General features: G+C 38.4%; 5 protein-coding genes and 1 non-coding gene across 8 annotated transcripts; 3 read left to right on the top strand and 3 right to left on the bottom strand.

The window, feature by feature from the left end:
• Window positions 1-3,016: 3,016 nt before the first annotated feature.
• LOC130735479 (cytochrome P450 78A9-like) lies at window positions 3,017-4,218 on the top strand. The gene is made up of 2 exons (XM_057587448.1): window positions 3,017-3,488; window positions 3,635-4,218. Exons 1-2 carry the CDS (start codon window positions 3,390-3,392, stop codon window positions 3,764-3,766), a joined length of 231 nt encoding a protein of 76 aa, XP_057443431.1. The 5' UTR covers window positions 3,017-3,389; the 3' UTR covers window positions 3,767-4,218.
• An 802-nt stretch (window positions 4,219-5,020) lies between these two features.
• LOC130735478 (uncharacterized) lies at window positions 5,021-6,173 on the bottom strand. Its single transcript, XM_057587447.1, has 2 exons — window positions 6,026-6,173; window positions 5,021-5,890 (listed from the first exon to the last, which is right to left on the bottom strand). The coding sequence occupies exons 1-2, from the start codon at window positions 6,080-6,082 to the stop codon at window positions 5,273-5,275; spliced, it is 675 nt and encodes a 224-aa protein (XP_057443430.1). The 5' UTR covers window positions 6,083-6,173; the 3' UTR covers window positions 5,021-5,272.
• A 4,821-nt stretch (window positions 6,174-10,994) lies between these two features.
• On the top strand, window positions 10,995-11,582 carry LOC130736690 (uncharacterized). The gene has a single exon (XM_057588488.1). The coding sequence runs from the start codon at window positions 10,995-10,997 to the stop codon at window positions 11,580-11,582; it is 588 nt and encodes a 195-aa protein (XP_057444471.1).
• A 23,075-nt stretch (window positions 11,583-34,657) lies between these two features.
• LOC130741592 (small nucleolar RNA R71) lies at window positions 34,658-34,764 on the bottom strand. The gene has a single exon (XR_009020482.1). It is a non-coding gene; the product is annotated as a small nucleolar RNA R71 (small nucleolar RNA).
• An 8,769-nt stretch (window positions 34,765-43,533) lies between these two features.
• On the top strand, window positions 43,534-46,302 carry LOC130738470 (hypersensitive-induced response protein 4). Its single transcript, XM_057590456.1, has 5 exons — window positions 43,534-43,795; window positions 43,877-43,997; window positions 44,080-44,171; window positions 45,044-45,140; window positions 45,642-46,302. The coding sequence occupies exons 1-5, from the start codon at window positions 43,601-43,603 to the stop codon at window positions 46,007-46,009; spliced, it is 873 nt and encodes a 290-aa protein (XP_057446439.1). The 5' UTR covers window positions 43,534-43,600; the 3' UTR covers window positions 46,010-46,302.
• A 3,290-nt stretch (window positions 46,303-49,592) lies between these two features.
• Window positions 49,593-52,733, bottom strand: LOC130738469 (pentatricopeptide repeat-containing protein At3g62890-like). Of its 3 annotated transcripts, XR_009019421.1 has the most exons (4): window positions 52,005-52,733; window positions 50,301-51,854; window positions 50,062-50,213; window positions 49,595-49,962 (listed from the first exon to the last, which is right to left on the bottom strand). XR_009019421.1 is itself a non-coding variant. In XM_057590455.1 (2 exons), the coding sequence occupies exons 1-2, from the start codon at window positions 52,677-52,679 to the stop codon at window positions 50,658-50,660; spliced, it is 1,872 nt and encodes a 623-aa protein (XP_057446438.1). In that variant the 5' UTR covers window positions 52,680-52,733; the 3' UTR covers window positions 49,593-50,657. The 3 variants fall into 3 exon arrangements, 1 of the variants encoding a protein (XP_057446438.1); XR_009019420.1 differs by having other exon boundaries at window positions 49,594-49,962; window positions 50,062-51,854; XM_057590455.1 differs by having other exon boundaries at window positions 49,593-51,854.
• Window positions 52,734-71,696: the final 18,963 nt, after the last annotated feature.

The raw sequence follows: 71,696 nt of genomic DNA, 5'->3' as shown, positions 1-71,696 counted from the left end.
CAAAATAAGATAAAAAAAATGAAAATACCCACGGAAATTCGTTCATGGCAGAAGCGTTGGCTCTTCGTGAGGGATTGAATGTTGCATGGAACCATGGTGCCCTTGGCGTGCTTTGTGAATTGGATTGCAGGGAGCTGGTGAGTGTGCTAAAGAATCCTATTCATATCAGCCTTCATGCTCAAGCGGTAGTGCTTAGTGAAATATGCAGCCTCCTTAACCGAAACTGGAGAGTTGAGGTGTATTGGATCCCTCGTGAAGAGAATGTCGTGGCGGATCGGTTAGCTAAGGAAGCTTGTCGCCTCCATGACGCTGAAGTTTGTCTGTTGACCTCGCCCCCTCTTGAGCTTGAAATCATCCTCTTAAAGGATGAGCTAGGACTTATTTAATTTCTCTGTCTTTGTCATTTTTCGATGTATCAAAAATATGAATTTATGATTAAAACTCATTTTATTAATCATATAACACTACAAAATAAGATAAAAAAATGAAAATACAATTTCTGTCCATCAACATTTTATTCAGTAATTTAAAAAAAACATTTTATTCATTTTCTACTTCATAATGTAATTAGAAGTTATTTTATTTTTCATTTCTAACATTTGAATTTTGTAATAATATTTCTTTTACTTTTTCAAAAAAAAATATATTTCTTTTACTATAACGAATAAAATAGTTGATACTTTAACATACATGCTACTATCGTTTCTTGAGGTTTGCCAAAAGAATAATTATATCTTTACACCTCATTTTTTAGGTGTGAAGAGGTGGAGGAAAAGAGAGATATGAAGAAATGAGAGAGAAAGTAAAGATGTGATAGATGATTTGATTGATAGAGTAAAGAGAAATAATAAAAAATGAAGGTGGAAAAGGAGTTGAGAGGTGTGTATATATCATAACTCTTACCAAAATGACACTCAGCCCAATTCTTAACCAAAATCTACACTCCACCAGTCCACCCCCACTTACTCTAACAAATTAACTTCATGTTAAAAAGATGCTAACGGAATATTCTCTTTAATTTCAAACTAATAAATTAAATATTTAAATAATAATAATAAAGAAAAATATTTTATTATTTTATATTTGAAGAAGTTTAAGATATTTAATATTAAATATTTTATTTGAAACTATTAATACTTGTAAAATAGAGACTCTAAAATAATTGATTTCTCTACACATAAAAAAAATATTTTAGGAATATCAATATAACATTTAAGTTTACAAATTTTTCTTTTTGAAATCAACCTTCATTCAATTAAGAAGAAACAAGTGGCCTAGAGGCCAGTACATCATTTTGGACAATACCAAATAACTGTTGAGGACCTCCTCAATCCAAACAAAATCCCCTAAAAAAAAAAACAAATACTTCAATTTTTCTTTTAACTTATTTTCATGATTAATTGTTCCAACAAAATTTCATGATTAATTAGATGACATTTATTCCAACGAAAAAGCCCAATTTTATTTTTATGATTGTTCTGGTCACCTTCTCAGTTAATATATTATTAGCTTCATGGATTGGTTCACTTGCGACATGCAGTATTATTTTAGCAAATAAAATAAGAAATGCAACAAACAAGAGATGATTATTCTTCTACAGGAGGTGCTTGGTCTTGTAGAATAACTGAATAAGGTATAGTTTCATATCTCAAAATAATGGATTTAAATTCTTAGTCATCTCAATCACATGATGATGTTGTAATCGTTATTAAACATGATTGAATGATAATTAGAGAGTACAATAAAAATTTAAGATCTATATTTCCTGATGAAATGGAATAAATTTATCACTCTATTATTTAGGTAGTAATAAAACAACAGTAGAAAAATAAAAATTTAAAATCTATATTTCACGATTTAATTGTATCAATTTTGCTGTATCACGTGTGAAATCTCTACTCGATTTCAAATGTGTGAGTAAGGAATATGACTTGATCGGTTGATCCTAAGTACCGACTCATACACAGGGTTCTTTTTAACAAAAAGCGATTAAAGCCCATTTATCATCCGTGTAGAGTGGGGAAATCTTTGATTTTCACTGTATTGGGCCAACGAAGTTCAATCTCATGCGTGTGAAGTTTAATATATAAACTATTAATTAGAAGACCCATCACATATAAAACAAATTAATCAGATTTAATTTTTTTGGTTTAAGGTTGGAACTTGGAATTGAAGGATGTAAGAAAGTGGTGTCAGTGGTGGTAGCAGTAACAACGACAATGAGTATGGTGAAAAAAAAAACAAAAAAAACATGTTTTAGAGTTTGATTGCATTTTTTCAAAACTGTATTTAAAAACTATTTGAATTAGATATTTTTCAACATTATAAAAATTGTAATCTGAAAACTAAAAATTGAAATAGAAAACATCTTTTAGTTGTTCTGGTATTTTAGTTTTGAAAACTGAAACTGAGAACTGTTTTCGAAAACAAAGAGTTTTTTTGAATTAAACGGTTTTTACAAACCGTAGGCCCTTAATTTCTAAATTTGAAAATTTTGAATTTAAAAACTATTTCAAGAAAATAAAAATAAAGTATTCGAATGATAACTCAAATGGTAAGAGCTAGAGAACATATGGGTTGGGGTGGGCAGGTTTAGGCATCAATCCTTGAAGGGTGCAATTTTATCTTTCCAATATAAAAAAAATGAAAACAAGAAAATGTTTTCTCAAAGACACAAGGTTCTTTCTTCCTTTGTAACAGAAAAAAAAAAAACTCAAGTTTCCACCAGCTTTTCATAAATATTAAATACTCCTTGTTTTGCTTCTAGTCTAGACATTGGTTGAAAATGTTTTCTCCAAATGTTTTGATAACATTTTATTAAGTGATCTCAATTCTCAAGTGAGATTCTTAGTAACGCACAAAGCATTACTAAAAAAATAAAAATCATCATTTACTTGCCATGGTGACTTGTGACCAGTAAAACTGAGGAATAGCAAGTTGCAACAACAACAACATGGAATTTTATTATTTATAGACATCACAATAATATACTGAGCTACTGTTGTAATTTCAAAGGACAAGACCTCACAGGATCACATGTTAGCAGAGGAAGTGATTAACTAACTAAACATGCAATTAAATCAGGTTTCCACTAGGGTGGGCAAGTTATATTTTTGGTCCACCGGTGGACTAAGGGTAATTTTGACTTTCCCTTTCTCATTTTTCTGTTCCCTTTACCTTTCCCTTTCTCTTTTCTCCTTCTTCTTCTTCCCACTTCTTCCCAACTAGCCACCGGTCCACCGCCAACACCAGCCATCTTGTGTCCATTTCTTCATAAACAAATCAATCACCCAATATTCCATCTCTCCTTCAGATCTGTACGAACCAGAGAAAGAGATCAACAAAGTTGAGGAAGAAAGCGATGTCAAGGGAGATTGGAGAAGACGTCCATGGCGGTGGCAAGGACCAACCTGGATTTCGTTCATGTCTTGCTCTCTCTTCAAGGTCCTGATAAATTGTTTGAACCCGACATGATTGCTGTTCTTTGGGTAAGTTAAACAATTCATTGTAATAAAATGTGTCTCATCCTTGTTCATTTATAATAATATAGTAGTATTAATGTGTCATGAGTGATAAGAAAATGAAAGTTGAATTGATTTTTTTTTTAATTTATTGAATTTTGTTGTTGTTGCAGGAAATGATATTTAGAGGGACCGACACGGTGGCGGTGTTGGTGGAGTGGATACTAGCGAGGATGGTGCTGCATCCTGATGTGCAGAGGAAGGTGCAAGAGGAGCTGGATGAGGTGAAAAGAAAAATAAGTTGAGAACGAAAGGGGTGGTTGTGGGGGAGGAGGGTACCAGACCGGTGAGAGAAGGGAGAAGAAGAGATGTGTATTGGCACTTTTGCCCTTTTATCATTCATCAGATCCTAGCCATTTAAATAAAGAATATTCTAAAATTCTTAAATCCAACGGTATTTAAGCCTGGTCCATCGGTGGACCAAAAATATAATTTGCCCACCTTAGTGGGAACCATTAAATCAAGCATCAATTAGCTGTGTTGTTTGGGAATAATTATTACACTCTGACCTGTAACCTATCCTTGTAACCCGCATTATATCAAGCATGTTGCTGTAAATGCTTAGACAAAACCACAACCCCCACGTTAACATCCACAAAACAATGGCCTTAAGGTACTGTAATTGCTGTTTGTACAGCCTGGTATCTGTACTTGTTGCTAGAGGCTGTCTTGGCGTTTCTTTCACATGGATTCTCTGTGCCATATTGCCATTATCTCTATTTTAAAAAAATTACAATCATTAATGTACATATTTTTTCATTTTGGAAAAGGGTGAAATGGGTGGGAATGGAGTTCAATTCTGAATTTGAGTCAGTATGTAACACTTCTGTTTTTATTCAGGAAACTGAAATGCCAGTTTTGCAGAGAGTTTCAGTTCACATTCACAGAATAAGTATAACTAAAATTTGGTGGGGCAAGAAAACTAGGATAAGAGTAAGATGTGACAACAACCAATCTAGATAAGTCCAGTAAATTATTGGGATATGTTGGGGAGATCGACACACTCATCTTTACCCAAATTTTATTGTAGCAAGTCACATATTTTATATCGTTTTCATCACACTCATTTTTAATTAACGTGGACCTCAATTTATATTTGAATTCCAAACATGGTGTCTGAGATTTCTTGTTAAATATTACTTTATATTGCAATCATAAAGCTTTATGCAACATAGTCCTAAGTAAAGTATATTAATTTTCCAATTCCTCTGTAGGTATTTCACTCCAAATCCAATAAAAACCAATATATATATAACAGATTACCTTGGTAACTTTGAGTATCTCAAGAAAATTTCTGGTAATAATATATTTTGATGTGGCCATTTCATGAGTCACAACTCACAGAGATGACAGGAAAATTAAGAGACTGTTTGATTTATTGTTAAAAAGTATGAAAACAGAAAATAACAAATTTTGAAATACTTTTTGTGAAAGTAATTATTTTAAAAAGTGTCCCAAATGTTTTATTTTTTCGTTTTCATATTTTTTTCACGGTAAATCAATCGGGCTGTAAGTGTGAGTAAGAGTCTGCAATGGGTATGTTTTGATCCTTCTCCAACAGAACATATACAAACTTTTGAAAAAATTTCAAACCAATTTAAGCATTATATGTTTATAATTTTCTATGTACATTTAGAACAGGACAGGTCCTAGGTGCTAATTAATAGAAGCAAAATTTAGAGAAGAATGGGGTGGGATGTGGGCTAAATCTTAATTTTTTTTGCATTTTGCATCCAAAATTAACCACTTGATTAAGCTTGAATCACTTTCCCTTGTGGATGTCTGATCCTGTAAACATGTTCTTCACCAGTGCATTTATCCACAGTGACAACCCATCTACTCCTGTTCTTACTCATTTTAGATCCATATTTTGTACTAGTAGTTGATACTTCTGCCCCTCCAAATCTTGTCACAAGAAGCCCTTCTCCTATTGGAAGCAACTGAGTTTTTGACTCACATGACCACCAGGAACCTCTGCACCCAAATGCATTGTAACCAACAACCACTGTGCCATTTTTCCTTCCACCACCACCACCTTGGATTATTGCTTTGACAATTTCTTCATGGTTCACAAGGTTACAATCAATTAGCACAAAATCTGCTTGGTTTAAAAGCAATTCTTGAGCTTCTCCAACCATGAATTGCACTTGGCTAGCACCTAGTCTCAGGAATTTTTTTGAGGCTTTGAGATCTTCATGGCTTTTGACAATACAAACAACATTGCCACCAGTTTGATGAGCAGCAGCTATCAAAGCTAGTGTGGTGGAATCTGCTGCACCAGCACAAGCCACAACCATGAGTTGTGCATTGTTTCCAGCTGCTAGTGCTGATATAAACTCTGCAACATCTGGTTCTTTTGCATTTTGACCCTGAGGAAAAATAACCCAAAATCAGATCAGAAAAAGATTGTTATAGAAAATTGAAAATATTAGCAAAATAATATGGTGTAAAAGTATTTATAAAAGGGGGTTTGTAATTGTGTTGGAAGATAATGCAATACTCACCATTTTCAAAGTGCTTAGATAGGCCTTTGTGGCATTTTCTGCAGACCAGCAAGCCATGGTTTGATTTATGAGGTTTTTTCTTACTAAAGCTTCTCCTAGATGCAAATGATGTTGTGTGTATTGGATTTGGTTGTGGAGGTTATTTATATAGGAGCAAGCAAGGGACATATAGTGGGTCATGTGTCATTCCAATTGGCTCAGGACATTGAAAAACATGTTGCAAACTGATAATGAATTTTATTGTGTGGGTAGGTTTATTAAAAATGATTATTATTTAATTGGTATTACTATAAAATATACTTTCCTTCTCAGCTAATTTTCAACAGAAAACTTTATTTTCTTAGTCAGCTAGTAGATAATTTAATAACCCATTTGGAATAGTTAATTTCAGTTAATTTTAAAATAGAAGTGTTTATGGAAGAGTTTGGGGCCTCATCAAAAAAAAATGTAAGTGTTTAAGGGAGTTTATGACGCGCTTGTTTGGTTTGAAAAAAATTTTCTGCTTTCATTCCCAATTTTCATTTTCTAAAAATAATTTTCTTTTTAAATGTTTCAAATTTAGAAAGCATGTTTGTTTTGACTTTTTATTTACATTTTCATCGTAGTCGTCGTTGTCACCACCACTCCCATCACCGCTACCACCTCACCACCACCACCATTGTCGCCTCCGCCACCACCACACCTTCACCGCCTTTCCCCCACCGTTGTCGCAACCACAACTGGCTCCAACGCCCCCATCAGTATTGTCGCCAACGCTACCACTACCACCACCGCTTTTCATCTCATTGGTCAGTGGTGACGGCGAAGGTGATAGCATTATTGGCGGTGGTTCGTTGGCGTTGGTGGTGGCGACCACGGTGGTGGTGGCGATGGTAGTGGTGTTGATGGTGGTGGTGGTGGTGGCAGCAACGGCAACAACAGTGATAGCGGCAACGGTAACATCGACGATGACAAAGATGGTGGTGCCGACGACGACGGTGGTAGTGGAGTGATGATAATGGCAATCATAATGACAGTGGTGAGGACAGTGTCGTGTATAGACGTTTTGAAGCCTAAGGCAAAAATGTTAAAGTGACTTTTTGTGACAAAAATACTTAAGATAGCATATAATATGATTAATTTTTAATACTAATCTTCTAAGTTTGTGAGCTGCAAAATTATTTATCCGAGTTTTATAATCAAACAATTCTAATATTTCATTTTCAATAGAAAAAATAGCTAACTCATTCAACCTATCTTGTAGCGTTGTTGACCTTAAATATTATTTAAGCAATTTTAATTTTGAAAATTTTCTTTTCGGAGTAGTAACCATTACAGAGATTGTCCATAAAATTTTATAGGTAATATATAAATTTGGAAAAGAATCTAAAACTTTCATATAACTTAATACTTTTATCGGAGTGTTTTATTAACACTTGTGTTAGTAGTTTCAATTCTGAAAACATATCAAAATCATTAATGTCAGAACACTCATAAAATCTTAAGAACTTTTCAAGAGTGATACAATTTTTTTCAATTCATCCTCATCAATTAATAGAATTAATTGATTGTCTAATATGTATAAAAAATACTCAAAATGAAAAGATTTTATTGGTGAATATATGATCTCATTACTAAGATTGTATGTGTGATCTTTTTTTTTTTGAAACTTACTATGTGTGACGAATATACTATTGATTTTTCATTGTTTTATTAGTTCTCTCAAATTTTAGGTGTGTATACTATATATGTATTAATTTTTGGGGCCTAAGGCAATTGCCTTTATGGCCTACCTTATTACATGGCCCTGGGCTACGATGTTGAGAACTTGTTTTCATTATTTTTTTGATTTTTTGTGTGCATTGAAAATATAAATTATATCCTCGAGGAATTGATCATTGGATCTTCCCTCCCAACTCACATGCCATTCAGTTTTTACCATGAGTATTTTTTTTTGTTTTTTTATCATACTCCTAAATATCAACCAAACATGTTTTCAGCTTTATTTTATATTTTCATTGAAAATAAAAACAGGAAATGGGCAAACCAAACAAACTATAAGCTTTTTGAACTTATTTCCATAAAATGTTTTGATTTACTTATGAATAAAAACTTATGTTTACCTATAATTAATTTTCACCTTATTTTATTTAATTTTTCAAATTTACTTATGAAATAGAACTTATGTGATCAGCTTTTATTACCATAAACGTTTAATTGAACTGCTTAGCCAACACTATGTTAATGCATTTTTTTTTCTCTTAGGAAAAAAGTTTTTGGCTACCTTATTAACATGACATTCTTATATATTGACAATGTATATATGAGAATGTATTGTTTTGAGAATGATATTTTTTATGAGAATGTGAGAATAAATCGTAATAATTAAATTTAAGAATTAGTGATTAAGATTAAAACATGAAGTTATGTATTTTTTTAAAAGTCAAATAACATTTTTAAATGGTTACATGACTATTAAATTTTATTAATGAATCATGACCATTCTCATAATTAGATTTATTAGCCGCGATTTATTTTCAATTCCCACATATAAACATCACAAAAGATGCTATTTTCATCGTGCTGATTCAGAAGCGGAAACTTTGATGTTGTTTTCGTGTTTTTCCTTTCTGTTTTAGATGCTATTTTCTATAGAAATAGGTTAAAATAATTGAATTGATAATTTGTCATTGGATTACATCAGTATAAATATACAAATTGATACACCTAATTCTGGAAAGAATCTTGCTAATAAATTTCACCGATTGAGTACTAAACTTGAGCCTAAAGAAAAGGGAGAATCATATTTACAAAAGCTGACTAAGGAACTAAGGGAATGAAGGAATTTGCAGTGTGAAGGATCAAGGTTCGAATCCACACGAAGGAACTAATTTACTAACAATTAATAACTAACATTGACCTATAAAAAAAAGGAATTTAAAACTAAATATTATGATTGATATCCTCCCGCAAGTTGGATGATCTGGAAGAGAGATGCAACTTGGACAGTAGGGAATCAAACCGAGGGTGAAGCAGAGGCTTTATTAGTATATCAACAAGCTGATCTTCAGTCGACACAAAAGACACTCGAAACTTGCCTTGTGGAACATTTTCTTAGACAAAATGATAGGCTAAGGCTATATGCTTCATCCAAGAGTGGAAGACTGGATTAGCGCTGAGAGTTGTGGCACCAAGATTGTCACAAAATATGACCGGATTGGTCTTGGGCATGTAACCAAGTTCAGCGAACAAGGATAGGACCCATAGAAGCTCACTAGCCGTGTCAGCCAAGGCTTTGTATTCCGCTTCGGTTGATGATCGAGCAATAGAGCGTTGTTTCCGCGAGCTCCAAGAGATGGTAGTGCTGCTGAGGTACAACAAGTAACCGGTGGTGGAGATATAATCATCCTTATCACCCGCCCAATCCGCATCCGAGTAGGAATGAAAGGTCAGTAGAGCAGTTGCTGAGGTGAAGATGCCTTTCTTACAAGAACCCGCCAAATAGCGGAGCTCACGTTTGAGAGCAGACCAATGCGTCGTTCTTGGGTTCTGCATGAACTACGCAAGTTTGGTGGTGCTGAAGGCGATGTGCGCAGTACTCAGTTGGAAAAGGTAGGAGGTCACCAGAATCCTTGAGTAATAGAACACTTGCGGACAAGGGAGTGGACGCTGGGTTTGTGACCAAGTTCAGTGAACAAGGATAGGACCCATTGAACCATGCTTCAAAGCGAGCAAGATGCCTTGTTTAATTTCCACCGCCTCCGCAAACTCAACACCCAGGTCAATACAATCCTTAGCCACTGACGCAACCACCATCTCCCCACCACTATCCCGAATCACCGCACCATATGACCACCCACCTCTCGCCATTGCTGCATCAATGTTCAGTTTGCATAACCTATCGGCTGGTGGGCACCATTTCGCTCTATCTCTTCTTCCGCTGCCACTCCCCACCGGTGGACTTGCGACCACCAAATTTACGTCCATGTATTCATGAAGTTCCCCCAAAGCCCGACCCATCATCTCCTGCAAAAGCACCCTTTCCTTCAAAATAAATCAAATTTCTAGCCCTTCAAATGTAGTACACTAGCTAGCACACATATTAACTCCACTACCTCTGCATCTTCATTCATTAACATGTCTTCAACCCACAGTCAGGGGTGTATCCAGGATTTCCTTATTGGGGGCGAGATATAAGACTAAATATTTGAGTCTATTAAAAAGATTATCAATTAGTTACAATACTTAATATTGTATAGGATTATGGACTGGGCGAGACCCCCGGGTCCCTCGCCCAGGGAACCTGACCTCTGGCAGGGAACGCGCCATGACATTGGGCCACCCTTCCCAAGGCCCAACTGGCCCATTTATGGAGGTTAAAGGTGCCGAAGCCCAAACCCCACTTCTATAAATAGGGGGAAATACCAATTGTAAGGGACTCTTAGCTCATTTGAAAAATAATGGCATTGAAATTCAGTTACATTTTCTCTCTCTAAGCGGTTAGAGCTTCTCTCTCTAAGCATTTTCGTCACCGTCCTCATACTTTGCGTACTACCTTCCCTCTCTATGTTCTAGCACGGAACATTTAGCGCCGTCTGTGGGGAACGGTAAATTTCTATTCCCGGACTACGTGGATCGTGATTCAGAAGAGTGGAGCTTGTTCTTCTAAGCGTTTGTTCTCGAGTTTTTTGGAGATTGTGATCCAGAGGAAGATTCTTTGATTTTCCATACAGTTTCTTCCGTTTCCAAGTTTTTCTGGAGAGATTCTCCAATTCCGATGGAAACACGTCGCAGACGACGTGATGACGATCCAGAGCATCGGCATGTCTCACCGACGCGCCGCGTCAGAGGCAGGCCACGACGTGTGCAAGTTCAACGAGAGGTTGATCCCAAGGAGCACTTGTTGTATTTCAACACGAAGATGGTGATCAGCGCCGCTTCTGATGCGGTCAAGTGTAGGATGTTTCCAGCCACATTCAAAGGAACGACAATGGCATGGTTCACAACTCTACCACGAGGATCCATCATGAACTTTCGTGACTTCTTGTCCAAATTCCTTGTCCAGTTCTCGGCAAGCAAAACTAAGCAGGTGACGATTGATGATTTGTACAATGTGCGTCAATCCGAGGGCGAGACTTTGAAGCAGTACGTGAAGCGGTTCAGCGCTGCGTCAGTAAAGATAGAGGAATCCGAGCCAAATGCCTGCGCCCGCGCCTTTAAAAACGGATTGCAGCCAGGAAAGCTAAATAGTAAGTTGAGTCGAAAGCCAGCCAAGTCAATGGCGGAAGTGCGAGCCCGGGCGAACACATACATACTTGACGAGGAGGATGACGCTTTTAAGCGAAGGCGCGCGAAGGTAGAGAAGGATGGCGAACAGAGGGACGTGTCACCAGAGGACAAGCCGAGCAAGGAGAAAGGAGAGGGAAGCAGAAGACGGGACAGGAAGGTCCGGACTGGGGAAAATGCACCGAGGGAATCTTTGTATCCCAAAAAGGAAAATTTTGAGCGACGCCAGCCCTGGCATCAGGCTGACCCTCGTCGCCGAGAGGAAGCAGGAAAAAGCTTGAACGCCACCTGACGGAGCTGCTACGTGAAGGTAAGGCGACGCATGCAGTTGAGGAGGGCGAAAGAAGGAATGACCCGCCGCGGGCAACGACGGACAAGACCAAGTGGTGTGAGTACCACCGATCAGCGGGACATGACACAGGGTATTGCTTTACTCTGAAGAATGAAATCGAGAGGCTCATCCGAGCAGGCCGGTCGCAGCTGAATGAACATGGCGAACGCTGGAATGGAGAGCGACATCAGGGGAACAGGTCCAGGGGGTCTCGGCAACAAGATGAACGTCGACGGGAGGATCGTCGCCAAACGTCGACTACTGACAAAAAGGAGACGTTGCCTGCACGAAAGAAGGGAGCAGAGGACACCTTTAATAAAGATCTTGAACCGCCGGTTGGCACGATAAATACAATTGCAGCTGGTTTCAGCGGGGGCGGTGCAACGGCCTTTACTAGAAGAAGACACGGTCGGGCAGTGACGTCGGTGCAACAATACGAAACTCCTTTCGGTTTCCAGCATCCTGACATAGTAATTTCAACGGCAGACTTTGAGGGGGTTAAGACGCACAAGGATGATCCTATAGTTCTCATGATCAGGATCAACAGTTTCAACATCCGCCAAGTTCTTCTGGACCAAGGTAGCTCTACTGATATCATCTACGGAGACGCATTCGATCAGCTGGGATTAACAGATAAAGATTTAATGCCTTATACAGGGACTCTGGTGGGGTTTTCGGGCGAGCAAGTTTGGGTGCGAGGATACATAGATTTGGATACAATCTTCGGGATTAATGAGAATGCCAAGCTCCTTCGTGTGAGATACCTCATGATACAGGTCGTCGCTTCATACAACGTCATTATAGGAAGGAACACACTTAACCGTCTTTGTGCGGTAATCTCCACTGCTCACCTGGCGGTTTAGTATCCGCTGATGTGTGCAAGAGTGGGAAATATTGCAGTCGACCACAGGCGAGCCAGAGAATGTTACAATAACTGCCTCAGCATGTACGGCAAAAAAGGAGCTGGCGAGGGACATCGGTGTCATGAAATAGAGATTCAAGAGGGAAATCAGAACAAGAAGGATATGCAGGAGCGCAGGGTAGGAGAGATTGCCGGGGAAAAGGTGAAGAGACAACGAAAAAATCAAAGGCAAGCCAAAGAGGTTGAGGAAACAGAAAGAAAGGGACCGTTCACAGACATTAGGGCAGAGGAGCGCTAGGCAGGGATAGTTGATGATCTAGAAGGGTACAAGTTCAGTAGAGGAGTGTTGGCAACTGAGCACAGGCTCACGTCTGAACAAGAACGGCGTTTGGAAAAGTTGGTAGAGGAAAATTTTGACCTCTTCAGCTGGAGCCCTAAAGATATGGAATTATGGGAACTTCCGCAGTTCTGGACACCGGCTTTGATAAGCAAGGGACCGAGCGTGTAGGAGGAAAGAAGGGCGGTGAGCCCATAGGCGGACTTAAGAATTCTCCAACGCCAGGAGGGCGGGAAGAAAAGAACAGAGCTGCTTGGATAGGATTGGGATAAGCTAGAGGTAGGGCGAGGAGGCACAGCCTACCGCATCAAGGATAAAGGTAAGGCCAGGGCGAGGCAGCAGAAATCGGCGAGAGGAGAGGTCTTCAGAGGCAAGAAAGGTAAGAGGAGCGCGCAAGAGAGCGAGTTGATAACCCGCTGGCAAGAATGCCAAATCCGCGGCGGCGTGGAGTAGGTGGCAAGCACGTCAGGAACAAAGGATGAGGTTCTGGGCACGATACTTTGACAGGGAAGTTCGTTGACAAGGGCGAGAGCGCAGCGGAAGGGTCGGATCAAAGCCAGTAGGATCAAAAATAAAGATGCACTCTTTTTCTCCGACACGGGAGTTTTTTAATGAGGCATCCCTCGATGTACAAAAAATCTTTTACAAATGAAATACAAAAGGATATTCACCAGCAATACTCCTAATTCAAAAGATACGGTCGCCCGGTGGGAAAAATTCCTCGAAGGTGGCAATCCCAACACGACCTTGATGTCTGGGAATTATTCCGGGAAAGTCCAGCGCGAACCGGTGCTATCCACATAGCAACTCAACTAACACGTCACGTTCGCTCGGTGGGAAAAATTCCCCGAAGGTGGCAATTCCAACACGACCTTGATGTCTGGGGATTGCTCCGGGAAAGTCCGGCGCGAAAGGCTGACCTCTCATTGGCGATGTGTGCGGGAAAGCGACTCATCCCCAAAATGGGGTGGGTCCCTTATCCCCTTAGTCTCCCCGAAATATGCGAATACGAGGCCTCCCCAAAATATGGGTGAGAAAATAAACTAAGCATAAGTCTAGGTAAACCCATATGGCCATTGGGCCCCCAGCAGTGTAAGCCCTTGGCGGGATGAAACCGCTAAGGCCACACCTGCTCTTACGGGAAATATTGGTGTGAAAGAAAGCCTCAAAATGAGCAAAAGTCCTAGTTTCTTCGGCACACCTTCAAATCGCTACACGAACGCAAGGCGAACAAAAAAATTGCCTAAATGGCGGCGGGCGAACAAAAATTGACTAAATGGCGAAGGAAAGACGCAAGACGAAGTCAAAATAAAGAAAATATAACAACATTAATTCATTGCAAAAACGATATTTACAAAAGATGACAAAATATAGTTAACTTTACATTGACAATTTTTCCCTCTCAATTTCAGCAGCAGCGAAATGCTCGGCGGTGAAGCCCGGAGGATTGTCAGGGCCAACAAGCCCATGCGGGCTAATCTTCTTGGAAGCTCCCTTTCCATCAAGGTTAATTCCTTGATAAAGATGTTGGACTTGAGCCTTGGCAAGAAAGAAGCCCCGACCACGTTCTTCCACGACCTCAGCCGCGACGTCGGCTACCAGCATGGCTTGAGAGGTCTTGGTCTTGGAGTCCATCTCTGCGAGGGCCTGGTTTTCTGCCTCAAGTTGCGACCTCACGTCAGCCAGAGCTTCATTCGTCGTTCCCAACTCGCTCTGAAGAAAAGCGATCTCTTGGCCTTGAAGAATGCAAGTGGCCTTGCCGGCGTTGATTGACTCTGTTTTTGCCTTCATCTCTTCCTGAAGTTCATACCAATCCAACTCCAATTCATCCGTCCTCTCCTTGCAAGCAGCCATGTCCTCGTCGTAGTAGCTCATCTCGACGCCCACGTTGGTCAATTTCCTCGTTTGAGCTGCCTCTTAGGTCAGCAACTTGTCCCATTCTTTGTGAGCCTCCTGCGTGGCCCCGCGGTAACTGTCCACCTCTTTTTGAAGTTTCTCCACTTCTGGGGAGGAAGCTGAGTCTTGAGATAGTTGGGCAAAGAGGCACCCCGCTCGTAAGAGGTGGTTGAGGGCTTCCTGCGCTGCAATATCAAGGTCAGGAATCTCGGCTGCTCTCATATTACCAAGGGAGGCGTTAGACAACATAAATGCGATGAGGGAAGGCTGTTGTCTCGCTGAAGGTCCCGCTTGGTCGCCGGAAATAGCATGATTGGTTTCAGCACTGGGGGAGCAAAAGACTGGCGACCCTTGGGAGTTTGCACCTTCGTCCTGAGGACTCGCCGGTCGGGCGAGAGATGCTCCAGATGGGCCCGCCTCGGTTGGATCAGGAGAAGGAGTTGTTTGGGGAGAATTTTCAGAGGGTTTTAGACCAGCGGAAACCCCCTCCAGACAAGGTGAGGACTCAGCACCGCCCACGTGTTTCGGCGTCTCTTTGCCCGCCAGGTGTGGGGCGGACGCTTCGTCGGCTGAAGGTTTCTCGCTTTTCTTTTTCTTCTTTTTCTCCGGGCGTGGGGTGGATGCTTCGCCAGTCGAAGATTTCTCGCCTTTCTTTTTCTTTTTCAACTTTCGGGACGAGAAAGTCTCGACCCCAGATTTTCCCTCTGAGCCAGGGTTAACTTCTTTGGATTTATGGGACCTCTTCGGGGGGGAAGGTGGAGCGGTATCACCATGGAATCTGGGAGCTGGGTCGTCAGTAGGCTGCAATGGGGCAACACCCGGTGTAGCCTCATCAGTCCCAGCGGCGCCGGGAACAGGATCAGTTGAAGAAGATCCTTTGGCCTTCTTCGAAGAAAGAGCGGCAGCCTCGGCTTCAGAATCGGCGGCAACGCGTTTCCTCTTGATCATCTGGGTATTGAAAATAGGAGGAAACTCAAGTGGATCGGCAGTTAGGACGCGCTGTAGTGCGGCCGCAGTAAAGTCAATCCCTCCTAGGAGGGTGTGGAGTGTGTTTTTGCAAGCGGCCTCGAGCAACTGGGAGCATTCCAGGATGGGGAACCTAGCGAGGAAGCCGAGGATGGCTTTGTCTTCACTGTCCAGTGATGCGTCGGGTGGCGGGGGAACGTCGCGGGGATCCTCGGTCCAGTAAAGAGGAAATGAAGCAGTCCCATCTCGGCGTGTGAAATCTTCAGGATAGGAAGGGTGCACGATTACACGAAAATATCGGCGCCCAGGCCTCATCTTGATGTTACTCTTATAAGGATGGAGACGCTGTCGACCCGTTCGAGACTTCAGGGATACCCACCCGGGAGTCTCAGCTTTTAAGGATCTTGGTTCCACGCCATAGAAGTAAAAGAAATGGGAGGTTTTGGCTTCAAGGTTGATGGCATCACACAGGATCTCGTAGCATCGGGCGAAGGCCCAAGCGTTCAAATGAAGTTGGCTTGGGGCCACGTTGATTTCTCTCAAAACCTGGCAAAGAAAGGGAGAGAAGGGTAGTTTGATCCCCAGGTCAAGAAAGAAGTACTCATAAACGTAGAAGAAGTGGGGCTCTTCGCGCCTTTCTCGAGTGTGCGACATTTCCAGGGGCGACGACTACTCAGGCTCCAACTGGTAATAAGGACATCTTCGAGAGATTTTTCGTGGCATAACTTTCCGACTCGGCGATGGATTTGTCGGTGGACAGCTCGAAGGGTTGGCAGATGGCTTTCAGAACGGGTTCCCTGGTAGCGGACGAAGGGAGGGAAGGCATTCTTTTCATTTTCATGAAGGGGATGCCCCCCGACAGGAGGAGGAGTGGCCGGGGCGCGGGATGTTTGGGCGGGGCTTTGAAGTCGTGAGGATCTTTTGGTGCGGCGTTGAGGAGTCATCTTTTTGCATAAAGGAACTGAGACGGAAGAGGAGAAGATGCTGAGGTAATATCTTGGTTAACTTTGCAAGGCTGTGGAGGGTTTCAAAAGTGGTAAGTGAGAGAAGGGAGTTAAATTTAAAGGTTAGGATAAAAAACGGTTGGGAGAACATGCCCCATCATGGCAAAGGTGGAATGATTACCTCAGGAGACATGACACGGATTTTGGGGAAACATGAGTGCCGCATTAAAAGAAAGCAACAACGGTTGCTGCCGATTGGTTGAAATTCAAATTGTCAAAGTTGTGATGTGACTGGAAGGGACATGTTAAAGGGAGCGGTTGAGATTTTGGGGATTCACTGACCCTGGCGTCATTTCAAGGCTTGGCGCGTGGGATGGACACGACACGCGACAGTACCACGATTCAAGGCACGTGCGTAACTATGTTGAGGAGGGCGGACTGGAAGCCTTCGCCACAAGCCTGCTTGTGGACTTGGATCGCCTGGAAGAGGAGGGCACGACTGAAGATCCAAAGTGTTGATTGTAAAGGCTTTATTTACCAGGCCATGTTGGCCATTGTCTTTCACTTCTGGATTCTTAAGGTTTTTAGGTCTTAGTCAGTATTCTTAGGGATGTCGCCTTGTTTTTTGCTTAAAGACACATTTAGCTCTCATGCTTCGAGCTCGGTGTCTTGTGAACTTGTGGACTGGGCGAGACCCCCGGGTCCCTCGCCCAGGGAACCTGACCTCTGGCAGGGAACGCGCCATGACATTGGGCCACCCTTCCCAAGGCCTAACTGGCCCATTTATGCAGGTTAAAGGCGCCGAAGCCCAAACCCCACTTCTATAAATAGGGGAAATACCTATTGTAAGGGACTCTTAGCTCATTTGAATAATAATGGCATTGAAATTCAGTTACATTTTCTCTCTCTAAGTGGTTAGAGCTTCTCTAAGCGGTTAGAGCTTCTCTTTCTAAGCATTTTCATCACCGTCCTCATACTTTGGGTACTACCTTCCCTCTCTATGTTCTAGCACGGAACAGATTAAAAATTGGTTATATTAATTAGCGGGTTAAAAAGATTATCCATTATGTATTTGTATAATTTTTTAGTTTTGAATTATTACACTTTATTTTAATTAAAAATATAAAGTTAATATTATAGTTCTAAGCTTGCCCAAATATTATTCGGCCTATAAACTTATTGGTCGGACCGAAAGTCTCAAGAACAAGTGAACGTCGCATAGGACAAACAAAAGACCAAGCAGACAACCAAAGGACTGAGTTACTATAAGTCAGGCTGGAGACATGAGAGCAATTACTTAAGCATTATTCATTATTACAAGTATACAATCCTACCATACTTAGAGAAATCTGTAAGTTCTCTCACTAATTTAATTTCATTCGAGAAGTGCAACTTTCTAGTATCTCCACCGCAGTGGAAACTCACCACTTCATTGTTCTCTACGCCCCTTTCAGCACTGTGCATTGCCACACATTGGCAACTAATGAAATGTAAAATCTGCTAGACCGTTTGAACAAGAGAAGACTACACTCAGTGAATACTTTCATCGCCTATCTCATAGCTAACCAATTGAAGCAATGTTCAGAGAATGAGCGCCAAAATTGAATTTGGATTTCAGAAGTTGACCAGTTTGCAAAGGAAGCCAAAGAGATCACGTGAAACCTACTCCTTTGAAGCACACTAACCAGAGAAGTACAACGCTGTCAACATCAAATTTCTCATGTGTCTCATATGTGAGAAAAACAAGAACCTAGCGACACCTATACTAGCTGATTAGCTATACTTCTTTTTTTAGCTAAGGGTTCTGACCAAACGGTAGGATGCATTAATTGCCCCTGACCAGGAGAGAGATTCAGTTCAACGACTAGTAAATGATATCAACAACTACATTTGTTCAAGTAAGGAAAACACTTCAAGTATAATGAAAATTAAAATCTGAAGGTTGAAAAATTGTGTGAGAGACAACACACAAGAGCTCACCTTAGGAGAAAAAGGAAAGAAAAAGATCTCTCAACAAGAGAGAACCATTCCCAAGAGTTAAATCTTTTTACCCTACTCTCTCTAGAATTAGAACTTAAAGTATATCCCTAGAGTCAAATCTCATATTCAATACATTACAGTACCTGTGATTTGAATGTATCTATTATCCCTCTTATGAGAAGAGGATCTTGTAGAAGATAACAATCTTGAAAAAGACTGTTTAGGAGAAGTCTTGAAAATACTTGTCACTTGTGAGAGAAGTCATGGAGAATACCTGTGGGAGAAGAAGTCCTGGAGAATACTTGTGGGAGATGTGCCTGAGAATACTTGTGGGAGAAGTCCTTGATACTTGCATAGTAAGATCTTGGTATAGACAAGGACTAGATTTAGACCTATCGTTCAGGGGGTGAACCAGGATAAAATGTTTGTGTCAATCGTTTCCTTACGCTGTCTTATTTATCCGCTGCTTTAAACGATTGAGAAAAAGTTTTAAAAACAGATAATCCATTGAGAAGCAAAGTTTTTAAAAAGAACACAATTCAAACCCCCCCCCCCCATTCTTGTGTTATTTATTTACATCTCAAGTAGGTCTTTATAAAAAAAGGCAAACCCATACCTAGTTTTTGTGTCTTTTGAACACTCTTCGTCCATTAAAAACCTCTCAACCCTAGCTTTTTAAACACTCTCACTCACTTCACTCTACTGCATCAAATCCTCTCATCTGCCACTTGTTCTCATCTCTCTCCCAACTCACTCATCTTTGCTGCACCAAACCCTAGCCCTTCATGTCTCCTCTTCCCAAAAGCCAGCCGCCCATTCTATTTTCTTCTTCCCTTTCACCCTTCCCACTTCTAACCTTATTCTCTTCTATTCCTTCTCCTCTTTCGAACTTCCCATCCACAGAAATCCATGATCTAAAAGCTTTATCTCCATGCGTAGTTGCAACGGCGAGAGAGGAAGACGATTCCTCTTATTGAAAGCCTTGATCTGAAAGCTCCTCGGTGCCAACGGTTCTATACAACATGACAACCACAAGTTCCTCCTCTTCCTGAAAACTCCTCGGTGCCAACGGATCCGACAAGACCTCCACGAGTTCCTCTCTTTTTTGGTATTGAAGAATGAACTAAATTTAATGCTGCATTAGGTTTCTTCCTTCTTGTTTTCTTTCATTATTTGTAAATAATTTTAAGATTTGGGTAAAATTTACTATTTTGTTAAGATTTTCTGGAGTTCTTGCTTGGTCTAATCATCTTCATTTTTTTGTGAAATTTCTTATGTATTAACCCGCATGAATCCACCTGGTCAAACCGTGGCCCGATTAAACAAACCTGAATTACTTGCCGCCACTGAACGGACGCTGGGGGGTCTGGTGGTTTGTGATTTTTCACCCGACAAAACCGAAGTTTTTGATCCGAAACCAACCATGACCAACCGATGGAAACCCCTAGTACATACACTTTTGGTTGACATACAATCACACAATAGTGTCGATTTTAACCGTCGCAACACTTAAACAATGCGTGCATATGTTGTATGTCAAAAAAATATACATTTAGTGTGTATATGTTGTATGTCCAAAAAAGTATATATGTACAAATTACCATTTCCTAAATAATTATGACAGATAATATATTTTTTGATATTTTAATTTGTTCCACACAACCAATTGGCAATTGGCCTCCTCAATTAAATTAAAAATTGCCGTCTTGACCCAAAATAATCGTAGGTGAGCTTCCTTTGAATAAGAAAAGAATCAAAATAGCAGTCCCAAAATATTCCTCTGTAGTAGCTGTATGTATAATGTCCTCCTTGTGTAGTGGATGGACAATATTCATTATAAATCAATTTTCTCAGAAGACAAACTAAACAAGGGCCATGTTAGCAGAGACAATAACCGCAGCACCATACACGCACACAGCACAAAACACTCACACAGAAATTACACGCTAAACAAGCCGTAGCAGAAACAATGCATGGTGGTTTGCTTGTACGGTATAATGAACACTAACGGCGAATATTTTGGTGTAAGCCGCGCTAGGCTATTTTTAATGATATAAGAATTTGCTATGAAATATGTTATTGTCTCGTGTAAGTATGATGACTTAAGACTCGAAAATCATATGAGTCGCTCCCAATGCAATGAAATGGAGAAGCTTCTCACTCCTAACAAACCTTTTTTCATGCATCGTCCAGAGATGAAACCTTTTACTAAATGGTTACGAAACTCAATTACCTACTAATTATATTATGTTTACAATGTTTAGAGATGGAACCTTTTACTAAACGGTTACAATACTCAGTTACCTACTAATTATATTATGTTGGAACTTGTTGGTATTGTTGGCTTACAAGACAACCTCAATGTAACGATTCCTTAATCAAGCAATCTACTTGAGGAAGAGAATTTATTCCTTAATGCAGTTTCTAAGACACTCCAAAAAACTTTTATGATTGTTACTAAAGAGTTTGTATCGAAATGATGTCTACTAACTAAGGTAAGACGAAAATGGATAAAGATAGACTTAAATCGGCTAAAGGTTAATGACATAAAGCTAAATAAATAAAGTGTTGAAAAGGTAAATGGCTGAAAAACTGGAAATGAAGTTTAAAAAGTGAAAAGTAAAGGCATTGAAATGTAAAGAAAAAGATAAATGTGGAAAATTTGTAGTTTGATTGATTGATGAGTTGTATTTTGTACAAATTACCATTCCTCTATTTATGAAGGCAAATTCGGATAACCAACAGCGGTTAATAACTCCCGCCACTACCCGCGTTTCCCGACATATTACATTTAATGGGGGTGTTGGAAGTTACTTCGTCCGATCAACCTAGAAGCTTTGGTTAAGCCGCGCTTCTTACTAAGCTGGTTCTTTGAGCTTTAACCACTTCCCCTACTTTCATGGGATGAACCTTCAAATGATTTTCTACATGTGTAGGCCTTCTAGAACATTTGCAAAATATCTTCGTTGTGGGCTTGAGGCCGGTGACCTTTCTCCAATCTTGTCCAAGTTCAAGCCTTTAGCTGATTTCTTTCCCACTTGATCGGCAACCCGCTTCCTTCACCTAAAATCTCTAGCGGCTCGTTTGTCACGCTGGTGGCAAGTAAGACATTTCAACTATTTTTAAGCCATTGCGCACTTTTGGGTGCCAACAAATTGCTTAAACGAAAGTTGTACAAGTTAAAAGATTGTTGTTCCGACATAGCTTTCATATACCACATTAAATCTGATAAATTAATTTAAAATGTAAAAAGAAAAACTTGCAATTTTTTTGTATTGTCAAAATTTGGCCCTCCAAATATTTTCTCCAAGACTCTCCAGTGCGTACTTAAGATTTGTTTCAGGTATGCATCAATCTAAAATTTGTGGTATTTCTTTAACTCATTCAAAGAATTCTGACCTCTGAAGTTATTTTCTCTTAAGCTCCGCTTCATTACTTTAATGGGATTGAGATAATTTATTCCTAAATGGTGTCTAGTTTCTTATTTAACTAATAAGACCATACTATGTAATAAAAAATATAAAACTATGACATGTACTCCTAAAACTAGCTTTTGTGTTTGGTGTTTTGACCTGGTTTTTTTTCTCCCCCTTTACGTTGTTTATTTTGACTCTTATTTTTTTCCCGCTTTTTTGTGGTTTATTCATTTTATTTTATTTTGCTTGTTCTCACTTTTTGAGAATCTTGCTCTCTCGCCTTTTGTTATAAATGTTTGCTTTCTTAACAAATATAGAAACTTTATATGCTTAATTTTTTATTTTTTTATAGGCAAATAATAGTTGTTAGTAATGTTAGTAAATTAATTCTTTCAGCGTCCCTAAATAATAGCTCAAGTGACTCAAGTGGTAAGAGTTTCAGGACATATAGGTTGGGTGAGGGAAGTCTAGAGATTAATTCCTTTTTATTTTATAGGCCAGGGATTAATTCCTGAAGAACGCAATTTATCTTCCAATATACCAAAGAAAAATTAATTCATTCACCAGGGCTTGAACCCTAACCCTTTCCCTTCATTCTATCCTAACTCTTTTCACTTAATACGGTGCATGTGATCTCATTGGTTTTTTGGTAAGTCAAAGATTTATTTCACCAAGCAAGGGATGCTTGCTTGAACCCATATACAACTTGAGTTTTAAGTTAACAATATAAATGACCATAGTAACTACTGATATTGGCCCAACTAAATGTAGTATATAAAGGCGATCAATAGCCACCCTCCAGAAAAGTTGGTGTTAGTTAACTGATAAAAAACAGATAACCTTCATTAGTGATGCCATTTAAGGACGGATAATCTTCATCCACTTTAATGGTACCAATGTCTGGTTCTAGCGGGACAAGTTATTAACTTGATGGTCGTGAACGCGTAATTGAGTAGGATCTCAAGCCTAACCATTTGTTCGTAGCCTCGTACGTACTAAGTAGAAGGTTTTATGTGTATCTAATGATTATTAAGTGCTCTCATCTCTCACTATAAATTATTTCTCTCACTTGATATGCCCCTATATATAGATATATATATTTATAAAAAAGTCAAGGCCGTTCCAAATGACTACACAACTAATGTCTGTTAAGTTGACTGGCTAGGACGACTAAGTACATAAAATAATAGTAAAGCCAACTTGATCTTAAACTGAATTTAGTGTCGGAATACCTTTAATTACCAGTACTTATTTCGCCCTAAACCTATTCTCTGCCACACACCACCATGTTCTCTGCCTTTAATTCAGGGCCGGCAAAGCCACCCAAGCAAGGGCTTTAGACCTTAAAAAAAATTACTAAGTATAAAAGGCCCCCAAAACTAAAATTAATAAGAAAAAAGACCCTCAATTTTAAAAAATTATTATTTTTCTAAGATAAAAAAAACTTCACTTTAAAATTCGCTTTAGGCCTCATTTGGTGTTGGGTTGACCCTGCTTTAATATACAGTACCTATATGCATATATTGTATTGCAAATTATAAATAAGCAGGATATTTGAGGATTGGATTTTTTCGAATTTGAAGTGAAAAGTCATTGAATCCAATCCTATCTTTATTAATTCATCATCCAAAGAATTTACCTAAATTCAAATTTTAACCTATCTGATCCAATCAATAGCAGCTTGAATTGAAATGGATTTTGATTTAATTTGACATTTTTATCTTTTAAAGTTGTGAAATATTTAAATCTTAAAATTATATAATACATGAACAATAATTTTAAAAATTAAGATTATATTTTGTTCACTTTAATACATATTTATTTAAAATTCTATTTATTCAAATATATTTTTATACATATATACATGTCATACAATAAACATTAATATAGATGTAAATACTACAATATACATATAAACATAGTTCTTTTCAAAAAAGAATTATATATATTCGCAAATGTAAGTTTTGGAGATTAGATTAATTCGGTTTTGAAAATTAAATCCAAAATACGATCTAATCTAATAAAAAAATTCAGTTTTTGTGGTTTTCAGTTTGTTTGGTTTTAGTTTGATTGGATTTGGTTTTTTCAATTTGGACAAATTTTTCGATTTTTATTAGATTAGATCGCTTATGGACACCTTTATAAATAATTAAGGTTAATAAAAAGAAAACGAAAGAGACAAGGTTCCTAGTTAAATCCTGAATCACGAATTTGTTGTGGATCGAGGTTATAAACAATTGCCGAATCAATTATACAAATCAGAAGAACCACCCTCGATCAGTTCTGAAAAATCAAATCCAACAAAGACCAACTTTTTGGCCATAATCGTTCGTTAGGTTTACATTAAAGAAAAGAAACACACATGCAAGGTGAAGGTGCTACAGAAAGTGGTAGACCCAAGAAACATGCAAATTAAAAGTTTGTATATCATTTTATTAGAAGATAAAATTAGCTGGCTATGGTACATTAAGAAGTACTGTTTGATTCTTTCTGTACTGGGAAAACCAAACAGAGATCTGAATCACACTATATTGCTTCCCCTGCCAAAAACATTGACAACAAGGGGAACCCCATGACTAAATTTTCTGTCTAATGGTCTCTCTGATTTCTTTGTATTGTATATACAGGATGCACGTTTAATAATATGTCTGATTCTGCTGGAGAAGATGATACAATTAATTGGTGGACCTCGTGGAAAGTGATGAATCTAACTTCCCTTGTTTTTTCTTCCCTCTATATTAAACTTCCAACACCTCATTTCCCCTTTCCTTGCTAGCTCTAGTCGAATTAAAATAATCTAATAAGGAGAAGAAAAATTTGAATATGAACATGCAAATTAAGGCATTACACGTACGACAAATAAATTAAGGCAGACCCCTACCCTAGGATAATTTTTTATTATTATAGGCAAATGTTAGTTAGTTGTTAGTAATATTAGTAAATTACTTATAAAAAATGTTAGTAAATTAATCTCTCCTCAGTGTTCGAATCCTGGACCCTTCACCCTTCATCTCACTCAACCCTTATGCCCCCTAACTCTTACCACTTGAGTTAACTAAAAGCGCTTTTACCGATAACCAAAATCATTGATGAATGCCAAAAACCCTTGGTAAATATAACTTTTTGGGGAAGTACCGACGACCTTCACACCTTCCGTAACAGCCTCGCCAATAACTATTGTTGACTATTTTTTTAGAGTATCGTCCGCAAGATGCAACTTATCAACAGTCGTTATCACTAATTTCATTTCAACAAGGACATCAATAAATTATCGCTGACTTAGGTCGTCAGTAAAAGCAAGAAGTTACCGATCGCCTAGGCCATTAGTATCTTCGTTTAAAAAAATTAACATTAAATGTAGAGAATGATTAAAAATTGAAATTATGACTAATGATAATACCACAACATAATTTTCTATTCGCAAGCGTTTAAAATTATTGACGCGAAAAATATTTTCTAAACTTTACGCAACAGGTTTTGATAGTTTCATGTTCTGACGTTACCTATTTCCTTTAATAACAGTTTCTCGTACTATATGGTAACATGATGAGAAAATATAACCTATTGGGTGGAAAAAAACTGTAATTATCATGTAATAGTTGTTCCCTAGTATTATACACCAAACATTTATTTAGTATTTTGAAAAAAAACATGTTGCCTAAAATGAGCCCTTTGTGGCAAAAGTCACAACTTTTTGTGTGTTTCTTAAACAAGCATTACCAAAAGAAAAAATATGTTGGTGGTTACCAAGAGTATTAGGGAATGAATTGGAATCAGCAAACATACCTTATTCCATTAGATATGTGATGAACTACTGGTTGTGGGTTATGATCTTCTATAGACTAATCTCTTCCTCAATGGGTTCTCTTTCTACTGATGGGAATGGAGGAGATGAGTGACTTGTGAGATTAGCCTTGGGGACCAAACCCTATGATCTATATATATAAATAATTAGAGCCCCATTAACCCTAAGGTTGCGTTTGGATGACGGATTGTAAAAATTTAAGGGATTTTAATTCTAGGGAATTCAATTGATTCAATTAAATTCCCTTGATTTTCAAATTCCAGTGTTTGGATAAAGAGACGAAATTCCCTCTATTGTAAAACTCTTTGTTTGGGTATATAATTACATTTCCTTCATTTTATATTTTTTATCTTAATATAATAATAATAATGATAATTTTTTAATCTTAATTAATAAACCTAAAATCGGCCATAAACCATAAAAATCGGCCGAAAACCCTAAAAGTGACTTTAAACCTAAAAGTCAGCCGAAAACCCTAAAATCGGCCATAAACCACAAAAATCAGCCGAAAAAACCTAAAATCAGCATTAACCCTAATAATCAGCCGAAAACCCTAAAATCGACCTTAAACCCGAAAGTCGGCCGAACAACATAAAATCGGTCGAGACCCTAATATCAACCTTAAACCTGAGAGTCAACCGAAAAAACTAAAATCGACTAAAAACCCTAAAATTGATGAAAACCCTAAAATTGGCCTCAAACCCGAAACTCGGTCGAAAAACCTAAAATCAGCCGAAAACCCTAAAATCAGCCGTGAAACTTAAAATCAGCCATAAACTCGGTCGATTTTAGGGTTCGTGTAGGGTTTATGGCTGATTTTAAGTTTCACGGTTGATTTTAGGGTTTTCGGTTGATTTTAGGTTTTTTCGGCCGACTTTTGGGTTTTCGGGTGATTTTTAGGGTTTAGTGCCTATTTTAGGGGTTTCGGCCGATATTAGAGTTTTCAGCTGATTTTAGGTTTTTCTGCCGACTTTCGGCTTGAAGGTCGAATTTAGGGTTTTCCTGCGATTTTTAGGGTTTAGTCCCGATTTTAGGTGTTTCGGCCGATTTTAGTGTTCAAGGCTGATTTTAGGTGTTTTGGTTGATTTTAAGGTTCAAGTCGACTTTTGTGTCGATTTTACATTTTTCGACCAATTTTGGTGTTTTAAGTTGATATTTGAGTTTTGGACTTATTTTAGAGAGAGATGAGGAATTTGAAATTCCTTCTATGTTGGGGTCATTTCAATTCCCTTGAATCTAGTAAGTTAAAATACCTAGTTAAATTCCCTTGAATTTAGTATCTTACAAAAATATATCCAAACAAGATATTTCATAGCAAAGCATTTTAAATACCCTCTAAAATTACATTCCCCCCAAAAATTACCTCATCCAAACACAACCTAATTGTATCACATAAGTGAAATTGATGAATGAAAAATCTTACCAAAATGGTTTAAATGTATAATAATAGGGAAACGACTTCTCAAAATTATCTCAAATGCATTTGCAAGGTAAAAAAAAAAACCATAACAAATGTCCTACTTCCCAAAAAACCTCATACATGAGATCACGAAATGCTTCATAAATGACTTTTGAATATCCTTTATGGCTTTAGAGCTATTAAACAATCTTCTTATTGCAACAAATTTTACTTCTATCTCCCCCTAACACTATGTCCAGAGGGCTAGAAACAAGAGCACCTCGAGCACAATTACACCAACAAACTTATCTAGTGATATGATGTCGGCTTCTTCCAAGGGAATATATATGGTTTCCATATGAAAAACAACTATCACATTGGAAGATAGGAAGATTTGCTGGGGTTATTATGCTATGGAAATTCATGTTTCCAGCACTCTTGAGATAAATATTAGAAGAAAAAGAAGTTGGAGTTTGAAGAATGCTTAATAGATCTATAGTGTCAATATTTGTGTCCCTTGCAAATACATTTAAGACCATATTGGGAAGCATTTTCCCTATTTTTATATATCTAGACATTTTGGTAAGATTTTCAATTCATTAGTTTCATATTATTTGGTAATATTATTTGATTTTTTAACAAGTCATATTAGTTCATGCACACCATAGATAAATCACTTCAAGAAATTTGCTAGATTTTTTAACTCTCATCTTTCTATAAGTTGAGGGGTAACCTCCTCAGAGAGATTTCTTGCTACTCCTACCAAGGAGGGTGTGGTGGGCCTCTACTCGACTTCCCAGCATGCTTTTGACACCCTGCCTAGTAGCTTGAAGATGTTTTCTCTTCGTTCTATAATTTTTGTTATATAAAAAAACAAGAATGACGAAAAAACGCTAGAATTAACATATTGTATTCTATTTGCCATGTGATTGAAATTATATCGGCTTAATGCTTATATTATTTATCCTAACGTAATATCTCTTTAATGCAGGTTGTTTTTTTAAACTGAATAAATTGATAGGCATGTAGGTTACTACAAACTTGGACTAAGGAAACAAGTTTCATTGAAGCTTTCTCAATCTAAATAAAATCATCAAACGAAAAAGAAAATTGGGTCAAATCATCCGCCATAGAATTATTAATACTGCTCACAAACGATAAATCAACAAGTCTGTGAGACCCAAGTTTTTAAGCTTAGAATAAATGAATGAAATTCCTATTCACGATTAAGTTCGATGTATCGTGAAGGAAAACCTGAACAAGTGTTTATCAAATGGAATAAATTTATGAAGGAGAAAGTTCAGGAAAAGACTAAGGATAGTATTAAAGTCGATATAAGTTATAGCGCAAGTAGTATTCGCTTATACCTAGGACGAGAGCGTTAGTAAACGACTAATTTGCACTTAAAGACACGATAGAAACTAATTCCAAAAATCTTCAGAGGAATGTTAGAACTTCTCTTAATCTTTTCATGACAAGCGTTTCGATACGAAACCCTGGAATGTACGAACGTCCGATTCTAGTTCTCGGAGTTTTGCCGAAACTAAATCCCTGATAACTCAAGAAACTTAAAATAAACGGTCGATGAAGACTTTTTCTATTCGGAGCTTCAAACGAAGATTCCACACGCGTACACCTATTTCTTTCGAGGCTTCTAATCTTTCTTCAGAAAGAAGTTTTCTCATCCGACATCAACTGCAAAAATTAGTTTTTCGGATAAAATAAATTTACACCGACTTTGGATCGTTTGCCTTAATTCCAAGAAACCTATTTTGAGTTCTGGAATTCTGTCGCCAGAACCTATCTTAGAATTCACAGAGGATGGCACAGGAAAAATCATAATCGCGAAATTTTCATTTTCCGCGGGTTCCATCTCCTATAAATAGCATAAAAACTCAAAATTCTCCACCATTCACCATTGTTGGCCGCGAACTTGAGGAAGGAGAGGGGAGGAGAGTTTTTCGCTGATTCTTGCCTGATCGTCGCACTGTCAGTTGCTATACGTAGGTCTCGAGGTACTGATGCTATTCCTTACTTCTGATCGTCAATTCTGTCGCTTTTCTCTATGTCTTTCTGTGCTCAAAGTTTTGAGCTTTTTGTAAAAGTGTTCAAATAACTTGATTTCAGTGTCTAAACTTATTGCCTACATGCCCAAGAGCATGAATATCCGGTTGTTTTATGCTGAATCTCGCCGAATCGTTGCAGAGCTTCAATTCTGTGAAAATACCCATTTTCTGACCAAAGCTTCGTTCTTTGGATTAAAAACTCCTGACTGAGCTTAGCGTCAGTAGGATTAGTTGTTATAAATGCCATTAGCAACACGCTCATCAAATTTATTTCTCAAAATTCTGACTTTGAGTTTTCGGGCTAAAAACACTGACCAAAATACCCCTGTGTTAGTTTTCGACCCGATAATTTTTCTGAGAGTTTCCCTGGCCTAGATATCGCCTAAGAATACCTAGGAATTAAATTAGATCGAAGAAAAAGTTCGGGAAACCCTACTTTGATAGTGGCCGAAACTTATTTGCTGTGGTACCGTGTCCAAAAATAATTTTTTGGTCTGTATGACCTGAGTTATAGCGTAGCTCTCTCCGTTGTCGAAATTTTGGCTTTGGTTTCGTGTCATTCCGAGTTCTGTAGCTCGAATTATGCACGTTTTAGCGAATAAAGTGTTTTTGTACAAAACTTGAATCGAGTCAAAACTCATCCATTCAGGAAAAGCCATTCCATTCGTTCCTAAATGTTGTACTCTGAAGCTTCTTGAGCTTTGTCTAACGTTAGTTAGTATTGTTTCGATTGTACCGACTTATTTTGATTGATTTTTGCTTTGTTTGCTCTAAGGTTCGTTTGTGGAAACCTTGGACTTGACTGAGCAAGCTTGTGAGTGTGACTTACACTGTGATTCTGGAGGAACTAGAGGTAAGGGCAACTTACACTGCTAGCTAATGCTTTAGGCGTCGATAATTTCGACTTGCTTATTTATGTTTCTTTATCGCTTTGACTGGAGAAAATGTTTTGAGGCTTCGGCCGTGTGAAACTAATATGAGGCGTGTGTCTCCGTCTTCTGAGAGGCTTCGGCCGCTTACTGGTATCCGTCTTACTGCTTCCTAGTGGATAGGACAAGGTTACGTTTTACCGCAATTACTTGATTCACATGCCATACTTGCTAAGTGATTAAATGGTTAATCTTAGGCTATGTGAATACTTGTGCACATTATTTTGGAACATGCAATTATTATTGGTATATGCTGACCATATGGTGCAATTTATATCGTTTATTCGTGGACTGCCAAAATGTGAGGAATAACGGTTAGTTATGCCCCGTTGGTGGCGAATTCTTAGGGGTTTATCTCGACAAGACGAACTGAGGTTTAGACTCTTGTCTTCTTTTGTGGTTTCAAGACCTTCTCATGGGATTTTGGGGATATCGGGATCTTTTGAACTTATAGTTTTGGAAAGAAAATATTTTCATGAGAAATTCCATAATGCTTTAAACAACATTCAAACTCTTTTAATTAAATGTTAATGATCTCAAATGAACTTCTAGGATTTGGATATTAGTTTTGGAAAATGAGAAGTGTCGCCGAATCGAAGTTTTGAGGAAACTAGTAAGTTTCTGAGTATGTTTATACTCTTTCGCTCGCTGAGCAGTTTTTGACCATCGAAATTTGATGAGTCAGATGACTCAAGAAGTCATCAAGGGTGATTGCACTCTTTTTATAGTTATCTGTCTTTTGTCGCAGAATCGACATTTACCTTCGGGTACAGTATATGCCTTCGGGTACAGTATATGCCTTCGGGTACAGTAGAGACAGTATGCCTTCGGGTACCGTAGAGACAATAAACTCTAGCTAGGCACGTGTATCCTGGTGAGGACGGTCGTTGTCTGGCTAACCATATTGCACTCATGCATTTATTCGTGAAAGGTGCCTTCGGGTACCTCGGGCATTCGACGGGGGATATGATCGACCACATGGTTAGGATCGACCTGTTGATGTCGGGCAAAGCGGAGGAAAAAGTCGACCCTCAGGGTTAGGACTGATCCGACTATGTCAAGGTTGTAAGTGACACCCGAGGGTTATGGTCGACACAATGCCAGTGTTAGGACCGACTCGATCGTGCCCAGCCTACTTCTTCCGGAACCTTTTAAATTGACGTTGCATTGACATATCATGCACTCTAACTATATTTGTTGAGATCTTGATGATTTGATGTTGATAAACATCGTTATGTGTTTTGATGATTGAATTGTATTAGAGATTTGATAACATGCTATGTATAAACCTTAGGGTAGACAATGCAGAACTTATATGTATATATACAACATATATATATACCCCTTATACTTTACCTGTTGTCTTATTCTCTATACTATATTCTGTAAGTTGACCCTTGCGCGTGCAACCTGTGTTTGGGGGGCTATGTATGCCATTTTTGTCAGATGCCGTTGACGGATTGTTTTGTGATGCTTCGTCGTTCGGGGAGGACCCGGAGCGAAATGACTACTACTGAGCCTTCGGCGTGGACCCGGACTTCATGCAGGATCGGATGAGGGTCGATGTTAGGGGTGTAGTATATCGGGTGTCGTTGTCATTGCTCTGATTGTCATTTCTTATCTTGGGTTAGGGTAGGTCCCCGACTATTATCTTTTTGTGTGATTCCCTTCCATGAGGATCACAGGGAGTTTGTCGGACGTAGGAAGTCTTTTGGAGGCCGTTTTGGGCTGACTTACTTTCTTGGAGGACTATATTTATAAAGGTTATGACTCTGACTATGGGTCGCACTTATTTGCCTGCGGGCACCACTTTCAGTTACTTTCCGTCACTGGAGGACACTCGTGACGATGTTTTTAGTTGCAGCGAGGGCTGTACTTATATTGTATGTTAGTCGCTGTTAATCGCGATTGGGTTGAGTCTTTATTTCGACAAGTCTTTAAGTTTTTTATTTAAAAAGAAAACGAAAAAAAAATATACTTGCTTTTCCGCTTTATTTGATTTTTGGTTACTAAAGTGACGCCACCGAAATCGGGGTGTTACAAAGTCAAAAGAGGAAATTAATTCATGATAGCCATTGATAATAGCAAATAAATAAGAGCGTTCTCTAGAGGATCTCAATCAAGCCTCAAACATATGCATACAATTCGTTTCAAAATAGACCCAACGGAAGTAAAGGTCAACAGCTAGAGAAAGGGCCAAATGGAAGCACATAGCCTCAGCAAAACCGCAATGGGAGTTGAAGTCACTACCCCAAGAACCTTACCACTGACATCTCAAGCAAAAAAATCAAATCCAGTTGTGCTAGATGTTGAGACAGAAACATCAAGCAACAAAGTTGTAAAATAGGACAAAGTAACAACGCATACAATGTCGTCTTAGGGGTGATGAGACACTACAGGCACATAGAAACCATCCCATCCCCCGACAGATCAAACTCGATCACATCAAAAGAAGGTTCAAGCAAGCATGTCAAGCTATCTCCTTACTGATGACCCGGATTTAGTAGTGTTTTTAGGGTCATTTCTTTGTAGGTTTTGAGTCTTTTTGTTGAGTCTCATGTAGTGTTTCATGCATTCTCATGCATTTTTACCTTTTCTTTAGTCTTTATTTTGTTTTGGTAATTTAGTAGTTTTATAGGGAGTTTTCTTGCATTTTAGGTAAAGTTTAGGACTTGCATGGTTTTGTTGTGTTAAGTGAAGGACTTCTTGTGCTAATGAGCTCTTGGAGCTTCTAGAATCTTCCTTGTCTTGTTGGTTAGGTTTGGAGTGCAGAAACTGAAGGAGAAAGAAGGCCAAAAAGCATGGAATTGATGAAGAGCATAAAGAGGATTGAAAAGAGGAGTTTCAGAAGCCAAAAAGTCATTTTCAAGCGAGCTTGAGCGCCTAGGCGCTGGGGGATGGGCGCCTAGGCGCCAATTAGTCCAGAGAGCATGTTTTCTAAGTGCAATTGGCGCTCAGGCGCTCTGAATTGGCGCCTGAGCGCCCAGTCTCGACCTGTTAGCCTTTAAATAGGCTTTTTGCCATTTCTTTTGTAACTTTTGTCATTTTTATCATTTTGTTTCATAAGTTAGAAGAAAGAGCTTGAGTTCTGAAGCTTTGGGAGCTTTCCCTAGGTCTCATGTTCCAGGTTTCATCTTTATTTTCTAGCATGGATTTCATAGCCATGTTTGGCTAAACACCTTTTTGCTTTGGGTTCCTTGTAAGACTCTTGATGTTTTAATCTTATCTCCTTTTTCTTCACATGAATCCTCTGAGTAAACCCTTGAATTCCATATCTATGCTTTATGTTTCAAGTTAGATCATGAGTTAGCTTTATGCTTTTCTATAATATAATGGAAATTTGTTATAGATTAGGGACATGATATGGGATTACCTCTTCTATGCTTGCTACTAGGAATAGAGTAGGGGTTGCGGTTTGTTGGCCTGAATTGCATGCTTAGTGTCTTTAGCAAATGTTTAGGTTGTCAAGGAATTGAACCTATCTTTTGACTTTAGAGGATTGTCTATACAAGGCATTGATAGATGATTACATAGGCTATAACATCAAGGAGAGACTCGGAATTTTTGTGGGAAGAATAGGTTAATTTAAAACTGATTTAGTTAAGCAAGAACCCAAGGCAAGATCACCATTGTTATCACACACTTACATTTCTTAAGTTTGTCACTCAATCACTTGAACAATCAACCCTTAAAACTGAATTTTATTTGCTTTCCAACCGTGAACTCGAATCTTAAACTGAATTGCCACACCAATTCCCTGTGGTTCGATAATTTAAAACCGGGTGAATTCCGTACACTTGCGGATTAACCAAAGTGTTTTTGGCGCCGTTGCCGGGGAATTGTTTGTGGTTTTTGGTTTAAGTTTTTAGTTTGTGGTTTTATTTTAAGTTTTAACTTGTCTAGAATTTGTGCTACTAATCTTTCTCTGTGAGTGTCATACGCAGGTTGCTTTCAAGAGAGGCGCCACCATGGGTGGCCGCATGACAGAGGAGGAGCTGCAAGCCCACATTGAGGCAAGGATCCAAGAGGGTATCACCCTCCGCTTACGTGAACAAGAAGTTGAGAATGCCAACCGAACTCTTCGGGAACTAACTTCGGGGTCCATGAGCTTTGACTATCCCGGAAGTATTGTCATTCCCGAAGGAGTGGGGAACTTTGAATTAAGACCAGCATTCATCAACATGGTGAGCCAAAACCAATATGGTGGAGGTTCCTCGGAAGATCCTCATGCTCATATGGAGAAGTTCATCCGGAATTGCAACACTTATCGGGTGGTGAATGTTTCTTCAGAGGCAATCCGGTTGAGCCTTTTCCCCTTCTCTTTGAAGGACGCAGCAGAGGATTGGCTGAACTCACAACCCCAAGGGAGTCTCACTACTTGGGAAGACCTTGCAGAAAAATTCACAACGAGGTTCTTCCCAAGGTCCCTCTTGAGGAAATTGAAAAATGACATCATGACGTTCACACAATCCTCAGATGAAAATCTTTATGAGGCTTGGGAGCATTTCAAGAAGCTTTTGAGGAAATGTCCTCAACACAATCTCACCCAAGCTGAATGTGTGGCGAAGTTCTATGATGGGTTACTATATTCATCACGGTTTGGCTTGGACGCGGCTTCAAGTGGGGAGTTCGATGCTCTTCCCCCACAAGCGGGGTATGATTTGATAGAAAAAATGGCGATGAGAGCCATGAACTCCGAGAATGAACGCCAAATCCGAAGAAGTTCTTTTGAAGCAGAAACTTATGACAAGCTCATAGCCTCCAACAAGCAACTCTCCGAGGAAGTTGCGGAAATGCGGAAACATATTCAAGATGCCAAGTCCATTGGAGCGAGAGTAACTAGTTTGGAGTGCAAATTTTGTGGTGAATCTCATGATAGTGACCAGTGTACTGTCAATGATGATGGTGGCAAGGTCAGAACTTTGACTCAAGGAGGAAAAGCTCCAACCTCAGAACAAGGGCTTCTTGTCCAGCCGCAAATTGTTGTAAAGACAGTTGGCAAGAGGAGTCTTGAGGAGCTGATTGAGAGATTCATTGATCATACATCGAGTAATTACAAGAGCCATGATATGGCTATCAAGAGCTTGGAGAGTCAATTGGGACAGCTAGCAAAGCAAATGTCCGAGAATCACCAAGGTAAGTTTTCTTCCGAAACTTTAACTTTGACTGAGCAAGAAAATGCTGCTGTGGTTTCTACTAGGAGTGGAAGAGTGTTACATGGGCCAGAGGACAAAGTTGAGGGAGAGAAAAGCGAGGAAGCTGAGGTAGAAAGAGATGAGGGTGTTGTGGAGGAAAGAGTTAGAGAGCCTACTAGGACTAGAGTTGTTAACACCCATACTCCTGAACTCCGCAAGATTCCATTTCCCAAGGCTTTGGTGAAGAAAAATTTGGATAAACAATTTTCTAAGTTCTTAGAGGTTTTTAAGAAGCTTCACATTAATATTCCTTTCTCCGAAGCCTTGGAGCAAATGCCAATCTATGCTAAGTTCATGAAAGATATCCTCAGTAAGAGAAGGAAGTTGAGTGAGGTCGATGAAACTATCTTGATGACCGAAGAGTGTAGTGCCATTTTGCAAAGGAAGATGCCTAAAAAGAGGAGAGATCCCGAGAGTTTTACTATTCCGGTGGAGATAGAGGGGTTAACTGTGGTAGAAGCCTTGTGTGATCTAGGAGCGAGTATCAATTTGATGCCGCTTAGTATGTTTAAAAGGTTGAACTTAGGTGAGGTTACCCCAACTATGATTTCTTTGCAAATGGCGGATAGGTCCTTAAAAACCCCCTACGGGATCATTGAAGATGTTGTGGTGAAGGTGGATAAGTTTGTCTTCCCAGTGGATTTTGTCATTTTAGACATGGAAGAGGACTCTAAAGTTCCTCTCATATTGGGTAGACCGTTCTTAGCCACTGGTGAGGCTGAGATTAAAGTGGCTAAGGGAGCTCTAACTTTGAAAGTAGGTGAAGATGAGGTCCTCTTCAATATTTTCGACTCTTTGAAACACCGAGCGGATGAGGAAGTTTTCCGATGTGAAGTAGTGGATGAGCTCGTGTGTGAAGAGTTTGTTAGGATATCAATTAAGGACCCCTTGGAAACAACAATCATGGAGGGGTTAGAGATAGAGGACCAAAATCTTGAGAGGGAACTTGATTCTTTGTATCATGAGGTTAATGCAACTCTATCTCAATTAGAATCTGTCTCATCTCTTGCCACCAAAAGCATTTGGAAAGAAGAGTTAACTAGGGATGAGGAGATTCCAATTGAGGATAAGAGTGAGCTCAAGCCACTCCCTTCCTCTCTCAAGTATGCTTTTCTTGAGGAAGGTGAGAATAAACCTGTTATTTTGAATAGTGCTCTCACTCCCTTGGAAGAGGAGAAACTCCTCAGAGTTTTGAGGGATCACAAGTCAGCTTTGGGTTGGACTATTGATGATATCAAAGGTATTAGTCCTGCGATATGCATGCATAAAATTTTGTTGGAAGAAAATTACAAACCTATAGTCCAACCTCAAAGAAGACTTAACCCTTCCATGAAGGATGTGGTGAGGAAAGAGATAATCAAATTGCTTGATGCAGGTGTGATTTATCCAATTTCGGATAGTGAATGGGTAAGTCCCGTTCAAGTGGTTCCCAAGAAAGGAGGCATCACTGTGATTGCCAATGAGAACAATGAGTTGATTCCCACTCGTCAAGTGACGAAGTGGAGGGTTTGCATTGACTATCGAAGGTTGAATTCGGTAACTAGAAAGGATCACTTTCCTTTGCCCTTCATAGATCAAATGCTGGATAAGTTGGCTGGGCATCAATACTACTGTTTTCTTGATGGTTATTCCGGGTACAACCAAATTTGTGTTGCACCGGAGGACCAAGAGAAGACGGCATTCACTTGCCCTTACGGCGTGTTTGCTTATAAGAGAATGCCATTTGGGCTCTGCAATGCCCCAGCTACTTTCCAAAGGTGTATGTTTGCTATTTTCTCTGATTTGATAGAGACTTGCATCGAGATTTTTATGGACGATTTCTCTGTTTTTGGTCCAAATTTTGATGCTTGTCTAGGGAATTTAGCCTTGGTTCTGAAAAGATGTCAAGAGACCAACTTGGTCTTGAATTGGGAGAAATGCCATTTCATGGTTAGGGATGGCATAGTTCTTGGACACAAGGTGTCCGAAAAGGGGATTGAGGTTGATAGAGCTAAGATTGAAGTCATTGAAAAGCTCCCTCCCCCGACTAACATCAAGGGTATTAGGAGTTTCCTCGGGCATGCTGGATTTTATAGGCGGTTTATTAAAGACTTTTCCAAATTAGCTAAGCCTATGACCAACTTGCTTGAGAAGAAAGCACCTTTTACTTTTGATGAGAATTGTTTGAAAGCTTTTGAGTCTATTAAAGAGAGTTTGGTGACAGCCCAGGTAATTGTTGCTCCGGATTGGTCTCTACCGTTTGAAATCATGTGTGATGCTAGTGATCTAGCTTTAGGGGCTGTCTTGTGTCAAAAGAAAGAAAGAGTTTTGTATGTGATATATTATGCAAGTAGAGTGTTAAATGAGGCCCAAAGGAACTACACTACAACTGAAAAAGAATTGTTGGGTGTAGTCTTTGCGTGTGAAAAGTTTAGGCCTTACATCTTGGGTTTTAAAGTGATTGTTCATACTGACCATGCTGCTTTGAGGCATTTGTTTGCTAAACAGGACTCTAAGCCAAGGTTGATTCGATGGGTCTTACTCCTTCAAGAGTTTGACCTTGAGATCATTGACCGGAGAGGCAAGGACAATGGCGTGGCAGACCATTTGTCAAGATTGGAAGGTGGAGCGTGCAGCCCAATACCTATTCAAGAGGAGTTTCCGGATGAGAAACTCCTAGCTGTTTCCACCGAGGAACCCTTACCCTGGTATGTACACTTTGCTAATTTCTGTGTTGCTGGACTTATTCCCCATGACTTGACATGGCAGCAAAAGAAAAAATTTATGCATGATGCAAAATCTTACCTTTGGGATGACCCTTTCCTTTTCAAAGTTTGTTCTGATGGAGTCATTAGAAGGTGTATCCCAGAAGTTGATTTTGAGAAAGTTCTTTGGCATTGCCATGGGTCAAGTTATGGTGGACATTTTAGTGGGGAGAGAACCGCTGCTAAGTTTCTCCAAAGTGGTTTCTATTGGCCTACACTGCATAGGGATAGTAGAGCTTTTGTTGAGAGTTGTGACAGATGTCAACGAACTGGTAACATCTCAAGGAGAAATGAGGTGCCCCTCAAGAATATTTTGGAAATTGAGTTGTTTGATGTTTGGGGCATCGATTTCATGGGACCTTTCCCACCTTCTTTTGGTTGCCAGTATATTTTAGTGGCTGTGGATTATGTTTCCAAGTGGGTTGAAGCCGTTGCACTCTCAACAAACGACTCTAAGGTGGTGGTTGATTTTCTAAAAAAGAATATTTTTACTAGGTTTGGTGTACCTAGGGCAATTATAAGTGATGGGGGTACCCACTTTTGCAACAGAGCTTTCGAGTCTCTCTTGGAAAAATATGGTGTTAAGCACAAAGTGTCTACCCCCTATCACCCCCAAACTAGTGGGCAAGTTGAGATTTCTAATCGGGAGTTGAAACGTATTCTTGAAAAGGTGGTAGATTCTTCCAGAAAGGATTGGTCAAGGAAACTTGACGATGCTTTATGGGCCTACCGAACTGCTTTTAAAACTCCGATTGGTACCTCTCCTTTCCATTTAGTTTTTGGGAAAGCGTGTCACTTACCTGTGGAATTAGAACACAAGGCCTATTGGGCCATAAGGAAATTGAACTTTGATTGGAAAGTTGCTAGCGAGAAGAGACTCTTGCAATTGAATGAGCTTGATGAGTTTCGACTCCGAGCTTACGAGAGTGCTAGCATCTATAAGGAAAAGACGAAGAAGTGGCATGATAGGAAAATTTTGAATAGGGAATTTGTCTCAGGGCAATTGGTGCTGCTCTTCAATTCTAGATTGAGACTCTTCCCTGGGAAACTTAAGTCTAGATGGTCGGGACCCTTTGTGGTCAAGAGGGTGTTTCCTCATGGTGCTGTTGAGGTTGAAAACCCAGAGACCAAGAACACTTTCACCGTGAATGGACAGAGGTTGAAAGTGTACCAAGGTGGTGAGGTGCTGAAGTTGGAAACCATGTTTTTCAAACCTCCTTGATAAGGGGGATAGTCTACCTAAGACTATAACAATGGGCTGCTTGGGAGACAACCCAAGTTTTGTTGTTTTTGCTTGTTTGTTTGTTGCATTGTGCAGGGATTGAGAGCCTAAATGCTAGAGTAGGAGGTGACTCTAAGACCTCTATGGTAATTGGTAAAGAAGGTCAACTCTTTCCCTTAGTTTAGTTCATGCATTCTTACATATTTTCTCTTTTATAGTTTTTATTTTTCTTTTTATCATGCATTGTTATTTAAGTTTTCGTTTTTGGGTTTTTCACTTCCCTATACTCACATGTTTTCGCTATAGTTTTGCTTCCCTACTAGTGCTGTTTTCGTAAATGCTTTTGTGAATACTTGTTGTTGTTTTTGGGGATGAGTGATTGCATGTTGGGGAAGAGAGGAGGAGACTTCGGCCTTCCGAATGTTTCTTGAGAAAGGAGTCGAGGTGAGTCCATTAAGGGTCTATCTTTGACCCTTCACCATAAAAAATTCTCTGGAGGATCCTGACTCACTTGCAATTCTTGGTTCTGCGTTAATTTCACTCATAGCATGCTTAGTGATTTCTGTTTTATTCTTGAGACTTATAGGATCTCTTGAGATTCTAAGTTTGTGGTTGAGCATTGCCCTTAGTTGTCTCATTTGAGCTTAATTGGAGAATCTTTTTGTAGCCAAAAGTTTGGGATGGATGTTTGGTTGGAATAGTGGGGGAGTGATGGTCCTTGTTGTGTTGTATGGAGCTGAAAAAAAATGAGAAATAGTCTCTTGCCCCAAAAGAAAAAAAAACAGTGAAAAAAAAGAGAAAGAAAAAGAACTCCTAACTAAAAGTTGGAGTTGGAAAAAAAGAAAAAAAAAAGTTTGAAAAGGTGGGTGCAAGAGACTTGTGCAAAGAAAAGTGTGTAAGCTCCGGGGTTTTTAGAAGAGGACCACACTCAATGTGCTTGAAAGCCTAGTTTTCCTTTAGGGACCAACTACCATCGTGTTTTACCTAGCCAATGTTTCAACCCCTATGGAAGTCTCTTTGAATATTTGCATGTTTGATCTTTGTTGCTATTGAGTGAATGACATTCAGGACCTATGAACTTGCTTGTATGCTCAGTGCACTAAATGAACATCTCATCCTAGGATTTGTAGATCTAAATGCTTCTCATGAATGGACTCTACACTCTTCTCTTTTCAAAAGATGCATGAAGTAGGTTGTTGAGTCTTTCTCTTGGAACTAGCTGTGATTACTTTGTCCCCCTGTTTTGGTGAAGTATTCCTTGTTAAGAGCACTTGTTTGGGAGCATTTCTTGCGCTTGAGGGCAAGCGAGTGTTATTTACGCTCGAGGACGAGCTGTCGTTGAGTATAGTGGTGTGATGACCCGGATTTAGTAGTGTTTTTAGGGTCATTTCTTTGTAGGTTTTGAGTCTTTTTGTTGAGTCTCATGTAGTGTTTCATGCATTCTCATGCATTTTTATCTTTTCTTTAGTCTTTATTTTGTTTTGGTAATTTAGTAGTTTTACAGGGAGTTTTCTTGCATTTTAGGTAAAGTTTAGGACTTGCATGGTTTTGTTGTGTTAAGTGAAGGACTTCTTGTGCTAATGAGCTCTTGGAGCTTCTAGAATCTTCCTTGTCTTGTTGGTTAGGTTTGGAGTGCAGAAACTGAAGGAGAAAGAAGGCCAAAAAGCTTGGAATTGATGAAGAGCATAAAGAGGATTGAAAAGAGGAGTTTCAGAAGCCAAAAAGTCATTTTCAAGCGAGCTTGAGCGCCTAGGCGCTGGGGGATGGGCGCCTAGGCGCCAATTAGTCTAGAGAGCATGTTTTCTAAGTGCAATTGGCGCTCAGGCGCTCTGAATTGGCGCCTGAGCGCCCAGTCTCGACTTGTTAGCCTTTAAATAGGCTTTTTGCCATTTCTTTTGTAACTTTTGTCATTTTTATCATTTTGTTTCATAAGTTAGAAGAGAGAGCTTGAGTTCTGAAGCTTTGGGAGCTTTCCCTAGGTCTCATGTTCCAGGTTTCATCTTTATTTTCTAGCATGGATTTCATAGCCATGTTTGGCTAAACACCTTTTTGCTTTGGGTTCCTTGTAAGACTCTTGATGTTTTAATCTTATCTCCTTTTTCTTCACATGAATCCTCTGAGTAAACCCTTGAATTCCATATCTATGCTTTATGTTTCAAGTTAGATCATGAGCTAGCTTTATGCTTTTCTATAATATAATGGAAATTTGTTATAGATTAGGGACATGATATGAGATTACCTCTTCTATGCTTGCTACTAGGAATAGAGTAGGGGTTGGGGTTTGTTGGCCTGAATTGCATGCTTAGTGCCTTTAGCAAATGTTTAGGTTGTCAAGGAATTGAACCTATCTTTTGACTTTAGAGGATTGTCTATACAAGGCATTGATAGATGATTACATAGGCTATAACATCAAGGAGAGACTCGGAATTTTTGTGGGAAGAATAGGTTAATTTAAAACTGATTTAGTTAAGCAAGAACCCAAGGCAAGATCACCATTGTTATCACACACTTACATTTCTTAAGTTTGTCACTCAATCACTTGAACAATCAACCCTTAAAACTGAATTTTATTTGCTTTCCAACCGTGAACTTGAATCTTAAACTGAATTGCCACACCAATTCCCTGTGGTTCGATAATTTAAAACCGGGTGAATTCCGTACACTTGCGGATTAACCAACACTTACACCGGAGCAAGACCCCGCTTCTCACAATTTTTTCCAATAATATGTAGATAGGGAGAATGACCCTTGCAAAAAAGCCGAAGATATTTATTAAATTTCTGCCCCGAGTAATATTGTTCATGTACAATTTTACACTTCTTGACGAATGAATGGCGTCAACAAAGATATCCTCTTGCTATTTTTAGTTATATTTTTTAGTGATTTTTGTAACAATTTTTTGTCAAGATGATATTTTTAACTAAGGTTAGCTCAAGTGATAAGAATTAGGAGACATAAAGGATTGAGATGGTGAAAGGTGAAGGGTCTAGGGTTCGAACCCTGAGGAGGACTAATTTTTTTTTTTGGTAACAAAAGGAAATAAGAAACAACAACAAAGAAACTAAGTAACTACATCCTGACAAAGCAGGGGAACCACAACTGAGGGTGGGATCTTCCATTCCTTCCAATCCCAATTCTTCGTGACTGCAATCTTCGCCATCGCATCTACAACCATGTTCCTATCTCGGGGGACATGAATAATCTGCACGCTCCATTGCCTTGCTAGCAACGCTCGCCCAGCAAGGATCTCCTCACGGTGCCAGTAACTATCCACATTTGCACTGCTCATCAGTACTCACTGCACTTGAAGGCCCTCTAGATGTCGAGCTATAAATGACGTGTCCAAATCTAAATGAAAATAAGTGAATATTGGGAATTCGAAAACTCATTTAAAGAAAACATTGCCCATTTAGAATACATAATTTCCCTTTGACCATAGATTTTCATACCCTCTCTTTCTTTGGCACCTTACTATTAGGGGTTGAAGTAGGCTAAACGACCTTGATGACCCGCAAAGGTCTGATCTGGCCTAGAACATTTACTAAAAATGTCAGATTCATGTTTTTTAAAAAGGTTTCTTAACTAAATCTGCTAGGCAAACTTATATGTTTACATAAATGAAAATATAATAATAATATGTAGAAATTCATACTAATCAACTGACGTATTAGCCCTCGGTCTATTAGCTTGCTAGCCTATTGTCTTCTTTAAGATGTTATTCTGTATTAAATAGGCTTGTAAACATATTAGTAGGCCAGTTCATACCTTAAAATTTAGTTTATGATAAATGATCATCAAACAAGTTTGGACCGCGAAATTATAATAAATCTCCACACAACGTCTGCCTGAGCTATTTCCAACCCTACTCTCTTGTTTTTTCAATGGTGGGTTCTTTTGGGGAGGCTCAGATTTTTATTGTCTCAGGATATCTAGCTTTTGGAAACCTCTTTTTATTTTGTCGACACTTGTGAATACTTCTTGACTTCAGTATTATTATGTGTTAAGCCTTGTGAGTGCTTGGCCCGTTTAATATCAACCCTAAAATAGATTTTGGAAAAGTCTTGATATTATTTATTTAGTCTCACTTATTTTTCATTGGTGGTTTCAATTTTCCAAATTAGGGTTTACAACTATAAAACCATAGAAAGAAGAAAAATAGAAAAAACAATCACATTATTCTGCGGTATTGGCTTGTTTTAGAGTAAGAAGTAGAATAGAATGGGGAACACGTTTTGCTTCTTCTGTGGTTGCATTGGTCAAGCCAGCGTCGGTGTGGTGGAGCACTGGGGTCGCTTCCACCGTGTAGCGCAACCCGGCTTCCACTTCTTCAACCCCCTCGCCGGCGAATGCCTCGCCGGCGTCCTCTCCACCCGCATCGCCTCCCTCGACGTCCGCATCGAAACCAAAACCAAGGTGAATTCTCAATTCCCAATTCTGAAAAATTGATTGTGATTTCGATGATATTGATCGGTTTTTTTTATGGCGGCGGTGCAGGATAACGTGTTTGTGCAGTTGCTATGTTCGATTCAATACAGGGTTGTTAAGGAGAACGCTGATGATGCTTTCTATGAGTTGCAGAATCCGCAGGAACAGATCCAGGCTTATGTTTTTGATGGTTGTGTTTGTTTGGTTCGATTTTCTACGCGGTTATTGGTTTGACTTTGTGAATTTTTCTAATTGGGTGTTGTTGTTTGCAGTGACTCGTGCTATTGTTCCAAGGATGAATTTGGATGACTTGTTTGAGCAGAAGGGTGAGGTTGCCAAAGCTGTGTTGGAGGAACTTCATAAGGTGATTAATTCACTGCTTGCTTTTGTTGAATTATCATCATCAATTCTGGCAATCTTTAATGGAATATATATGCAGTAATTAATTCCAAACTGAAAAGAAGAATCTTAGTTATATATTAAATATTAGGGAAAATATATAGTTTACCGACGTGTGGTTGTTTCAAGTGGTATATGTTTGATCCCTCTAAAGCTTCGAGTCTTGTATATGAAAAATACCTCGCTTTGAGAGCTTGTGAGCAATTCCAAATTGTTAAGAAGAATCTTAGTATAATACATGAATTATGAGGGAAAATATTTATTAAAAAGTTTATAGTTTAATGCATTGTTAATGTTAACTTCAAAATCTTCACTTTGCAGTGAATACTATTCAATTTTTTGATTTCTTAACCGGTGCCGTTAGGACAATCGTTAGCATTTACCTGATTATTTTGGTTCCATTTATGATTATAAGTTATAACTGGCCGGTTGCATAGAAGGGTTTAATGGTTTATGATAAAGCATATGCTTTGGCATATGATGCTAAGTAAGATTTCATTGTACTAGTTCCTTTTCTTTCAAGGAAGAAAGGATCGAAATAGTAACCATGTCCAACAGTGGAAATAAAGATGAAAATACCATAATTAATTGGTAAATGATAGACGTTTTTTTTTTATTCTGTCTACGATGACTCATGATAATTTTTAAAATATCGATTTTCTTTTTATTAGAAATTTTGTGTATTCATATTAGGTTTGTGTGTTGTATTATAGTTGAGTTTTGTGGTATACTTTTTATATTTGTTGTATCCGTGCTTTATAGGTTTATGCTGAATTTCTTGCTTGATTTTGTATGTAAATACAATTATTATATTGATCTCCTTATATTTTGCATTAGGTGATGGGAGAATATGGATATAGCATTGAGCACATACTGATGGTTGATATTATACCTGATCCTTCTGTGCGTAAGGCAATGAATGAAATTAATGCAGGTATGGGACTTTATGGTTATTACTTATTAGGATGCGTTTGTGTTCCTCCTATGTTCATATCAAGCAGTTCTCTGTGTACTTATTAGGATGTGTATATGTATGTATACCTGATCCCCCCTGTGGCCCTGTGTTTGTATTTTTGCTTCTGTGTACTTATTAGGATGTGTATATGTATGTATACATTGGATTGGGTCTGAAAAGATAGTTCTCTGTTTTGCTGCTTTACGAATTTTTAGATATCTTGTCAATTGGTGATATCTCAATTGTAGTTTTGGGTCCTGTGAGCATCTTGATGAAATTGTTCTTAAATCACCCCCTCCCCATTTTCCTTTCTCTGTCCCAAACTCTGATTTTATTTCAAAGAAGCAGATCGTGCTTGAGCTGTGTGTCTGTGACTGTGTGTTTATCCCTACATGTCCCTGTATGCTACCTGTGTGTATTGCAATCTAGATGTCCCTTTATGGTGACTAATAGTAATCACTGAGGATTATTTTATTACAGCTCAAAGGATGCTACTTGCTAGTGAATTCAAAGGAGATGCTGAAAAGGTGCTTCTAGTGAAGAAGGCAGAAGCTGAAGCTGAAGCCAAGTATTTGGGCGGGGTTGGTGTGGCCAGGCAGCGACAAGCTATCACAGATGGCCTGAGAGAGAACATCTTGAATTTTTCTGGCAAGGTAGAAGGCACTTCTGCTAAGGAAGTGATGGATCTTATCATGGTTACTCAGTACTTTGACACAATCAAAGACCTTGGGAACTCATCAAAGAATACCACAATTTTCATCCCCCATGGACCTGGCCACGTTAGGGATATTGGTGACCAGATACGCAATGGAGTGATGGAAGCAGCCAGTGCTCAAGTTATCGAGTGATTTTGTAACGCTGTCTCTATCTATGTTGCCCATCTGACTCTCTTTCTCATGCACACACACTCAAACACACATTTATAGTAGTATACGGATAAGTATTATGTTTCTGCTTAATTTTGAAGAAGAGAAGTTTTTGAGCAGTTGGGAGTTGTAATTAAAGATTGAGTCTTGCTATACAATCTTTGTAGTCATTCTACACGTTCATTGTCATTTAGATGATGAGACAATGCAAAAGGTGATCTGCAATCTGCTTTATAGGAAGTTGTTTTTCTGAAGGAAAAAACATATTGTTTTAATTTTCCTCTTTTACGAAGTATGTGTGTATGCATATGGTCAAAACCCAAGTAGTATGTGGCGCTTGACAATCTTTAGCTTAGAGCATCTCCCATGCAAGGTTGTTAGTTGAGTTGCTTAAACACTATTTTGGTGGGCCCAAACTGCCACATAAGATTTAAGCAATTCATAAGCAATCCATGTTGATTTTGCTCCAATGCAAGGTTGCTTATTTTACTTTTAGTAGGGTCCCACTATACTTTATATTTATATTTTTTATTCCCACATTTAAATTTAAATATTAATTCAAATGTAACTGATTACTTTTTCAACCACATCGGAGGTTCAATCACGAGATTGTAGGTTTACAAAATAGATCGGAGACATGCAATAAGTCATTGTTGTCGGAGTCGTTGCTGCGCCGGTGGTGCTCACCTCATATCCCTCTCCGGTTCTCTCTTCTCTTATGTAACAAATTTTTGTTTTGTTTTGTTTTTTTCTTTTGTTTGGGACTTTCAACAATTTGTATTTTAAATTTATTAAATTTGTGCTCATCTCCCTTCTCTTCTATAATAAATTTCTGAATATTATTTTATTTTTTTCTACTGCTTGTGACCTTTATGGATTATCTTTGTTTGTTGCTTCTGCTTGTTCTTCCCTCTTCTTTTAACGAGAATTCTATTGCTGGTTGAGAAAGAGAAAACAGTTTTTTAATAGCTGCAGCAAGTTAAGGAGCGTTGCTTAGCTTTGAGCTGTTAGCAACGCCACCTCAGCAAGCTTCAATGGGGCAGAAAAATAAGGAACGCACCTTATTTTAAGCAACCAGGTTAAGCAACCCCCATTGAAGTTGCTCTTAGAATGTCTGTGCCTCTGTGATTTCATTTTTGGAATTGTATTCAACTGAGGATCTCTGGCGGGGGGAAATTGCAGTAGTGGTCCACTCTAGTTGCATGCTGGAGCGCTAGAGGATTTCCACCAACTTATTTTATCCTTAATGGGATTTGAACCCACATCCTTAGGGGAGTGAGACTCAAATCTGGGTTCTAACTGCTAACGGCTAGGTATGCCAACCCCCATGTTGGCTCATCTTCTAATTTTCAAATGGCCACATGCCACAAGTTTGAACATTCCGTTTATGTTTGGATGGACATATAGAAATGAAGTTTCTTCGCAGGTGATAAAGATTAAAGAGTATTAAAATTCTTTAGATAGTGAGGCATTGTTGAATGGTATTTTTGCTGGCGTGGGGATTCTTTCATATCTAAGAGAACTATTCCTTGGTTTTGTTTGTCCTCTAGGAGTCTAGGGTAACATCGTTATCTAATAGATAGATCGTGTTGAGAATAGAAAGGATAAGGGTCGGATATGTTTTTGGTCAATGTATAACAAGTCAGATTTGGTTTTAGATGTTGTCCGAGTAAAGTTGTAAAAACACTCTATAACGATTTGAGAAATTAAACGGTTTTAGTGACCGCCTGAGCTAAAGTTTTGACAACTTTGCTAAGCATCTATTGAAGTTTTTTTTTTTTTTACTTCATCGGAAAACTAACAACAAGAAACAAACTAAACACACAACATGGAGTCTTTTAACAATAGAGATTGACCAAAAAAAAAAACAATAGAGTCTCTAATTCAAAGAAAGGCACATCTAACGCACGCCATCCAAGAGACGCTGCTCTAGCTGCATGCATCGCCATACAGTCTGCCGCTTCATTACATTCACGGGGAATCCACGTAATCTTCACCATCCAATCCCAACCAATGAGTTCCACGATCTCAGCTGCCACTGGAAAGAGATGCAGGTCTTGGCGCGCCTCCAACAAATGAACCAGCTCCCTGCTATCTGTTTCACACTGCAGTTTCCTGTGCCCACGAGCCCAAGCTAGCTGAAGACCACACCACGCAAAGCAAGCGACTCCGTCATCAAGGCCGAGCCCCCTCTCTCCATAGCCATAAAACCAGACATCCACACCCCCTGATGATCCCTCAAGAGGCCACCACAACCCATCACACACTCCTGGTCCCTAAAACTCCCATCAATGTTAAGCTTAACCTCCCCACACGCTGGCGGATTCCACCTAGGAAGCAGCAAACCCCCCCTGTCATCTCCTTGCTCCATACATAAATTGATCTCATCATGCTCCACAGGAAGTCTCCGAAGTTGATGTGACATGGTAATAGGTAATGTTTAGTGACATGGTAATTTGTAATTTTTAGTTAATTTTTTTTATATGTGTATAACTAAAGATTATATCAATATTTAATCTTAAATGTTCATCGATGTTCATTAATGTTCTTAATTGTTCATCTTCATCAAACCCTCATCACTCACCCCAGCAAACCAGAAACCACAATCATCCAAACCCAGCAAACACCTATCAACCTAGAAACACCAAACCCAAAACGCTTTATTTATACCAACAATTAATGTTCAAAATTATAGTTAATTGGGGAGGGATTAGATAGGGTGAGTAATTTTGGGAATTGTTAGAAAAACCTCAAATACCATGTCTTTAGAAAAACTACACGTGGGTGTCATATAAGCGAACACATGGCAAATTAGATTGAGCTCTTGCTTGACATGCTATTTCTCTTATCGTTGGAATGTTTTGCTATTTTACTTCGTCAAGTAACTAAAACGAAATGCTTAAAGGTACCAACATATTTAACCCAAAAATAAATACAGTTGACATGTACATTTCCAACAATAACTTTCTCCTCCACAATTTCTATTTCGTATATGTTTAGGTCATTGAAAAATATCTTAAGAACAAAGTGGGAGCCATGTCGATCATCCTATTGGATTTGACTCCTCTAAAATGAGAAAGTCACTCCTCTAAAGTAGGGGTGTTCATAACCGAACCAATCCAAACAAAACCGACAAACCGAACGGACTGAAAATTGAAAAAACCGAAATTATTTATTGGATTGGATCGGATTTCGGATTTGATTTCCAAAACCGAACCAATCCAATCCAAACCGAACATTCACAAATATGTATACTTTTAGTTATACATATATCATTCTATTTACACTTACATAGTACATATTTATTGTATATATATTGATTATATCACACATGCATCAAAGTTTACTATATACATGTATCAAAGTAAACAATTATAATCATAATTTTAAAATATGTTGACTATGTTATAATTTATGAATGTTATATTAATGTTATAAATTATGTATCATTGTATTTATCATATATTATATATTTTTAAAATTTATACAACACAATTTCAAAGTATAAAAAAGTGAAACAAAAACCGAACAATCCAATCCAATCCAAACCGCTATAGATTGGATCGGATTGGTTCGGATTTGAATTTAGTAAAAAATCCATTGGATGACAAAATCATAAAATCGATGAGATCGGATCGGATGATTTTTCTCCTCAAAACCGATCCAATCCAATCCGCGAACACCCCTACTCTAAAGTGAGAGGATAAAGTAAATCATTACAAATACCTATTTTAAAAAGTCAATAAAACAACTCAACCAAAGTAAACATGACTTAGTTTACCCATCTCTCACTTTAGTGAAGCAGAACCCCATCATATTATTACCTTCCATTCTCCATATATCTATTTTCTCTAAAATTAAATTGCTCTCCCTCTGTCTCGCTCACTCTCTAGTCTTTGACATACTCCTATAGTCAAATGCCATCTCTCGATCACCTGCAAACTCCAATGCCAAAAATGAGGGCTATGGGAAGGAATCATTCAGGAAAACTATTACTAAAAGTTGAATTTGGTTCAAAGTGGACAAATCTTTACCTGTCATACATAAATTTGTTCTACACCCAAAATCACGAAGATAAAATAATGTTGGACTGAAAAATAACACCTGAGATTTTTTTCAGATAAATGAAGTGTTTATGATGGCCAAGAGCTACACATCAATTTAATCCTCAACATGTATACCTTACCTGTTCCAAGAGGAACGAACTTGAGTTTCCAAATCAAGCTATCGTTTATTCAGCACGTGTATACAATAGAAATGGAAGTTGACAAACCTCAGGCAAATTTCATTATTAGAAGCCGTAGAGAATTGACAACCACAAAGAGGTTACAGTCTTCAAGAATCACACAAAAGTATATGAAGCAAGAATCCCAGCTTTTAATAAAGCCAATTGAATACCTGGCCAACGATGCAAATATTGAAAACTTTACCTCTTTTATTTCTTATCATTATCTTCCAAAAGGAGCTGATTATATACAGCAATAACAATAACTACCAAACCTTTTACCAATGAGTGGGGTTGGCTACATGAATCTGTCCTTGTCAAATACTAGTATGTAAGGAGCAAGGGAGTTAGGGAAACAAGCAGGTAGAGATTTATCTGACATGTGTTGTGTAACACTTTTCTTATCTACCAGTAGTCTTTGCAAGAACAGATTCCATCTTTGAAGTGGTGATACCTTGTCCTGTCTCGAACTATAATTACACGATCATAAACCTTGGAGATGAACTTCGTTACTTGATGACAATCCCTACAAACTCTTAAATTCTTCACAATACGAATTGGAGTTCCAGGTGCTGTGTTCAATAATCCAAAAGCAATAGCGAGCTTCTCACTGTGTACAGAAAGAGCGGTCTCTTTATCTTCCTCATCATCAATATCAAGCAATAGTTCCCCAAACACTGGAACATACCCAGCAATCTTCAACTTGGTTGTCATCTCATCCAAAAATGAATAAAGCTCCCTACTTTGAGGATGGGACCGATCCCCGACAAGGAATTGATAGAATGTCCCATTCAATTCAATTGAGCTGCAACCAGGAATTTTTTTGGTGGCAGTACTGATTTCACTCTTCTCTCGCAGCATTCTTGCATCATTCCATCTCCCAGATGAAGAATATATATTTCCCAATAGAACATGACACCCTACATGGTTAGGATCCATTTCTTTGATTATCCTGCCGATTCTATATCCACGCTCCATATCTTTATAGATTCTACAAGCATTCAACACTGCTCCCCATATTGCAACATCTGGAGCCATGGGCATGCTTGAAATCATGTCTTCAGCCTCCTTCAAGAGCCCTGCGCGACTAAGTAAATCAACCATGCATCCATAATGCTCTATTTCTGGGATGATTCCATAATCACTAACCATCAATCTGAAATATAATTTTCCCTCCTCAACCATGTAGCCATGGCTACAAGCATTTAATAAGGCAACGAACGTGACTTTATTAGGAGAAACATTTTCAACCTTCATTTTTTGAAAGACTTTGATAGCCTCAGAAGGTTTTCCATGCATCGCAAACCCACCAATCATGGCATTCCATGGCCAAACTTTTCGCTTCGCATTGTGTTCCCAGAAAACTCTTGATGCAGATTCAATCTCTCCACACTTTGCATACATGTCAATGATGCTAGCAAGAAGCCGCTCATTCATCTTAATCTCTCCCCTGCCAATGAAACTATGGATCCACTTTCCTTGATCCAGTGCTACTAGATTTGAACAGGCTGCAAGAGCACTTACAAGGGTATATTCATTTGGTTTCGGACCTACTTGCAACATCCTGTGGAAGAAATCCAAAGCCTCCATGAAACAGCCAACCTACATAGTATGAAGTAAATTTAGACAGGGTACTGAGATAATCAATTCAAACACATCAAAAAATTTACTTTTAGTTGCATACTTGTTCAATGTCCACTTCAGAGCAACAAGACAATCATTTATTTTGTTAACTTTCCAATCCAGCAATACCTGAACATAACCAGCAATTATAGTGCTCCATGACACCACATCTTGTTCTTGCATTTCATCAAACAATTCCTTAGCTTGACTCATGTTACCAGATCCAACGTAGGCAGCAATCATGGTATTCCATGAATACAAGTCTTTATCCACCGCCCATTCAAAAACTTTTCGGCCATACTCCACAAGTCCCCACTTTCCATACATACCAATCAAGGCATTCACAACAAAGACATTGCTATCCAAACCAACCTTTACAGCATGAGATCGAACCTGCTCCCCTTCCTGCACACTCAACCCATTTCCACAGGCACCGAAAGTAAACACAAAGCTATATCGATTTGGAGAAAGACCCGAATCCCGGGTTAGTAAGCGGAACACCATGAGGGAATCATTGCAAGAACTGGGTGACAAAGAATGTGCTTTGATCATGGTGTTGTAAATGAATAAGTCTGGCTGAGGAATTTGATCAAACAGTTTGTGGGCATATGAAAGAGAAGCATCAGCAACAAGCTTAAGGAACTTGTTGGCTGAAACATGGTGTGAGATTAGAGCTGTGGTGACTAATTGGGCATGAGTCTGCTTAATTTGTTGAATTGATTTGCATGTGTCAACCAAAGAGGCAAGTCTACAACAATGATCAGAGTGAAAAGGTTTTGTTAATGTTGAGCAGAACCGACTCATGTTATGTAAAGGTTTCAGTTCTGGTTACTATGAATTCAACTAGACAAATTTTTCGTCAATAACTAGACAATTGACATATAGCCCAAGCGTTTCGTCCCAGACTGGGCCTGTTTTGCATGGGTTAGGCCTTACTTTGTTATTGCAAATTGGCAAATTATACGGGCCTGTTTTGCTCTGGCCCTAGTGTTATACCAACACTATCGAAAGGAGAAATCTGAGACTTGTCAACGGTGCTTTGAGTCAAATCCACTTCAATTTTTCCCTATAGGCATGGAAAATGTAAATTTTTGTCATGGACCATGTATTTGAATTTTTAAGATAAAGCATAATAATTGTAAACCGCATAGTTAAGCTGAAATTACCACTACACCCTTCACTGCATCATTGACAAAGGATCCATCCTGTTTTGTATGAGTTAGAATATATAATTGTGCATGACTTGGTAGCTTCCCAGTTTCCAAGAACTAAGATAGAAAAACTAAAGTTCAGTAACCACTAAAAACCTTGATAAATAGTAGAAATGTAGATGTTAGAGTCATTACTATCTCATGTGTTCTTCTTGAGTTAGCTCTAGAACCCCCCGTGTGTGAAATCACTTGCTTGCTTTGATTTTCTTTATTTTTCTACAACGTTTCTGTGAAATAAAACAAGTTCAAGTTAAACAAGCTCAATTTTAAAGAAAAAGAAAGGAACATAGTCCAGCCCCTAAATAACAAAGAGAGCAAATATGCCCCATTCTAAATCACTTTTCTGGGCCCGAAAAAACCTGCAACAGACCAGTGAAAAACCAGCACAAACTAGGCACCTCTAGAAAGCAATGCTGTGATCATCTCGATGGGTCACAAGAAGCACCACTGAAGTTACACAAGACAGTTCCAGCATTCAACATATCACACCAGGCATTGACATAAAACAGATCCATCATGGCCCCGAAGAAAAGCACGAAATACAGAAACAGACAAGGAAAGGAAGCTCACAAAAACAGCACATTATACCAGATAAAAAACCAACTCACGTATAGCTTAGCAGATCCAAAACTCGAGGGTCTCTCTTAGAAATCCCACTAACCAAATGCAAAGACAGCCAAACAGAAATCTGCTGGCTAAAAAATTCAGATTGTGTTTTCCTTGCTGAAGCAGAAAGGCTGAGGAAAACAAGTAGAAATCAAGTTATTCAAACAGGTACCTGTGTTGATGGTTTCACAGGTACTTTATTTCAGAAAGGCTAATGTTTGTTAGAAACATCTTAACTCGTGTAGAAAATTACACTAGATTGTCTAATCTATACAAGGGTAATGCATATAACAATAACTTCATAAAAGTGAGATATCTGAGAAAACCAGAAAGCACATTATCAGTCAATACACAGTACCATCTTTCTAATCATTTTCTATTTAATCTGATTGTGTATTTCTCATCGTTACATTTTCTCAACAAGTTTAGGTAGATTTATAGCCTAAATGTAAAATTCCATGACGAATTTCGTACTTTTATTGATTCAAATTTCAAAGTCATTAGCCTCATTTTTCGTTCCTGGGTCAACAACTCAAAATTATAGGTCAATTCAAAGGTAGTAGTATCATCAAGAATAGCCAGGCTCTGCAGCTTAAACATAAAAGGGTGCATCTATCGAGCCTTTTAATTCAGCATTAGGTCCATTCCACTAAATATGGAATTCAGAGAAAAAGACTAGCATTCTTTCTTCTAACAAGCTGATAAATCCCACCTCGCAATAAACTTAGAATAATAGTACAATGCCACATTACCCAGGCACCCATCGTTGACGCCAATTTCAGTTTTATCTAATTGAAAATCTAAATGAAACAATTAACATGAGACCACTCAGCTACTCCTAAGCAAAGAAGTAAAATTCTAATAGATATACAAACACAGTTGCTACATAAACCAATGAATGTTTTCTGCACAACAGCATAAATCATCAAAAAAATAACACAATGACAAAACACAAGGCATGAATAGCAGGAAACTGACATAAATTAAATCAAACCAACACAGCAGAATCCAAAAAACTAGAATAATCAGATAAATCTTAATAGAAATCCCAACCCATTTTCCAGAATCAAATAAATGATAAAGTTGATACAACTTTGAGCAAGTTCAGAGAGAGAAAGCAATGATCATTAGATTTGGCACCTCACTCATTAGAAATGTCACCCCACTTACGGAAACTTAGTTTCCGAAATATTTCGGAAATAAGGTTTCCGAAGTATTTTTTCACTCAAAAGTGGGGTATTACATGTATTTTGCACTACAAATCACAAATTAATTTCGGAATCTAAGATTCCGAAATAATTCGGAACTTGAAAATCCGAAAATGGGGGTTGTGAAATCTAATGGATGGTTGGGGTGGCAAATCCAGCTCTCGAAAGCAATTACCATGGCAGAGCTGCCTCTTGCTTTCCGGCGATAGAGAGCACTTCGCCGCTTGCTTCTTGCCTTTCTCCCTCACTCCCATAACTGTTGTGTTTTAAGAATAGGTTGTGTTTTGAAAGCTAAGAGCTTTACCGTAAAAAGAATAAAAATTAAGAGCTTTAAATTTTACAAAGAACTAGTATATTTTAATGCGCTCATTAATTTTTTGGTACATCGGTAAGTTTTAAAATAGGCTTAATTCCAGTTTGGGCTCCTAATGTTTCACAAATGTGCGGTCTGTATCCCCTGTGTTTAAAATGTGCGGTCAAGCTCCCTGATGTCTCTAAAACGTGCGATCAAAGCCCTTCCGTCTATATCCCTCTGTTGACCAAACGAAGCTCGCCACCACGTCATTTAATGAATGATGTGGCCTGTCCACGTGTTTAATAAAAGTTTGTTTAATTTATTATTTTTCACCAAATACCCGATTCCCCTACTGTTACCCGGTCCACCCAAATAATACCCGATTCCTCCAATTTGTGACCCAATTTAACCCTAATATACACAATCAGAAAGAAGAAGCAAGGAAAGAACTTGTGTGGCTTCAATTCCTCAAGTTTCTAGGTTTCTATCTGTGAATCAAACGGTTGGAGACAAAGATTTGCACATGGCAGGGAGAGGGAGAGGACGTGGACGACGAGGATCTGTTGTCGCAAGGAATCCGAGGCAAACACAACGCAGGGAACCCCAACAGCAGAGAAGAGTTCAAGACCAGAGAGAGGTATGAAATGACGTGGTGGCGAGTTCCGTTTTGCAACTGACAAATATAGACGGAAGGGCTTGGATCACACGTTTTAGAGACATCAGGGAGCTTGACCACACATTTTAAACACAGGTGAGGCAGACTGCACATTTGTGAAACATTAGGGGCTAAAACTGGAATTAAGCCTTTAAAATATTATTAATATTAGATCTGATAGTACTATCCCTCATAAAAGGTTATCACCCACACCTCCATTGTCGCTATTACTGCCCTACAACACTGCCGCCACCACAATAGTCTCCAACACCATCCACCACCACTACTACCACTAACCTCCACTACCCTCCACTGTCATTATCATCAGCATCGCCACGACCACTACCTACCGCCACGACCCACCACAATTACCCCACAACTACCTTCTTTCACCGCTACCATCACTCATCATCACCACTGTCATTTCTACAACTACCATCACAACAATAATAGATCCAAAATATTAAAGTCGTGGGAGCAATACATACACACACATATTTATAAACATATAATATTCAGTTATATAAGACACTTGTGGGAGATTTGTACATTTTGTACATATAGTGTTACGTAAGTATAGAATTCTCGTGGGGCACTTGCTCCTAACCTTTTGTGAAGGATTCGTCCTTGACAACCACTGCCCTCCATCACTGCCACCACCATCACTATTGTTGCTGTCACCGTCTCCGTCACTAGGTCACCATCACAATCTTCACAACTCACTAACATCATCCTCATTTTTATATTATCTATCATTATTTAATATTTCACAAAATATATAATTATATTAATTTAAGCGAAATGATAAGTTATATAGTGTATGACCAAACACTGTATGATATTAAATTTTTAACAAATCTAATATTATTAAGCCTTATATTATCAGATTTTATATTATACAACATACTAAATAAATACTAAGGAACTTGGAAACATGGTGTGACATTAGAGTTGATGTGACTAATTGGGCATGGGCCTGCTTAATGAAACATTGATGGTGTGACATTAGAGTTTATGTGACTAATTGGGCATGGGCCTGCTTAATTTCTTGAATTGATTTGCATGTGTCAATCTAAAAGGCAAGTCTACAACAATGATAGAGTGAAAAGGTTTTGTTAATGTTGAGTAGAACCCACTCATGTTTTATAAAGGTTTCAGTTCTGGTTACTATGATTTTTTTCTTTTACAATTTTTTTTTTGTCAATAACTAGACAATAGACATATAGCCCAAGCGTTTCTTCCCAGGCTGGGCCCTGTATCCATGGGCTAGGCCTTACTTAGTTTATGAGTTGGAGTTTGACAGTTTGTAGTTTACAATTATTAATATTTGGGTTGCACAAAATATTGTAGTATGAAAACAATATTTTATTAAACGTTTTAAGGCCTTTGGTTTTTAGACCAAAGAAAATATAATCACCGATCATATATAAACCCTTGAAAATTCCAACGTATGATGGACATCCGGAATTGTGGCGTTTTTGAACCGCCATACCTCATGAGGTTTTATAAAAGAAAAAGGGTGAAAACCCATTTTCAATGAATGTTGGCACTTTTCCGAGGTCTAAAATATCATTTTTACAGAATAAATTACAAAGAATTCAATCAATGTAGCAAAATGGATGGATTTTGATGCATGAAATTTTAAAACTATACCCTTCTTAAGAAATATAGTTTTATGGTGTGTTTTCATTTTCATTGGAGTGAACAACAACGTATGTTAGAACTTTATTCAACAGTGGAGTTTTGTCCAATTTTTTGCCTCAAAAATCAGGAAGTTGATGCGGCTCTACATTCCAAGTAAGGTGAATGTACATAAACAAACATGCACTTAGGTGATTTATATCGGTCAACATATTAAATGGATTAGGAGGTTTGTTTGTTTTACGAGTGTAATCTATTCAAGGGTGTATTCAAAAATTTTTCGTTGTGGGACCGAAATGAAAGACTAAAAATTTGTTACTGGATATTACATCAACTAATAAAAAAATTATTTGAATACAACTTTTCGTTATTTCATAATACTAACTTTATTTATTATTGCATCAACTATGATTTTTCAGCAATTTCTCGCTTGATATATATATATTTATATATATATATATATATATATATATATATATATATATGAGAAAATCATCTTCAATCTTGTTTTAAAATCGAGAATTTTTTTGCTATATAGATACTATTGAAATAGAAAGTTCCAAAAAAAGACATATCAATCTAGCTGAAAGACAAAAAGATCGCTATAAAATTGACATTTTTCCTAAATTAAGATATGGGGAAACATCTAAATGAGAATTACTCCAACTCATCATTTATTTTGAAGAATTATTTTCACAATACTAACTTGTTAACAACATATCGTCGGTAGATTGCGCCTTGGAAGTTTACCATTTATTTTTGGTACATCGGAAAGATAAATTGCACCCTAGCTCCTGGGATTGAACCATGGATCTCCCTCTCACCCAAATCACATGTCCCCTAACTCTTACCACTTGAGCTATCATCCGGGGACGAAGTTTACCACTTATAGCTTCTCGTTGTAATTAATGAATTCCTATAATTGATTATTGAAATACATACATCAAGAAGAAGATCTTCAACATTTCAACTGTTTATTGCTGCTCAACAACACTATTCAACCACGCAGTTTCAAATAAGAATGTGTATTTTAATAAAACATAACAAAAAAAATTACTTTGAACCAAAATTCAGCAAATATGTCCTTGACTTTGTTAAAATCCCTTGCAACTTGCAGTTGATTTGCAATACATTGCATAAGAAGTTAGAATAAATTTTGAAAAATGAAGAGAAACTGTATACACATGTGTTTCTTAATATAATAAAAATAGGTTAGAGTAGTGTACACTTACAAAACACAACAAGCATGATCATATTGCATAATAATACGAAACTATGATTAACATCCCAATAAACCTAAGAACCTTAGCATTTTATTAGGTTTGAACTGGTCCAATGGGATTGCATTTACATGTGATTTTGCTACGAAGGTGAGTACAATAATAATGGGTTTTGGTGGCCAGTTGTAGGCATTGTTTGGGAGTACAATAGTAATTATGGAACTAGAGGAATACTAGAAAAAAAAAGTAGTATATAATAAAAAGCTTTGTAATGATCATACACGATAAGCATTATTAGGTAAGGTAAGGTAAATTCCAGATTTGATGGCTGCACTGATTTGTTCTGTCTGAGAGTTAAGTCCTAACTAAAACGACAAAAATTCATTATCAATGCAATAAACATGCCATTTTCCTTCTGTTTTTTCTTTTTTTTATGTTGTTAAGCGTAAAAAAATGCTAGTGACTGTCACTTTAACACTCTATTTCTAGCATTCTCATTTTCATTAGGGTCTATTAAATTATATGGAACACACACTGAATTTGGTGGACACGTGAAATACGAATATGTGAGAAAGTGTTAAAAAAAATGTTAAAGTAAGTATTGATAGCACTCCTATTAAGTGTGTACTTTTATTTTTTAAAAAAATTGACACATGTTTTGCGGGAGTCAATTCTGTTCGAACCCTTAACATCTACATTTTGTAGAACTAGCTCCCAAATATAAGATTTTTTTGGGGGGAGGGGGGTGCTATATTAATTGCACAACTCATTCCAAGCACAACCCTAACGAGAAGAGTATTTAGCTAATGAAAACCATTTAAGCGAAGTCAAGCTAGGTCAATCATTTGATAATAGAACCGTTTATAATTGTGCCTCATATTGTCATGATTTTTAGTATTTTCCTTTTTTTTATACACAAGACATAAATTTAATATGGATCATACTTAAAAGAAATCAAACAAGTGCAATTAAATCACCCAATTTTAGTTAAAGTGTGTTAGCATTGAGCTTGAACTTCCTGAATTGATTTTGTTTAATCTAAATGAAGTGCTAGCTAGCTAGCTTTCAGCTTGAACCTCCTTTGATCATCTTAAGGCAAGAGGAGAAAACAAAATAAAGCATAGCATCTTGAAATGAGATCCATTGCTTTCAAAATGAGGGTATGGTTAGTTTTCAAGTGTGAATGATTATTGGTTGGTCACTTTTCCCAAAGTAGTGTAATCCAAATGAGTACTAAAAATCTTGCTGATTGGTGCCATTATATATGTACTAGCTCTTCAATTCAATTTTACCTCCCCTGTTCTCTTCATACCAATTATAAGTGCCTATTTATGTAGTATTAGTCTTTGTCTAACGTCTATTGTCCAATAATGCCATAGGACCCATCTTCACTTTTAATCAATGTAAATTCTGAAGGTTTGTGGGTAATTGGCTAATAGTACCACATAATTATCTTTTTCTAATGTTTCTCCCGATTCTCTTGTAATATGGGCCACTTATATAAGAGCCAATTATGCCATGGATTGGTGGGATAAACAGTGGAGACAGATTAGAAAAGAAAGAAAATCTCATTCAGAAAGGATTTGTTTTGGCAAAGTTTGTAGGGTCATGTATTTAAGTGGGGAGCTGCAAAAGTAGCACACCATGTGATTGTAATAGCACATAATTATATGGCTTGTACTTAAAGTTAGTAGTATTATCTATCAAGTATATGCAGTAAAATAGCTGGTGCAAAACTATTACTACCACCACCTCCTAACCTAACACCATCATCCACTTTCCGAAAATACTCTTCAACGTTTTACATACCGTAATTAAAACTGCTATATGTATATTCTAAGTTATATTCCGCAATTTAATATGCAATTTTAAAAAATGGAGTTTTATGTTCCATATTTCATAAATGCAGAGTAAGAAAACAATATACACTGAATATGCAGTATGTAAGCGGCACATGAAAAATAGATTCCGCAATTTGAAATGTGGTACTAGACATTGTTTGTAGAATTGAAAAAAAAAATGCATATGGCATTTTAGTTAGCGAAATTGAAAAATACATATCGCATTTTAGTTTGTGGAATTGAAAGCATATTGCATTTCAGTTTGCAGAATTGAAAAATGCATATAATTAACATTGCCATTTTATTTTGCAGAATTAAAAAAAATGTATATACCGCATTTTAGATGTATTTTTTCATTCCGCAAACTAAAGTTTGGTATGTATTCCTGAAAATAGGTTGAAGAGATGCCCTTGATGTCTTTGTTGAAGAAGAAGATGGTTAATGTGACTGAGAAGTTGAATGTGTGAGAGAGAAGAATGGCGATGGTGAGAGTATTTGCCGTATGCATTTGGTGAAGAAGTTTTGAAATTAGAGTTATTTTTGGGTTTGGAAAATTGGGGATGGTGAGATAGTGTGAGGGATGGTATTAATATTTTTATCCAAATATATAACTATGATAGTTAATGTTTAACTTAACAAGATATTAGTTCTTCATGTGTCATGTATAAATGTCTATTCAGTAGGGACCTTTTCTTAAGTCGTTTGTCATTACTTATACATGTGTAATTAGTACTTTAGTATTAACTTAATACTAAGTGCATTTTAGGCTTTACTGAGTTGGGATCTAAATTACTGTCTCTAACAAAGACACCTCTGCACTAAGCGTTTATATGATATCACGGGTCCTTTTAGTATTGTTTGAAATTGATCCTTGAACTATCTGATACCATATTACCATTACCAAACAAAATGAAACCATATAAAATCAAGGGTTAAAGGTCATATTAGTCCCTGTATTTGTAAAAGCGTTTGATTTTGGTCCCTCAGTCAAAAAACCGCCAGTAATTGTATTATAAACCGCCAGTAATTGTAAAAAAAGCCGTCACTAAACGTCATTTTTTTGCTAAAGGACCAAAATCAAACACTTTTACAAACACAGGGACTAATATGACCTTTAACCCTAAAATCAAAATATCTCCAATTATTTCAATCTGAGCCTTAGAATTGTGATAAATTTTTTCCTTTTAAAATGTTAGCACCAAACGCACCATTAAAATGTTTACTCAAGCAAAATATATTCTCATGATGAATCACCAAGGTTCGATTTCAAACATATTAAATTTCCTAGCAATTTTTTCCATTAATTAGTATGTGTTTGTGTTAGAGTGGTAACTCATTGTGCTTTTTATTTGCCAACTTGACTTAACAATGGGTTGTGATAAATTTTGAGTTTAACTCTCACATTTTCATATTGAGGATATTGTGTTCATTAAAATTTCTGTTGGTGAACAATTCTCCTCAGAGTTTGAACTTCTTTCATATCGTTTGAGTTTTGTTACATGTACATTTCACTTTCTTTTTCATTTCATCTTCATTCATTTTCTTTTTATATCTCTCTGCATTTTCTATCACATCTGTTATCACAATCTCTTATTTATATCTCTTGCCTTCAAATTTTATCCAAGTATGAATATATACAAATAGGGGTGGAAATAGACCAGGCGGCTCGTCAGGGGCCTATGGCTTGGCTCGTTAGAGGCTCGGCTCAGTTCGGCTCGTTTATTAAAAAGGTCAGGCTTAGGCATTTTTAAAAGCTTGTTTACTTAAAAAGGCTAGGCCCAAACCATTAAAAAAACCTATTTGGCCTAACAGGCCGGCCTATTTATATATTACTTTTATTAATAATATAAATAAATATAATATAATAATATATTATTTGATTTTTTAAAACTGATGTATACTTTAGTATAAAAGAAAACCCTAAGTCCCTAGCCTAACCTAGATTAGAAACGTTTCAGACATATTCAATGATACAGATTTAGTTTTTGAAATGCAATGATACATGTTTTTTTGTTTGAAAAGAAAGTGTAATGGTATAGAAAAGGCTTATTAGCCCGCCAGCCTAATAGTCTTCTTTTGATAAAATTGTTTGTTAAATAGGCTTTTAAGCAGGCTTGAAGGCTAGGCCAAGCCACAAAATTTGGCCTATTGATAGGCCACAGGCCAGGCTTGGGCCACAAAAAGATAATGCAGGTGTTTACACCAAATTTTGGTAAAAACAAACAGAGAATCCAAAGATCAATCTGGGACTGGATTCGAGTCCTCCTGGGTTATTTGGTGAAAATAAACTTAATTCAATCAAGAAAAACTAAAGAAAATTGATAAGAAGTTGTAAACAAAATAGATAAATTCGACTCAAGTAAATAAAGGGACAAGTAAACTTTCTGAATAACAATTGAATTTAAAGTACAAAGTGTTTCACGAATCCCTACTTTTTTCCTCTAACTTGGCTTGTAATCATTGTGATCGATTGTAAGCGCTTGAGAGTTATTTCGAGTAAAGATTCTGAACCCCAATTCCATACAAAAATCTACTATTTATAGACCTAACATGTAACTGATTCCTAACGGTCAAATGATTAAACAATTACAAGTGTCTTCTATGCGCTCCTTCGTCCTGCACGTGTCCTCACATCTTATACGTGTCTTTCATGAGCTGTATCCAAAATAACCGGCTTCCTGTGCTGAACTTCATTTACCTCGAAGGAAACATTTTAGTCGAAATCAACATGTCGAGGTCACTTGACACATAACAAATTTTTCCTGAATCTTCTAATTTTCGACTTTATCATCAAATCGAATTATACAACATAGGTCGAAATTATCCAAACTTTTTGGTTAATAGATGCCCCCCAAAATATCATTTTTTCGATCAGAAAAATGATATTTTAGTCTTACATGATTTCGACCGAACACTAAATGCTAGTTTTTCCCTTTTCATTTCTGACAAGGTAAAAGTCACTTTTAACCTTTAACAACTTCCATACTCCAATACCATAAATGTCTAATCATGTCAGACACGTTCTTCAATGATAATCATGAAGATGGAAACTGTCGTACCCCACTCAGAATTCAAACGGGTTTAATTTATTCCCATTGAACAATGTTTGGAATCCGGTGCGATCCTGACCGCTCATCTCGCTCAAGCTCAAGCCTATAAATAAGTGAGAAACCTTCCCACTTCTACTTCTTCTTCAACCTCTAGCTTTTACTCTCTAAAACCCATCTTCAACCTTCTGTAACTTTCTTGAGTTTCAGAGCTCTGTTAGAACCACTTTGGTTCACGCAAATCTTTACCGGCACCACCATTGCGACATCGTCTTCATCCGGTTCTCCGCCAACTACCATGACGTCTACGTCTTCTTCTCAGGTCCCGTCCGCTGCATTTCTTCCAAAACCCATTGAGGTTGAAGGAAGAACTTATGTCCCGGAGCCTCCCAATGAAGAAGAGAAGGTGAAAATCTGGAATTCCCAGGTAATTATCCCCTTCTCCATTGGTGATAAAATACATGCATATTTAGGGCCTTATCAACCCATTTTTCCTAAGAATGCATCTGCATTTTTTCCTTCACCTCTTCCAAATGAAAAGATTTTGGCCTTTAGGGATTCCTATAACCTATCTTTTCTAGGTGACCTACCTAGAGCTTTCCGGTCTTCACCCCTAGTGAAGACGAATCCCTACATTGAATGGCTTAATAAAGTCGAAAAAGTGAAAGGCGACTTTTGGAAATCTTTAGGTATTTTCGACATATTCCAACTTTCAAGGTCAAAAATTATCTATCATCCTGCCATGTTAGCCAGCTCCTTTTTCTTTTGGGAACGTTCGACCAATACCTTCCACACTCCTCACGGGATGATCACACCTACTATCCTAGATGTAGCTGCCATTGCTGGCCTTCGACCCACAGGCTCTTCTTTCACGTTTGACCTCCCTGTCAAAAAAGAAATCAAATTGGATTACAATCATTTGACCTATAAAAGCTTCATTCTGAGAAACCATGATAAGACCTCTGCAAATGTGTCCGACTCGGAACAGGTAGCTTTTCATCTCTTTTGGCTATCTGCTTTTTTCTTGTGCTCTAAGTCCCTCCAGGTTCCTCAAAAATTCGTGCTTCTGGCTCAACTTCTACACGAAGGTGCCGATGTTTGTTTGGGTAAGGTTTTGCTAGGCGAACTTTACCTTTCTTTAAGTCAAGCAATTACCTCTCTTCAAAGACCATCTGGAGCTGAGAAAAACATCCTGTTTGCCGGACCTTTGTGGTTCCTCCAACTTTGGCTGAACACCATTTTCGAATCCAAACTTTCGGCTAAAATTCCAAAAAATGTTTCGACCACCATTGCTGCTTTTCGACTTAACTACTTGACCCCAACCAAGGATAAAGTCGATCCTGAAACCTCCTTCCGTGAATTCTTCACTGCCTTCATGAAGATGACCTCTTTCACACCAAACCTTGCTCCATTTAGCATTCGGTCCACCGGGCCTAAATGGCTTGTTCGACCTCTCCCGTGTGAGTTTCCGGGAGAACAAAGTGAAAGCATTAGCATTTGGAGGGAGATTTTCCGACCTCAAGTCTTTTCTCTTGGTTTAAAGAAATCAAAGGTAAATGTGTTAGGGTATCAGCCTCAACTTGTGGCCAGACAGTTCGGCCTATGTCAAACTGTTCCTGCTCCACTCTTCTCGAAAAAGGATGCAATTTGTAACGAAGGATTTTGCGACAAAGATGTCGATTCTTTTTATGAAGCTCTTACTTATTAGGACAACAAGACTGCTGCTCTTCGCCTTGAGCCATTAGATTTCGAGCCATCATTTTACTGCACTAGAGAGTTTGAAGTCTGGTGGTCGACCTACTACAAGTCCATACAGACCACTTTAGGAGTTTGCATTGGAAAGATGACTGAAGCTCTTCATTCTGTGCAGAAAAAGGCCCAAAAGAAAACTCGAGGTATGCACATCAAAGAGATCCAGCCATTTCAGAGATTCTTCAAAACCATTTATCTTCCAAGTCGATTGAACTTAACCCTTTCGGAAGCGGCAGAAGCTTTAAAAGAAAAAGTCAAAGCCAAAGTTTCTCAAATTAAACTTTTTCCTCCCTTTGTGGATAAATATGTTTATACTCTTCGTCATTATTGTCCAAGATTTCCAGCTTTTCCTACTAGTGACATGGCTTTGGCTTTGCCTGTTATTTTTCCAAAATGGGTCGATCATTTTTCATATAAATGTTTTACACAAAGTCTTTTACCACTTCCGAAAAGGGTTACTTCGACTAAATATTTCTTGCACGACTACCCCGGGCACATTCATGTTAACACATGTCACGTCCAAGTCCTTACACAAATTCACCAAGGTTAGATTAACCCGCCTCGCTTTATACTTGTTCCCATTCGTCCTTGTGCTTATATACTTTCTTTCAACCGAACCAATACCAAAAGCACCCTTCAAGGAAGACGAAGGCTCTGACAACTCAGCAGGCGTTCCTATCCAACAGAAGAATATCCCCAAGGTATATTTATCAACTTTTACCTTTTCAATTCGACTCCAATGCTCATATTTTAAATTCTTGCAGGCTCGAAAGAGAGGTTCTCAGAGCTCAACCTCAGATGCTCAAAAGAAAATAAAGATTTCGTATGAAAAAGACGATTCAGAGAGAACTCTAGTAATTTCCTTATCCTCTACTTTTCGCCTGGTTTTCTGCTTTTATACTTATTTTCGTCACTTTAACCTTTACAGTCAGATCCCATTCCTGAAGACGAGAACATTACTCCCAATCCTGCCAATCCAGATGAAGCCGGAAAGAATAAGACTAGCTCCAAAGCTTAATGAAGAAGAAAAAAACCCACCTCTTTCCTCTGCTAAGAAACGTACTAGGGATGAACCAAGCCAAGAGGAGCAACAAGTCGACACCGACCAAGAGGATTCCGACTCTTCTCACAGCGAAAGCTCTAGAGCTTCCAGCCCAACGAAGACTCCACAAGAACAAGTACATATTCTCTATTCGTTATATTTTCTATTTCCGTCATTCTTCGACTTAACACACCCGACCTTATTCCTTGCGTCTTCAATTTTCCAGGGCACCACCTCGAAACTAAAGCCTCCTCCTCAAGTAATCCATTTGCCTTCAAACTCCTCTGATTCCAGTTCTTCCGGCTGTCAAAGTCTTGATGACTTTTTAAACTCTCAGCCATTACGCATTCAATATCCTTCTGGTCGAATAGTTAGTTATGTTTCATCTGACAATGAGTCCTTTACGCAAGACCTTGGCGCTTCGACTGGAAAATCTGACACTGACGAAGACCGTCAACCTACCCATCGCCGATTGCTAAACTCTCGAAGAACCAAGAAAAACCTCTTAAAGCTTCGAGCACTGTTGTTGGTAGGACGTCTTCTCAGCCAATCCCTATTGAAGACTTTGATGCACTTGCCATGGATGATCCCGTGTTAGCCCTCGAGCAACTCATAAGCGGTCAAGTCTCCCTTAGCACCAGTCGAAGCCAGGAATCTTCCTTCCAGAACGAAGATACAAGCACTTAATACTACCACCATCATCATCAACAAGCTTTGATCCCTAGTATTCGAGCAAGATTTATTTGACTCCCTTGCCTCGAATCCTGCTTTAGGGCGAGAAATCAAACAACTTATCTCTGACCTGGGCAATGAAGACCTCACTGATCAGCAAGAGAAGAACATTCAAAAATTCCAAGAGTTTTTTGATGAACTGCTTTCAACTCATGAACAAGCCGAGCTCATTGGTCAAGATTTGGCCTCCAGATCCACTGAGTGTACTCATACGACTGAATCATTCGACCAAGCTAAGGCCGAAGTGGATTCCATCAAATCTCTCGAAGAGGCTGACTCAGTGAAACTGAAAGAGGTCGAGAAACAAATTGCCGAACTCCAACAACAAGAGCAATCCCTTAAGGCTAACTTGTCCAAATTCAAGAAACAAAAGACTGAAGTTGCTGCCAAGGCTAACTCTCACGTGAAAGATAAAGCTCGGCTTGAAGGCGAAATTTCCGAGCTTCAACACAAGAAGGTGAAGGTTGACAAACGACTCAAGAAGCTCAAGGGTCGATACGCGCCCATGAAGACCACTCCGCTGTTCTAGTCTCATTTCCTTATTTCTGTTTTCGTCTTGTTTGGCGCCTGTGCCGTTTTACTTCCCTAGGTACTTTTTAATGGCGTTTTCGCCATATTTGTCTTTAGTTTATGAACTATGCTTCGACGTCTATTTTTATTTCATGAATTGCTGGCTTAAATCTCTTTAAGTATTTTCCATTTATTGTTAATATTCGAGCAACTGTTCCAACTTCCTCGATCGAATAAGCATTATTTGAAAAACACTTAATAACTTTAAATGGCCCTTCCCATTTAGGAGCCCATTTTCCGTATGCTCGATCTTTTTTGTCCATTGGAAGAATTAGTTTCCACACTAAATCTCCAACACTGAACGTTTTAAATTTAACTTTTTATTGTAACTCTTGGTAATTCGTTCCTTTTGTCGAATCATGACCTCTAATGCATTTAACCTTTCTTCATCTAGCTCGACTAACTCATCATACATCATATTCCAATAATCGTCGCATGGAATCTCGAATTTCCTTTGAATCCTAACCGATTGCAAATACACTTCGATTGGCAAAACTGCTTCATGACCATACGTAAGTCGAAACGGAGTTACTCCAATAGCCTCTTTGGGCGAATTCCAATAAGCCCACAGAACTTGACTTAGAGTCTCATGCCACTTTTTTGGCTTTTGACTAATATGTTTTTTAATCAAGTTGGTCAAGACTTTATTAGCTGCCTCGACTTGACCATTTGCCTGAGCGTAATAAGGAGTTGAAGTTAATAATTTTATCCCAAAACTCTCAGCAAACTGCACCATTTTCCTCCCAGTAAACACTGATCCTTGATCAGTAGTTAATGTTTCAGGGATTCCATATCGAAATATTATGTGTTCCTGAAGGAAACTAATAATCGCATCTTGATCTACACTTCTTAACGTAATAACTTCGACCCATTTAGTGAAATAGTCGATAGCCACTATTATATATTCGTGTCGTTTGGACGACGAAGGATGTATCTGACCTATCAAGTCCAACACCAAACCTCTAAATGGCCAGGGTTCCACAATCGAATGTAACTCACTCGCCGGTACATGTTGGATGCCAGCATGCTTTTGACATTCGATACAGGCCTTAGCATATTCGATACAATCTTTTAACATGCTTGGCCAATATACTCCTTGTCGACACAATGTCCATTTCATATTGTGGCCTGCTTGATGTGCCCCACATATCCCATCATGGACGGTCTTAACAGCTCGAAAAGCCTCTTCTTCACATAGGCATTTTAGAAGGACTTCATTCGTTCCTTTCTTGAACAATTCGTCATTTAAAATCAAATAACTTATACTTTACTTTTCGATCTACCGGAGCATTTGGATCTTGCAAGTACCCTACAATAGGTTTCCTCCAATCATTATCAGTCTAATTATTAATGACTAATACTTCTCGCTCAAACTCCTTTCGCCCTTCCTTAAAACTAGGAATGAACTTTCTTTTAATCTTTACTATTTCTTTAAACTTTTTCCGGGGTAATCGGTATCCTGACGCAATTTGCGCTAGAACATTTGCTTCGGCATTCTCGATCCTGGGAATATGCGATAATTCGACCTCATCAAATTCTTTCAACATCTTAGCTGCGCTTGAGTGGTATCTCATTAAGTTTTCACTAACACATTGGTATTCACCAGTCAACTGTTTAATAACTAACTCGGAATCCCCACGGATTACAAGTTCTTTAGCGCCTAAGTCTAAAGCTGTTTCGAGCCCTATTAATAGAGCTTCATATTCTGCCTCATTATTCGAACATTCACCCTCGATTCCCAACTTTATTTTAGTCGGAATTCCTTTGGGCGAAATTATTAAGATACTTATCCCAGTACCTTTCTTGTGCCTCGAACCATCGAAATACATTTCCCACGGTTTCAATGTCACTAACATTTGTTGTTCTTTCGACCCACTATGATCAACCAGGAAGTCAGCTATTACCTGGCCTTTCATGGCCTTCAATGGTTGATAACTTAAGGAAAATTCCGTAAGGGCCAGCGCCCACTTTCCTATTCGACTATGCAAAATGGGCTTGAACAGCATGTGCTTTATTATATCATAATGGGAAATAACAGTTACATCAATAGGTTTAATGTAATACTTAAGTTTAGTACACGAAAAATACAAACATAAACATAATTTTTCTACTAAACTATATCTAGTTTCAGCATCATTGAGAATTCGGCTTAAATAATAAATAGCCCTTTCGACTCCATCTTCATCATCTTGAGCCAGCACGCTGCCAATCGTTTCTTCTGATGCCGAAAAATAGATTTTCATCGGTTTCCCACGAATGAGGGGAGCCATGACTGGTGTCGTCGTTTGATGTTCTTCCCCCCATTGAAACTCTTGTTCTTTCTTGAGTCGAAGCAATGTGTAAAATACCTTGGTTTTCCCACTTAGATCCATGATGAACCTTCTCAAGAAATTAACTTTGCCCAACAATGACTGTAGTTGTTTCTTGTTCGACGGTGTTTGAGTATCGAAGATTGCCTTCGCCTTATTCTGGTCGATTTCAATGCCTTTTTTGTGAACAATGAATCCCAGAAATTGCCCTGCAATTACACTGAAAGCACACTTGAGTGGGTTCATTTTCAGACCATATTTTCTCATCTTTTCAAATGACAACTTGAGATGTTCGATATGAATATCCTGAGATTTCGGCTTTACTACAATATCATCGATATATACTTGCATAAATTTCTCAATATATTCATGGAAAATAGTGTTCATTACCCTTTGATAAGTTGCACCGGCATTTTTACGGCCGAATGGCATCACCACCCATTCATATGTTCCTAGTGCCCCTGGACACCGAAACGCAGTCTTTGACACATCATCCTCTGCAATATAAATTTGATTATACCCTAAATATCCATCCAACAAACTCAAATATTCATTTCCTGCAGCGGAGTCTACCATCATTTCGGCTACATGCATAGGGTATTCATCTTTCGGCGTAGCCGAATTTAAATCTCTATAATCTATGCAAACCCTCATTTTACCATTTTTCTTAAGTACAGGAACTACATTAGCTAACCAATCAACATACCTGGCTGTTCGTATGAATTTTGCTCCAAGCAGGCGCTCCACCTCCTCCTTAATCTTTGAGAACACCTCTGGGGCGAACCTCCTTGGATTTTGCTTCACTGGCTTCTTACCGGGTCGAATGGGTAACTTTAGCTCTACTAACTCTCGGCTCAATCCCGACATTTCGTTATTGTCCCACGCGAAGCAATCTTTGTATTCCTGCAATAGACTAACAATTCGACTCCTAAAATCGGAGTCAATCAATGAACTTACGTATGTCGGCCTTTTCTTGGATCCATCTCCCAAATCGACCTCTTCCAATGGATCCTGAGCCTGCATTTTTAGCATAGGGTCTAAAGACTGCTCGAATCCAAGAGGTTCGTCATCATATATACAATCGAGAACTGGTTCTGACCTGTCCTCATTTAAATGATCCAAGTCTAGGCACTCTTCTGGTTTACTAATTTCTTCATATTCGGCTTCCCCTGCCGTTTCTGCATATTGTTCGGCCTCCAAGGCCGTTTTTATTCTTATCTCGGCTGCATAACCCGATATTCGAGCTACGCACGACTCAATCATCTAATTCGACGACTTGCCACTCTGTAGTGGCATCTTGAGTGCGAAAGTTCTTGTTCCAAAGAAATCCGTACTCTGGGTGAAGGTTCAATGCGTAATTAGTTGAGCCTTCCATGTGTTCTTTTCCTTCTGACTCATATGGAGCAATGCTAGCCATCCGTTTCTCGAAATTCTTCCTATCGACAAACTCCACTTCAGCCTTATAGTAACTCTGGTCAGCATCAACATTTTCGACCACCCCATCTAGCCTCCAAATAGACAGCTTTTGGTGCAAAGAGGATGGCACAGCTCCCACCCCATGAATCCACTCTCGTCCTAGTAGCAAATTGTAATTCGCTTTCGACGGTATCACCACGAATAGAGTAGGTCGAGAGACAGTACCATTTGTGGCTTCCACCAACAACATTCCTAATGACTTAGAGGTCTTTCCCT

The sequence above is a fragment of the Lotus japonicus genome, chromosome 2 (assembly GCF_012489685.1).
Source record: "Lotus japonicus ecotype B-129 chromosome 2, LjGifu_v1.2".
NCBI lineage: Eukaryota > Viridiplantae > Streptophyta > Magnoliopsida > Fabales > Fabaceae > Lotus > Lotus japonicus.
The sequence above is the reverse complement of the archived record's forward strand: the minus strand, read 5'-3'. Positions and strand labels throughout refer to the sequence as shown.

Excerpts from the sequence above, each read along its gene's own strand:
- LOC130738469 (XM_057590455.1), bottom strand. The coding sequence starts at position 52,679 with ATGAGTCGGTTCTGCTCAACATTAACAAAACCTTTTCACTCTGATCAT. Across the intron at positions 51,855-52,004 it reads TAATTGCTGGTTATGTTCAG|GTTGGCTGTTTCATGGAGGC; the intron begins GTATTGCTGGAT and ends CATACTATGTAG.
- LOC130735479 (XM_057587448.1), top strand. The coding sequence starts at position 3,390 with ATGGCGGTGGCAAGGACCAACCTGGATTTCGTTCATGTCTTGCTCTCT. Across the intron at positions 3,489-3,634 it reads ACATGATTGCTGTTCTTTGG|GAAATGATATTTAGAGGGAC; the intron begins GTAAGTTAAACA and ends TTGTTGTTGCAG.
- LOC130735478 (XM_057587447.1), bottom strand. The coding sequence starts at position 6,082 with ATGGCTTGCTGGTCTGCAGAAAATGCCACAAAGGCCTATCTAAGCACT. Across the intron at positions 5,891-6,025 it reads ATCTAAGCACTTTGAAAATG|GGTCAAAATGCAAAAGAACC; the intron begins GTGAGTATTGCA and ends ATTTTTCCTCAG.
- LOC130736690 (XM_057588488.1), top strand. The coding sequence starts at position 10,995 with ATGGCATGGTTCACAACTCTACCACGAGGATCCATCATGAACTTTCGT.
- LOC130738470 (XM_057590456.1), top strand. The coding sequence starts at position 43,601 with ATGGGGAACACGTTTTGCTTCTTCTGTGGTTGCATTGGTCAAGCCAGC. Across the intron at positions 43,998-44,079 it reads CCAGGCTTATGTTTTTGATG|TGACTCGTGCTATTGTTCCA; the intron begins GTTGTGTTTGTT and ends TGTTGTTTGCAG. Across the intron at positions 44,172-45,043 it reads TGTTGGAGGAACTTCATAAG|GTGATGGGAGAATATGGATA; the intron begins GTGATTAATTCA and ends ATTTTGCATTAG.